Here is a 53,439-nt window from a genome sequence, read left to right on the forward strand (position 1 = left end):
ACTGTGACTCCTTCCAAAGAGGACGGGATGCAAAGGGAGGGGAAAAACCTGATAAATACCTTAGCCAGGTGGTCAAAGTCAACATCAATAGTGATAAGTCAGACTGAGTGCATGGATTCCTGATATGATGAGATGAGAAGGGCGCCCCCCTTCCGGTATCCCTCCCCAAACCTTTAACCCCAGTGTAGCCAGGAGAAAAGCATCAGACAAACCCCAATGCTACAAAATGCCTGATAAGGAAAGTCTGAAATACCTTCACAGCCAAGACGAGCCTTAGGAAATGTGACAACTAGATGTCATGTCAGGTCCTGGATGGGACCCTGGGACAGAAAAAGGACTTTCGAGACCTACATGGGAAGGAAATCCAAACAAGAGGGGATAGATATATGTATACGTACAGCTGATTCACTTTGCTGTACAGTAGAAACTAACACAACATTGTAAAGCAACTATACTCCGAAAAAGAAAAGAAAAAAGGACATTGTGAGGATGGGGGAACTTCCTGGCTGTCCAGTGGTTAGGACTCTGCACTTCCACTGCCAAGGGCTCAAGTTCAATCCCTAGTCAGGGAACTAAGATCCCATAAGCCGCAAGGCACAGTCAAAAAAATAAAAAATAAAAAAAAGATATTAGGGAAAAAATAAAGAAATCCAAAGTACGGACTCTATTGCTTTCTTAGTTGTGACAACGTATCACCCTGATCTAAAACGTTAGTAGGGGGACTAGATGTGGGATACGTGAGAACGCTCTACACTATCTTCACAATAACTGCAAATCTAAAGCTGTTCTCAAATAAAAAGTTAATTTGTTAAAAAGGTGGGGGCACCTCCACTGAATCTATGATCAGGAAAATGTGGTACTTTAAAAAATGGCCCCCCAAAGACATCAGGTCCTAATCCCTGGAAGCTCTAAATGTGACCTGATTGGGAAAAAGAGTCTTTGCAGGTGTGATTAAGGGTCCAGAGATTATCCTGGACTATCTAGCTGGACCCACAAGTGTCCTCATATGAGCGAGACAGAAGAGAGGAAGAGACCCCTGGTGATGGGGGCAGAGATGGGAGGGAGGCAGCCACCGGCCACGGAGCACCTGGGCCACCAGAAGCTGGAAGCAGCAGGAAGGAGCCTCCGCAGGGAGTGTGGTCCTGAAGCCACGTACATTTTGGACTTCTGCGTCCAGAGCTGTGAGAGGACACATCTCTGCAGTTTTAGCTCTCCCCACAACCCCCCCCCCCCACCACCAATTTGTGGTCATTTGTTACAGCAGCCACCGGAACACGGTCAGTCAACCATCTTTTCACAGAGTCCTGCCAGGAGCCCGGTGCCCTCCCAGGTGCCCGCCGCTCAGCCCTGAGAACGACAGCAGGGTCCCCACACTGAGCAGAGCAGTAAGCACAGCAGGCGGTGAGGATTTAATTACAAATATGGGCGGGACCACGATGGGATGCACGGTGAGAGGTTCATGGCCACAGCAGCACGGAGCCGGGGATCTGACCTGACCTAGGAGCAGAGGAGGCTCTGCGGACACCAGTGGAGATCTGAGGAGGAGAGGGGTCCGCTGAGGTGGTGTGGGTGACGGGGGCCAGCGAAAGGGCATCCAGGCACAGGGAACAGAGCGAGCTAAGGCTCTGAGGCAAGAGGAAGCACAGTTGGTGGAAGGAGCTGCAAGAGGACCAGGGGCGGGGTTTAAGCTATGCTGCTCAGGTGGGATGGTGGGAGCCATCGCTGGAAAAGCCCTGGGCTCCCGCAGGGGTCTGAACCCAGCAGCGGTTCCTACGGGGAGGGGGGGGGCGCTCAGGGTTTAACAACCAGCAGGGAGGGATGTCACAGCTCCAGCACACATTTTCTGGGAAGGGCTACGTAGTAAATATTGTCGGTTTGGGGAGGCACTGCTGAGCAGAGGAAGTCAAGGAGCTGTCCCTGAAAAAATGGGCGTGGCTGCGTTCCAAAAAAGCTTCCTTCGTGGATGCTGAAGTGTGAACTTCATGTAATTTTTCGTGTCACGAAATATTGTTTTGGTGTTTAAGTTAATTGTGCATTTGAAAATGTAAAAAGCATTCACAGCTTGCAGGTCTTACAAAAACAAGGGGTGGGTGGGGTTTGGTCGCATTTTGCAGGCCCGGTTGTCCCGCCAATCAGATCGCAGCCACGCCCTGTGCGGCTCCAGTCTGAGCCCTAAGAGGGTTTTTGGGTCCAGCGCGCAGAGAGCAAGGTGGGAGGGGCACCGGCCCCCGGAGGTGAGCGGGCGAGCCTGGAATACAGGCCTCGCTGCCAACCTGGCCCTCTCGGTGCCCAGACACTGGCAAGTCTTCCCCCCAAGGCTGCCCTTTGGGCTTTCTTTCCAGAAGCCCACAGAACGGCGGGAGGCCGCGGCCGAGTCTGTGGGCCCCTCCGCCTTGGGCTCTGCCTGCTCAGAGGGAGGGACAGCAAGGTGCCTTTCTCCGTGGGGCTGTGGTTTTGCCATTGAACTCAGGCTCCGTTAGGAAAGGCAGGGCTCTAAAACCACATCTGAACCTGTCACCCTACGGCCCCGCCCCACCCCCCACACATCTGATCTCCATCAGTCTTAAAGGAGTGGGGGAGGGGAGGCAAGGCCTCCGCAGGAGGGTTTTACTTTTACTTTAAAAATTAACTAATTTTTAAAGGTACAACTTTCTTGACCAGCAAAGGCACACCACTTAGAAAAAGCTGGGCAAGGGATGGGGGCCCAGGGAGGCTGGGGCGGGAGGCAGCAAGGAGGCACCTGTTTTCAGGTCCTCCAGGCCTGTCCCGGGAGTCAGCAGCTACAAAACATGTCGTTCGTAAAGCATCTCTACAGAGAGGGCACCAAGATGTGGAAGCAGCCCTCGCCAAGGTCACAGCCGTCTCTCACCCGCCTCCCTTCCACCCGCCGGGCTCCTGCAGCAGCCCCTTCACCCTCACATCACCCTCTGCTCAGTGCCCTCCAATAACCCCTCACCTTGGCCTCTGAGGCCTGCGTGGTCCAGCCCTTGTTGATCTGCCTGGCTGCATCTCCCCCGGTTCTTCTTTTTCATATGCCCCTGCTCCCCTGACCACAGGGCCTTTGCACCTGCTGTTGCCTCTGCTGGCACTCCCTCCCCTGTTGACTTGGTTGTCGCCTTCTCACCCATCAGGGTATAGGTCCTAGCTCCATTTCTCCCCTCATAAATGTAAATATAAATATAAATATAAATATAAATATAAATATAAATATATTCCCTGGAGACCCCTAATGGATATAGTATATAGAGCGCTTGGCATACAGGATATGTTCAGTGAACAGCTACTATATTTTTTATAGTGGCTCAGCCACTATTCATCAAGAGCCTAACATAACAGGTACCGTGCTAGGTGCCGGGGAGGAGGGAGGCTTGGGGTTGAAAGGCCTCATGTCATCTCTATCCTTAACCTCTGTCTGTTGGTTCTCACAGCAAGCGTCATTGTCTTCTTTGTTTTATGATGAGGAAATGAGATTCCGAAAACTTGAGTGACAACTGCCAAGAGGCAGGACCGAACCCGACCTGAAGTCCATGCCCATGACCGCAATGCCACACTTTTGAACAGGCCTTTCCATCTTTCTGGACACTGTTCTCTTGCATCTTTGCCTCGTGGGTAAACAGAGCTATTATCCCACGTTATGGATGGGAAAGCTGGGATTTGGGGAAGTCCTGAGGGTGACGCCGGGTCCAGGCCAGGACTCGCCTGCCCATGTCCTCCCCCCACCCCCCTTTGCTTGCCAGAGTCTCAATTCCCGGTGGCCGTGCAGACAGGGAAGACCATTCACCCCCGTTCCCCTGAGCCACGCCTTCCAGAACCATGAGGTCCTCCCAGCCGCGTGTTCCACCAAATGAGTTTTGCTGTTACTTCAATTAGTGCTGCTTTTGGCATCATTGTCTCTGTTGTGTTTCTCTCGCCTCAGTGCAGCCCAATATGTTCACTTCCATGAGCCAGGAGCCCCCACGAGGTGCTAAGAAAGAGAGTCTGAGCTACAAACACGCCTGATGTTCTCTCGCTGCTCAGCCTGGGAGCTGAGGGCCACTGCAGAGATTCTGTCCACATGCAGTCTAGATGTGGTGCTTCTTCTTTCTGTGGGAAGGTTTTTCAGGTTCTTGAAACAAACCTCCTATTGACTCTGGTTCTGTTATTATGGAGATGGGCTCCGTTAGAGTCAGGGTCTACTCTTTGGACCTAACACCCACCAGTCATGTGACTTTGGGCAAATCAAGTCTTCCCTCTGAGCCTTGGTCTATTTACTGTACATCAGTTAGCATTTGCTGAGTAACAAACAAGCCCCAGACTCAAAGGCTTGAAACAATAAACCTTTATTATTCTTATATGGATCAGCCAGGGGTTCTTCCGGACTCGGCTGGACTCACTCATTATTATGTGGTCCTCTGCAGTTTAGGTGGGCAGTGCTGCTGGTCTTGGCTGGGCTCTCTCACGTGTTTGGGGGCTGGCTAGCAGTCAGCTGCTCTAGGGTGGCCTTGGCTGGGACAACTGGGCTTTCCTGCATGTGGCTTCTCGTCCCCCACAGGCTCATTCTCATGGCAGCTGGGCAGGGTCCTGAGAAGGCAGAACCACCCAAGACCTCCTGTTGCCTGCGGCTCTGGCTGGCACACCGCCCCTTCTGACTCATTCAGTTGACTGCAGGCCAGCCCAAATTCAAAGGATGGGGAAACTGACATCTTTTGGGGAGAAGACAGGGAGTCACATGGCTAATCCTGTGGACGCAGGGAGGGTGAGGAGCCGCGGCCACATCTGCAGTGGCCGCCCCTGTCTGTGCAGCACCACTGGTTTCTCTTCTCTGGGGCTTTGATGTGCATCACCCATTTCTTCTTTCCCATGTTATCTTTCTGGGGAACACCCTTGAATGCCATCAGGTAAGACTGTTAATGTGTCCTGCTGTCCCCAAGCCAAGAGCAGGCCCACCAGCATGCAGGCCAATCAGCCCCTCCGTCCAGGGTCAGTGATGCTCCAGCAGAGGGTACCAGAGCCTGGGAACAGCTGCATTTGCTCGCTCCAGGAGCGATTCTGATCACGCCGTCCCACAGCTTCTCTGCCCTGGGACCTTGATAGCATCTTTGGTTCCAGCCCAGCCCCAGGTCTGGTTCTCCTGCCCCCTCAATTCTGTGAGCGCCAATATCCTTCACTGACCTCCTTGCCCTCCCCACGACAAGTCCATTTTCCCCCACTAGCCCAAGTGGTCCTCCTAAAGCATAAATCCCAAGATGTCACTCCCCTGCTGCCAGCCCTGCAGGGGCTCCTCAGCTCAGTCAGAGTCCAGTCTCCTTCCCTGCAGCCTCCAGGCCCCCGAGCATGGCCGGTCATTGGTGACTTCTTCTCAGAGCCGCACCACTCCAATCTCTGCCTTCATCTCCACGCAGCCTCTTCCCTGGGTGTCTGCACCCTCTCCTGTTCCTCAAGGAGCACCGTGTCCCTAAATATTAATGTGCATTGTGTCTAAAGGGGGCCAGTGCCGAGCAGTCTGGGGTTTGCCTTTCCCCGACCTGCTGCCCATGGGCACCGAGTTGCTCGCAGCTTCTCACTATTCACAGCCCCTGGGATGAGCTGCCTTCCGCAGACACACCTGCGCCTCTTTGGGATTCTTCCTGGAGGTGCCCCATTGGGTCCAAGAATGCACCAACTTCACGTCTTGGCCTCAGTCCCCGATGACCCTCCAGAAAGGAGGCCATCACTCTGGCCTCTGCCGGCTGAGTATCAGGGTGCCCACCTTCTCACACCCTTGCCTAGAGTGTGCAGGTGACTTTCAAGACCCTTGGGATTTTGCTCCACGCTGGACTGCTCGGACAGTTTAACCTGAACGTGACCAGTGCCTTGATAAAATGGCACAGGAAGGGGCTGAACGCCCCAAGGCTAACACAGGCTCTGAGGCAGGGCCAGTGAAACAAAATACAGATCAGAAGGGCACATGGGAGTTTTGATCTCTGGGAGACCTTTGCCAGCAGCCTGACCAAGGCGCATCACAGCCCTGCAGGTGACAAGGTCTGAGCTCATTTTCAGCAGGTCAGACCAACAGGCAGGGTTGGTGCTGGGGATGGCTTGGAGGAAAAGGGGCAGCTGGAGGCATTTTGAGGTCATCTTAGCCTTCCCCTAAAACATGAGTTCTCAGCCGGGATCGATTTTGCCCCCAGGGCACATCTGGCAGGTCTGGAAACATTCTGGTTATCACAAGGACAGCCCCATAACGCAGAAGGATCCAGCACAAATGGTCAGTAGCGCTGAGGCTGAGAAACCCTGTCTATACGAGTGGTGAAAGGATCGGATTGTGGCTGAAGGTCCAACATCCAAGGTCAGCCTCTACCCCTTCCTCCCAAATCCCTCTCCTTCCCTGGTCTCCTCATCTATGGGACGTAGACGAGGATGGTCCTCCGGAGTGTGGTGAGAATTTGGCGAGACAGAGCAGATGGCGAGACTTCCATCACAAGAGCTTGTCTCCCAGCAGGCACCCAAGTGGCTGCTCCCAGACCAACATGTGGTTCCCGCAGCAAAGTGAGGACCAGGCAGGCGCAAAGCAGAAGCCGCCACCCTGCGACCCGCCAAAGCGCCTTGTCCTTATCTCATTTCTGCAGTGCATCCGTCTGCTGGGGTGTGACTGGCCCAGATGAGAGGGCCCCACACGACAGGGCTGCAGGCCATCCGCACGGACGCCCAGCACCTCCCTAAATCACAGTTTCTCCATCAGATGGCAGCCGTTATCACCATGCTGCCTGGCTGCACTCTCATTGACAAAGGAACTCTGGGCTGTGGAGTTTTCTGGGAAAGAATGTGTGTTCCACATGCACCCAAGTTCAGCAGTGGCCAAGCTCCCCACAGGAGAGATGGGTGGGGAGGGAGACGTGTCATGTATCGGCCATAAATCTCTCTTGAGCAGACTTTTCCTGCGAGCAGGCCAGCAACCCCTCTGGCCTCTGTCACCTCGGGCCTGGCTGGGCTGTTGTTCCAGTGCCCCAGGGTCTCTGGGGCCCTGTCTGACCCCTATCCCTGTGGGGAACCCAAGTGCCCCTTCTAATGTGAACCTAACTGTCCCCCCCCCACCCCCACCCCCTTTGACTCCTCACTAAAGGCTGTTTTCTCCAGGAAGCCCTCCAGATGCCTTCCCGCAATCCCAGGGCAGAGCAATAACAGGGAGCTTGTGCCAGTTTCCCAAACACTTAGACGTATTATCTCATTTAACCCTCCCAAAAACCATAGATGAGGGCACCAGCACAGAGAGGTTGAGTAATTTGCCCTAAGTCACAGAGCCAGTAAGTGGGGTGCCAGGATTTGTACCGTGGCTGTCGGGTGGGCTCTAGAATGCTTGGTGCCCTGGGCACCCCCAGTATCTGTCCCTTGGGCCTTTGATCACCCTCCAGGTGGCTCCCTGGATGCCTCTCCCCGGGGGACCAGATTCTAGAAGGCAGGGACCAGCCGCAGAGCCCCCGGGCCGAGCCCAGAGCCTGGCACCCAGTCAGCTCTGAATTGTTTCCACCAGGCCCCTTGGCGTGTGTGTGATTTTGAGCTGTCTGAAGCACGGGCTGGAGGACTGTCTTTTCACCTGCATCCCCCTCCCTGCCTGCTCCCTGGCAGCACCCCAGCCTTGCCATGCTGGGTGCAGATAGCGTTTGGCTGAAGCAGCACAGCGCCCCTTGTGGACAAACCCCTCACCCTGCGACTTAGCGCCCCTGCTTCCTTGCTATTCATTCAATACATGCTTCTTTGCAAAGATGAGCAACTGGGGACTCCTAGTCTGATGTGGTGCAGGTTCCAGTAACACAGATCACGTCCCGGCCGGGGCTTGGAGCGACCCCAGGGGACTCCTCATGCCACAGGAGGTGGGCCGCTGGATGGTGAAGGGTTTTGTGGCAGACGCGTGAAGGGACTGCACACACAGACCCCTCCTCTCAGCCCCTCCTTCTCATTTTCTCATGAACGACACATGCCCAGCACGTACCCTGCTAAGTGCCTACAAGCACCAGCTCTTGTAGCCCTCACAACCACCCCATGAGAAAGTGTCCTCACTACCCCACTTTACAGATGGGGAAACCGAGGCAGAGAGAAGTCAAAGAGCTTGGCACGGGCACCCAGAGGTACGGGGCTAGGCTTCCGGTCCCGAGCGCTCAGGCCTCCGTGGATGCTGCTGATAGAGGTGACACTGAGATGTCTGGGGCTGCACCCTGGACCCCAGCTTTTGACTTCAGTGCATTAACGCGGCCTCCCTGCTCTCGCCCCCACCTGCGCAGGTAGAATTTCTTGGAGTCCCCAGGGTCCTCTCGAGTTGTGCAGATACAGGGCCACACACATCCTCCAGCAGGACCCTGGCCCTCCTTTTACCCAAATTTCCAGGAGAAAACCCATCTTCAGAGAAAGTCCTCTCTGATGAGACGCTGAAGCCACCCAGAACCACGTGGTGGTTTTCATGGGTCCTGGGCACTTTCACCTTCCTGGTCCCCTTCTTCCATATGAAGTATTGAAAAGCGTCTGCACTGGTATAAGGACAAATGTAATCCAGGCTGGATCTGTTATTGCATATTTGTTGTTATAATGTTCATTTTTTTTCTGACTTTAAAAGACATATCAACATTGTCAAAGGGGCCCCAGCACTCTGCTTACTGTGTCTGGGGGGATGATGGCTCTGAACTCCTGGGCTTGTGGCAGAAGAGGGGGCGGGGACCCTGCACCCTGGTCCTAAGGGCCCACAGCTGTGCCGACTCCACCATCTCATGTGACAGTGGCTCGAGTCCACACGGCAGTGGGAAGGGAGGCAAGGGGGATGCCACGGAAACCCCCTTCCTTGTCTCTGTCTTTTAGGAAACCACCTTTTGCCCCAAACTCATATCCATCAACATTGCGGGGAATCCACAGCCCATCAATGCCCCAAACATCAGGCTGTGGCTTCCAGCCTTCACTTCACCAGGCCACCGTTCACCCCTCAACCCCGCAACATTCCAGGATCCAGCTGCCTTTGCAACAGGGAGCCTCGCCCCATGTTGGAATTGAAACCACACCAGCATCCTCCCAGCACACGGCTGCCAGTCTGACCCTAAGCCTGTCTGGAGCCTTTATACCACCACAGATGCTGTCAGGAGTGCCTCAGTTTAGGCAAAGTAGGTCTTCCTGATGGGTTATTCATGAAAGGAATTTTGCATGCATTTCGTATGTTTCCCAAGACACCGATCCAACCCTCTGACCTCAAGTCTCTCTGAACCTCAGGCCCTGGGTCAGGGAATCAGAGTCGATGGACAGTGAACAAGCTCTGAATGGTAGAGGGGCCAGATGCAGGAGGGACCTCTCTGCACGTGCAGATGTCCATTCCTGGGCCAGCGACAGGCCAATCAGAACACTATGCTTTGGCTGTTGATTTTTTTCTCACTGCACCGAAACCTTCTTTGATAGCCATCATTGGATTTCTCACTTCTTGCTGAAAAACTTAGGGGAAGATTTCAGATTATTATTTAAGCAACAGGGTTCTTTTCCCCCAGGTATTTTGCTGTTCTAAGTAACCTTGTGATGAATACCTTTGTGATCAAAGTTCAAGGTGTGAACATTTGGGAGCTCCTCCATCCTTTTGTCAGCCTGTTTACAGATGGACCGTTCCAGCTTGCTCTTCCGCCAGGAGGCAGCGGGAACGGCCATTCCTCTGTACTGCTGTCAGGTTTGGGAACTGCCAAAGTCAGTTCCAGGCACAGAAACTGCTGTTTTGTTTTGTTTTGTTTTGTTTTCCAATTAGGGAATAAAGGACTGAACCACACCAGAGACAGACATCTGTTGGAATGTGCAAAACGAAATCCCCTCCATCTCGGATTACAGATGTAATATAGGATATGCAGTTCAGTTTGAATTTCAGATAAACAACCAGTGATTTTTCAGCATAATATGTCCCAATGATTGTATGGGATATACTTCTACTAAAAATTTATTGTTTATCTGAAATTCAAATGGAACTGGGTTTCCCACACTTTAGTTTCCTACATCTGGCAACCCTACCCCAATCCCCCTTTGTAAGCCTGTGTATTTTATCTGCTCTTTTCCTTCACCCATCAGGGCAAAGCTTGCCACGTCTATCATTTACGCGCTCTTTCTCTGTGCTAAGACCGTCCTAAGCATTTGCTCTGCGTTGACTCATTTTATCCTCAAAATAACCCTGCAGGTCAGTACTGTTATTAGTAGTGTTGTTTTGCTTACAACAATTAAGCAATTTATTATCTTAAAAGTTTCTGTGAGCCAGGAATGTAGGAGCGGCAAGCTGTGTGGTGCCCCCCTGAGGCTGCCGTCAAGATGTGGACCCAGGCTGCCGGCTTCTGATGGGCTGCACGAGGCTGGCGGATCCATCCCGATGTGGTCCCTCTCGCCCACCTGCACATTGCTGCTGCCTGCTGGCAGGAGGTCTTGCCACCCCCCATTTTACAGGTGGAAAAATTGAGGATCAGAGAGATTAAGGAACCAGCCAGGGCAGCAAGCAGCAGAACTGGGGCTGGAGCCAAGGCTGACAGACTCCAGACCTGAGCCCTGAAGTCCTTGTCAGCTTCACTGTGGATGAAGTATTCCAAGTGCATCAGAAAGTTGTAATCAGCTACCATGTGTGAGTCCAAGCACAACCAAAACCAAGAGAATGTTGCCCACCAGAATTCCGACAGCCCTGGAAAAGACTCATCCGTAACTACCCTCTTAATTTATGACACAGGGACAGGAGTGCTGAAAGGGCATGGAGTTTGCTCCTATAGGCTTGTCCCATGCAATCAGGATCATGCTCTTAATTTGCTTTTCCATAGATAATTTGAAGATCCGTTCCGTTCCCTGTCAGAACAATTATAAACTCGAAATTCATGGAGCCCACATTACCAAGTAAGGACCACGCAATTCTGCAGGTGCAGAAAGTATGACGTCAGAGGATGATTTAATTGAAGCCTAAGTGCAAAACAGTGCAAATTCTGCTGTTCCGGGCCTTTTCGCTAATTAACCCTGAGCCTCTAGGAGGCTTCCAGACTGAACACCCATCTCCCTAATCCTTTCAACAATCTCTTTCCAGCTTCTTCCGTATTCCTTGCAACTCTCAACTGAGAGATGGCTGGGCCCGCTGATGAGGTTGGGAAAAATGTGGTAACTGGAGCGGGTGGGTACCACTTGTGGCTGGCTCCGATTCCAGGCCCACAGCTGCTGCCCAGCTGCAGGGACCCAAATCCCAAAGTTTTCTGAGGATTTTCCCACCATCTGGGCACAGGAACTCCCATGCCCAGAAGCTTCCGCATGAGTCAAAAGGGCCCAAGTGTCCCATTTCAGATGTCACCAGTGCCATTCCCAGCCCGTTCCTGTCCCTGAGAACATGTTAATCCTCTCCCACCAAAGCCCCCACCTCCCGCGGCAATGAGGCCCCATCTGTGTTCCAGCAAGAACTGTCCATCAGAAGACAGGCTTTCCCCCGGACCCTCATCCATGCCTGGTTCAGAAAGAGCTTGGAACCTCTCCAGTCATATTATGTCACCCTCTGCTGTCATCGTGGATTTACTATCCTAACAGAGAAAAGAAGCATCTCAGAGTTCTGAGAAAAAGCCCTCTTCCCATCCTTCCAAAGTCTCGGGTTATTCACCCCATTAGCTACGTAACAGCCCAGACATTCGACACACGACCGGGGACCAGGGGTCCGTGTTGTTCCTCACCAGACCCCGAGAGCCCGACCAAACTTCCTGGCCTTCCTTGCCTCACATGCGCTCTGTTACTCTGCCCTTGAAAAGCAGGCCTCACATCATCAACTCATTCCTTCAACAGACTTCCCTGGGCGCAGACTTGGTGCTGGGCTCCAGAGAGCCCACGAGAACAGCAGGAGCAGTCACACTTATTGAGGACGTTCAAGGTGTCCAGGCGCGTGTCAAGACCCTGCCATATATTATCCGAGTCCACAGGACAGCACCGTGAAGAAGCTGACATTGCCACCCCAGCCTTGAGAGCAACTGGGGCTCAGAAGATTAATTCACTGGCTCAAAGCCAGACCACTAGTTAACAGCAAAGTTACAGACCCCAGAGCCGAAGCGATGGAGGCCTCTGGTAAGACTTCAGGACCAACGCATACACTTGGATATCACACAGCTTGATGCCAGGAGAGATCATCTCAGCAAATGTGCACTTTGCAACTTTGTCACTTGACATAAGGTCAAGGTGACGTAAATCGCATTGTACAGGACAGACAGAACTTGGGTATTGTGAAGTTCTGTTTCTTGCTGGGGCTAAACATTTCCTTGAAATACAAAACACAAATGAGGGATTTGCTGTCCAGCTGTGATAAGTACATAACTGTAACTCCAGTTCTCCACCTCTCTCTATATGTACAGTCTTTGCAATGTGATTTTGCGGCCCCTACTATGGAGAAACAGAGTTCATTTCTGTGCCCTGCGAATCTGGTCTGCCCTGTGCCTTGCTTCTAATAGCGAACTGTGGAGGAGCTGAGGCCCCCGGGGACCCTGCATCCCCTGGCTCTCTCACACTCCTGCCTCCAGCAGGAGGCCGGCCTGTGGGAAGATGAGGGACCACACGGAGCAGTGCCAGGTGAGCCCAGCCAAGGCCCTGCTGGGTCAGCCAGCCCTGAGCCAAGCCACCAGCTGATAGCACATCACAGCCAACCGGCAGACAGCAGCCAAGCCTGGTCCGGAGAACCACCCAGATGAACCACAGGCTGTGGGGAAGATAATAAATGGCTGTTTTTTTTTTTAAGCCACTAAATTTTGAGACGATCTGCTACCAAGCAATGGCTAACTGAACTGTTGACAGAAGCGAACCAAACTTCACGCATTTTGCTTTCTGTCTCAAGACCAGTCATGAATCTAGGCTGTTCTTGGGCCCATGTTGATCAAGAACCACTCTGTCAAAAAAAAAAGAAGCAGAATAAAGAAAGCTGAATGGCAGCCTGGAGCCATTTTACCCCGAGGTACAGCCTTGCAGGAACAAAGCTTTGGTTGAGAAACCTTCCAAGGGCCCACATTTGAGAGCTGAAAAAAAATGAAATCTCTTGCCTCCAAAATGCAAACAAACATTGCAACATAAAATTGATAAATGCCTCATTAAACGCCTTCAAAGTATAGCATCACGTCAGCTAGTCAACTTTAACTCTACCGTATCTGTATGCAACCGTGTGAGTTAAGTCAGATTTAATACACCCAAGCCAAGTGAATCATTTCTTCTTGATAAAATCCAAAATGTTGAAAATCATCAGACAGTTCATATAGTTATCTTTTCCACTGCTGCTGAGCCTAATTCCACACACCGATCCAAAGAAAAATAAATCTTTCAGGGAATTTTACATCCCCCACAAAATTGTCAAGCGTGGATGTATGTTTACTTTCATGTAGTCAGCGCACCATGGCCCGAGACCGCTGACAATGACGGTGACCAGGGCCTGCAAAAGTCTGCGAACCGCTCTGCGAAAGCGTCCTCATTTCTCGGATGGAAAAAGTGAGAACTTGAGAGACTAATTGCTCCTAAGGGGACATTAGCTCTGGTCTGAATCAAGAAACGCAATGTAGGAGGACAAACGTGGTGACTTGGTGAGACAGTGGAGGAGCCGCACGGGTGGCCGGTACCTGTTAGGTGTCCCGGAGGGGAGGCCTGCGTGGTCCTTGCTCCCGTAGCATCCTGTAAGTCACCGAACTCCCGGGCTGACGACACTCTGTCTGTTGGCTTCTTTTCCGCTGGACGATGGGCCCTCGAGGCAGGGATGGGGAAGTACTCCCTGTGAGTGCTAAGTGCTAGTCTGAGTACTGCAGTCACGGCAGTAAACACGGCAGATGTCCTCTCACGGGAGACTATTGGAGGGAACGAGTAAGAAACAACATGTCAAATAAGTACGCACAGGACAAACTATTGGTGAATTAACAAGGAGGTCTGCAGCCTCGACCTTCACTCCCGCTCTGGCTCCTCCACCTACCCGCTCTGTGAGATGGAACTGGGGAGAAGGGCTGTGGACAGGAGGCGCTCGGCTCATGGGAGATGTGGAGAAGGTGTGACTGGATGCAGGTGTGGCTGATCTGCGGCCTCTCCCTTCACCACGTCTGGGAAATTCAAATAAAGGACTCAAGTCTTTCAGTCACTGAATTCTGCCTCTTAGGGGCTCTCTCCCGAGATAGGACTGTATGGATGATGGTTTGGTGTACCCGGTGGAGGTCACCAGGAGGACAAGAATTCAGGGAATGGCAAGCAGCTTTGTGTGGCTGGAGCCTAGGAGTAACTGGGCAAGATGAAGTTGTAATAGATAAAAAACAAGGACCTGCTGTAGAGCACAGTGACCTATAGTCAGTATCCTGTAATCACCTACAATGGAAAAGAGTCTGAAGCTGTACACCAGAAACTAACACAACATTGTCAATTAGCTATAGTTACATTTTAAAAATAATTAAAAAGATGAGATCATAGATGAGGAAGGACCAGATCAAATACAGCCTCACAGTCACATGAAGGATTTGCACTCCCTTTATCTTAAGAGTAACTGGTAAATAGTACATTCTTAGGAACTGGCTCCATCCCCCCTCCCCCCACACCCAATACTGACACTCAGTTTATATAAACCAAGAGAAAAGGCAAAAACCTTTAGAACTCATCTCACCGCAGGTCTAAGCTAGGGCCATATTTAAACTTTCCAAGCCAGCTGGAAGTCCCTCTGTTATCAAAGAACTAGCGAGCAGATTCAATAGCAGTTCTGATTCATACGATGTATCCTTATCTCTAACCTATACCAGTAATTAGGACTCCTTGATCCCAAGGAAATCAATTAGTTAGTAGGAAAATGTTTCCCCTGGTTTTTGATCCAGGCAACTAAGTGCATGAGTACTTAACATATGAAAGGTTCGACTTCTGAAACTCCAGACACTCTGACCCTGGGTAAGACTAGGGTATGGTTGTGGGTGATCGTTTCCTGGGCACCCCTGTAATGTTTCGCACACATACACGCACACACACAACCGCTGGCCTCAGACTTATAGTTACATTGCAATTTGGGAGACAGTCTGCTCTAATACATTTCTTAAAAAGAAGGCATATTTTCCCTTTGAATTTTCTCCTTCCCCCAGGTAAAAGCTTAGGCTCTTTCTTGGGTCACAGGGCATGGAGAGAAATAAAGATGGCACCGGCTCTTCTCTGGTGAGAAATGCTAGAAAGATTTGCCTGGAAAGAAGTCCCTGAATACGCCTGTCCGGATGCATTTCACATTGGCGGGCTGGACGTGGATGGAAACCATGGTTTCTCTTGGAAGCACTTAGTTCACTTAATTCAAGGCAGACATGATGTCTTACCACCCTGGGGCTGCAGGCACCTGCAATAGGCCCCATGGGGTCAGCTGCCCATTTCCCATTTTCCCCATCTTTTGAGAAAAGCGTCCAAGCTTCCTTTGGTCCAAGAGCTGAGTGAGTATCGGAGCCCAGGCCAATCCTTGGCCAAGGACTTGTATCCTCCTGACCCAGTGACTGGTTCAGGGATGGACAGATGATGCAGGTTGGCCCAATTCCAAAAGATGTAAGACTTTACAGGAGCCATGGGGTCCAAGCTCTCTCTTTTCCCTTGGACTTGAGGCCATAAGAGCTGGTAATTACTGGATTCTCTCTGGTAAGTTAGAGGAGGATGCCCACATTAGAATTTTTATCCCATTACATGAGCTTCAGGAACTGGAGGGATCTGCTGGGAGAAGAATGTGTAATTGCATGAAATCCAAGTGTAACGTACAGCCAGAGCTCACAAGGAGTTGAGTCACAGACAAAGCATCTCCAAGAACTGGGTTTTGTGCTCTCCTGTCTCTCTGCTAGGACTGTAGCCTCCTTGGTTCTCTCTCCATCTTTGAAGATGGGCTTTCTTCAATGATCTATCTAAGGCAGAAGAGGGAGCCCCTCTGGAGAAAAGCATAATTCAAAAAGATACCTGCACCCCCAATGTTCATAGCAGCACTGTTGACAATAGCCAAGACATGGAAGCAACCCAAGTGTCCATCAACAGAGGAATGGATTAGGAAGATGTGGTCCATATATACAATGGAATATTACTCAGCCATAAAAAAGACTGAAATAATGCCATTTACAGCAACATGAATGAACTTAGAGATTATCATACTAAGTGAAATAAGACAGTGAAAGACAAATAAATACCATAAGATATCACTTATGTGTGGGATCAAAAAAAAGATAGACATGAACTTATATGTAAAACAGAAATAGACACACAGACATAGAAAACAAACTTATGGTTACCAAAGTGGATAGCAGGGGGCGGGGAGTTTGGAGTTAAGTAGGAGTTTGGAGTTAACATACACACACTACTATATAGAAAACAGATAATCAACAAGGACCTACTGTATAGCATGGGGACCTATACTCAATATTTTGTAATGACCTATAAATGAAAAGAATCTGAAAAAGAATAGATATATATGTATGTATGTATATATAACTGAATTACTTTTCTTTATACCAGAAATTGACATGACATTGTAAATTAACTATACTTTGATAAAAACTTAAATTAAAAAAAATTTTTAAAGAAAAAGGGAGCCCCTTCCTGAGCTGCTATGTCACCTGCCGCTCCCTCACCCCCAGTATCTATACCCAGCTCTCAGACCATCCCACTTCTAAACTCTACATGGATAGTTTGTTCAGGTGTCCAGCCCTGGTCCAATCAGATATGGCCAGAGGGGTGGGGTCATGCGGTATAAACTCTGCCACAGAGATCTACCCTGAGGGTGGGGCTTGTGTTTTTAAGGAACGGGCTTTATAGACACCCCCAAAATGTTTGGCATATGCAGATATGGACCTTGTCCTTTGCATTCTCCATGGGGAAAAGGTGCAAAAGCTATTATAACAGGATGGGGCCCTGGTGTTTCTGAAAATGGCAGCTGTCCTTGACAACCAAACAAAGGAGTCCACTCTGACAAAACTGCCTGTGAGGGGGTTCACTCAACAGTAAGGAAGAAACGTATATTCTGTGTAATGGCTCTCGCTCCCTATCCCCATGTTATCAAAAGAAAGAATCAATCAGCCCCAGGATCACGAGGGGGCAGGAGAGGTTCTCCACAACCTTCAATATCTCCCACTTCCTTGTGTACCAGTCCTCACCCCACTGGCTGTTTTCCCTAATGTTCCAGCTCATAAAACCTATCTCCCCGACAGCACTTTCCACCCCAGCCCATCATGCCTCCCTGGCTCCTAAATAAGCTGGTCCTTCCTACCTCCTTATTAGCCGTGTCACTTTGGGGACATTACTTCACCTTGTTGAGCCTCAGATAGATTACTTTCCCAGAGGTGGGGACAATAACACATTCCCCTACTATGACAGTATCTTTACCCTTTAACACACCAATCTCACGTCTAGCAGTGACATGCACGTGTATGAAATGACCACTGTGGGGTTATTCATCATAGTATTATTTGTCATAAAATAAAAATATTGAAAGCGACCCAATTGTCCATCCGTGGCTACCAGTTGAAGAAACCACGGTAAACATGTCCTGGAGATACTAAGCAAAAAAAGCGAGGTACAAAATACGTGTGTTTATGGTATCATAAGCTACAATACATATTCGGTCTTTGTGCCCAGTTTCTGGCACCAAACTCCTAAAACCTCTGGAGTTGTCTATCTTTTATATACTAACGAGGTGACGCATGGTGTGTGGGGGGAGGGGGGGCAGGTGTCATCAGGCTGGGGGTTGATGCCAGGAAGATGAAGCCTTGACTGAAGGGTTGGACGTTTCAGACCTAGCCCATGACCCCCAGGGAGTGGAGAGGGGCGAGAGGTTGAATTCAACCACCAGTGGCCAGAGATTGCATCAATTGTGTCTTTGTAACAAAACCTTGATAAACACCCCTAACGGGGTTTGGGAGCTTCTGGATTGGTGAGTACATTGATATGCGGGGAAGGGGGTGGGCTTGGAGAGGGCATGGAAGCTCTGTGCAAGCCTGACACACCTACCCCAATAACCTGTTTTATGCCCCTCTTCCATTTGGCTGCTCTTGAGTTGCATTCTTCGTCAAAAAAAAAAAAAAAGTTGTAATTGGAAATAGAGTGCTTTCCTGAATCCTGTGAGTCATTCTACTGAGTTCTCAAACCTGATGGGGAGGCAAGGGTTGTGAGAACAGCCAAAATAAATAATTGCAGTCAGCTGGGCAGAAGTCGGGGGCACCTGGGGACCCCTCTTGTGCTGGTATCTGAAATGGGGTTGGTCTCATGGGACTGAGCCCTTGGACTTGTGGGATCTGATGCTACCTCCAGGTACCTAGTGTGGAACTTGAATTGACACCCAGCTGGTGTCACAGAACTGGAGTACTGGTGTGGAAAAATGACGCATATTTGGTATCAGAAAATGAAAATACATTTGGACTAAGAAGTGGTGTCAGAAAAAAAAAATCACAGTGTTGTGTGTTTTCACGTAAGAAGCAAGGAGAAGCAGGTCTATGTGTTTGGATTTGCCCATATTCTCACCATGGAACAGTGGAAGGGTAGATCAGAAAGAAATACAAATGACCACCTAGAACAGGGTGGACAAGGTCAGGGATGGAGACAGGACTTCCCTACATGTCATTTTTTTTTTTGTAGTTTTAATTTTTCAATCATGTAAGAGTATCACTTGTTAAATGCTTTAATTTACAAAATCTTCATAAAATTATCACAAGCCTTAATTCCTCACTGCCTTGCCATTAACTAAGTGAATACCAGTGAGTGCTACACAGATGGTGAGGACCAGGTACCAGCCACGTGACTGTGGGCTGGTTACCTCTGGGTCTCAGTTCTCTTGAGGATTTGTGAGATGAGAACAGTGAGGGCACCTATAGCATGGAATTAACTATAATGAATATTTTCAAAGGTGGCACGTACTTTGAATAAGTGGGAGAAATGAGTGTGTGTGCTGGACTTTTCATAGCACCTTGCACAGGGAGAAGCCCTAGACACATCTGTGGATTGACTAACAGGAAGAAGGCTTTATGGGAAAACTTGCTCCCTGGATAACCTAAAATAGTCTTCTAATGACAGGCCTGGGTTTTCAATAGTCAACTCAGACTCAAAGAAAGAAAGAAAAAGAACATATAGTATACAGGCAATGGAAAATGGAGAAAATATGTACTTGAAATTCTAAAGAAGATGTGATATATAGATACACACACACACACACACTGGAATAGTACTCAGCCATAAAAAAGAATGAAATAATGCCATTTTCAGCAACATGGATAGACCTAGAGATTATCATACTAAGTAAAGAAAGTCAAAGACAAATATTGTATGACATCACTTATATGTGGAATCTTAAAAAAATGATAAAATGAACTAACATACAAAACAGAAACAGACCCACAGACATAGAAAAACTTATGTTTACCAAAGGGGAGAGAGGGTTGAGGCATATATTAGCAGTTTGGTATTAACAGATAGACACTACTAGATACAATTAGATAATCAACAAGGACCTGCTGTATAGCACAGGGAACTATATTTAATATTTTGATAATATTTTGATGTTATAGGTAATAATCTATAAGGGAAAAGAATCTGGAAAAGAATATTATATGTACACACACACAAAAATATATATACCCAAACACACACAAAGAAAAAACATATATACACACATGCAAACAATATTTTGTAATAACCTATAAGGGAAAAGAAACTGAAAAAGAATATATATATAAACACACACAAGAATATACACATACACACACAAAATGTATAACTTAGTCACTTTACTGTACACCTAAAACTAAGACGACATTGTAAATCAACTATACTTCAATAAAAAACATATTTTTTAAAAGAAATTCTATTCACAGACACTCCAGAGAGACAGAGTGGTAGAGCAGCAGTATTGGGGATGCAGCAGAAAGTCCTCCAGAAACTTATAGGAGTGTGGGGGGCGGGGGTGGAGACCCTCAGATTGAAAAGTTACACAAGTGCTAACTGGTATAAACTGGAGGGAAAACATCACCTAGAAACTTGCTACCGAGACTGCAGACCATTGAGGACAGGAGAAAAATCCTAAGGCAGCAGAGAGAAGAAACAAATTACCTATGCAGGAAGGGCAGTCGGTCTTAGAGAAGATTTTCCATCAGCAATGACCGATGTCAGGAAAGAAGGAAATAACATCTTCAAGCAACTGAGATAAAATTCTATCCCCAGCCAAACTATCATCTATAAATTCCAACATAAAGACATTTCAGACGGACAAGGACATAGAAAATTCACTACTCATGGAGTTCCCCGGAGCAGGGATTGGCCAGCTGCAGCCCACTGGCCTGCTGAGTGTTTTGGCAAACGAAGTTTTACTGGAATATAGCCAAGCCTGTTCATATATTCATATACATATTACCGAGGGTTGCTTTCCAGTTCCAACAGCAGTGTAGCTGCAACAGACACCGTATAGCCCAGATAGCCAAAGGTATTTACTCTCTGGTCCTTTACAGGAAAGTTTTGCTGATCCCTGCTCTACAGGACTCAATATTTACAGGTGTGTTTATTCATCCAACATACGTCTGCTAAGCATCCGCCGTGTGTGCCAGACCCAAACACGGTGAGATGCAGGATGGCAGGTCCCTGGTCCGGGCAGACGGAAGCTTGGCAAGGGCTGTGCTAGACAGCCACTCGTCTGTTCTGGGAGCTGGTGCCAGGGAGCACGTCAGGAGGTGCAGCCCAGGGCTGTGTCTGGAAACAGCAAGACAGAAACCTGTCTCAACAGATGACTCGGCCCCCTTTGAATCTCATGTTTCAGACGGGGAGCCGACACCCTGAAATGGTTGAAGGGTCACCGAGTTGGCTTTGGTTCCTTGTGTCATGGATGTGGTCACGAATTCCTCATCCCTCTCACTTTCTGTCCGTCCACATCTGCCCTCTCCAACCGTGCCCCGATGCACAGCTGATGCTAGAACAGCCCAAGCTTCCTGGACATCCCCCAACACAGCGTCCCCCTGGTCCTTCCCCAAGCCTCTGCTCAGGCTCTGCCGGTCACTTGGGGTGCCCTTCCCCCATCGCCTGGCTTGGCTTACTCATCTCCTCCAAGAAGTCCTCCCCACTCTGGATGGGTCAATACCCCCTTCTTCATCCCATTATATTTTGCATCATAAGCACCCCTGGAGTGCCTCCTATTGCGGGGCAGTGTCTGCTTTTCTCTCCACCCCCTTTCTGGCGCTGATATACATCTAACACTACAGGAGCCAAAGGGGACATCTGCTATGCGATTCACTGTGGAGGAAGAAGCAGAAACCCTTTGCTGTGAATACCCCTCATGAGATGAACAGAACAGAAGCTCTAGCGAAAGATCTGATGTTTCTGCCGATGGTGCAACACCCCCCACCCCCACCCCCTACAGGTGGTGCTGGAGGGGGAGCCGGTACTGGATGCCAGACTTGACCCTGGTGGTTCTTGCCAATCGTGTAGATAAATAGGAATTAACGTAGAGTAGCTCCATGATGGAGGTCCGTTCAAACAAAGACGGGAGAGGAGAAGGGAGGAAGGGAGAGAGCGGAGGCAGCAAGCTCGTGTTCGATACACGACCTCCCCGGTCCCGCGGGACTCTTTCCCGCTGTCACGAATTCTTGATCCCCCTGCCTCTTTCGTTCCTCGCCCACCTCTTGCCATTTACTCAGCGCATCACTCTGGAATGCTGGAAGGATTAATGAGACGCGTGGCAGAAGGGTGCTCGCGTTCATTCATTCTGGCCCCCCACAGTTATTAATTCTTACAATTTCCCTGCACTAAATACCACTCAGATCTCAACAATTCTGAGCGTTCCTGCCAGCGAAGAGAAAAGAAATCACATATGCAAGTGACGGAAGGACCCAAGTGGATTTATAATGGTGTGAATAACAGGTAACATGATTTGCTTAAGCTTTGAGATACTTAAGAATTCATATAAAAGGATTTGGGGATTTAGAGAATACATGTCTTCCGGGGGTGGGGTGGGGGATAATTGACTATCCTGGCAATTTCTATAAGTCAAATTCTATCACTTTGAGCAACAGTCAAAGATGTGCTTCCGTGAGAAACTTTTTAAGTAAAAATAGGAGCTAGTGAATAGTTCAGGGCAAACTTTGAAGACTGTATCTTTGTCTTCTGTGAGTTTAGGATTAAAAAAGTTGTCTGTATACACTGTTTCTTTCCATCTGGCCTCCCAGTAAGGCTGTGAGAGTAGGCAGGGGCCAGTGATCACACCCATTTAAAGGTGGGGAAAGCGAGGCTCAGTTTAAGGCTGCGTCCCCTTGGGGATTTGGTGGCAAAGACAGGTCTCCAGACCGAGCAGCCCCTTCCCCTGGGCTTTCCGGGCCTGCAACCTGGGCAGGTGATGGTCCCATGCTCAGAAGGGCCCCAACCTTGGTTCTGCCATTGCCACCTTGAAATTCTCAGCACTTCTGAACCAGTGTTACTGAACCAGATTCATTTTACCGGACACACAAGCGAAAACGCTGAGACGCCAAGATTTCCAACAAAGAAAGGGTTTGACTCACGTGGCAGCCAAGCGAGGAAACAGGTGGACCAAGTCCCAGATGCCCCTTCTTGAAGGCAAGGGGCTTGGGGTATTTGGGGATAAAGAAGCAGGGTGGTCTGAGGCGCGCGCAGCGTGAGCAGCGTGGAGAAAGGCGGTTGGAAAAAAGTGCGGTAATTGTCATCCTGCGCAGATGTAACCAAGCTCCGGGCTTTCGCACGTTAAAAAAAATGGAGGTGCTTACATGACCTGAGGGTGGAGATTCGAGCCCTCTGACGTCAAAAGGTCACCGAGCGGACACTCACACATGCCCAGTTGGAGGGTTGGTAGTGTTATCCAGTTTAACTGGCTCAGCTTTAACTAGACACAGCTGACTCCAAGTTCTTAGAAAACAACTTGGACAGATATCTTACTGTGGAGGCCACGTGCCCCTTGGAGGACAAGCGCGTTGTTTGTAGCAGCAATTAAAATGACCTTGAGGGTGAAGGCAGGTTACAAGTGTAATGGACGTGACTGATGCGTACCCACTGTCTCACCAGCAGCCAGTATGTGCATTTTGCACTGGGCCCCGCAAATCCTGCGGCCCGTCCTACTCACAGTTCCCCTTCTATTCCTCCACCCGGACCCCAGAAATGCCCACCAGGCTGGGACCTGCTCTCCCAGCTCCTAGGACTGACTCCTCGGCCCTCCTGCTCCTTCTCTCTGGATCTGCAGCAGCTAAAAGGCCTGAGAGTCCAGGAGCAGGGCCTCCCACGCAGCCTGGCATCTGCTCCTGTGCTGCTTCACGTCCTGCAGGATAAATCAGGACCCAACTCTATCAGTTCATCAAAGTCAAAATTCTCTAAAACGTATTTAAGTAAAACAAGAGGCTCTTGGGTTTTCTCAGATTAGATGGGATCAGCCCCACCCAGCATACTGATTTCTCTTGCCTCTTAGGCTGGGTGTCTCTGTCCAGTTCCCTGCCTCTGATGGTCTCCAGTTCTTGACTCAAAAGAAAGGGAAGCAGAGAAGAACCTGGCACTCCCACCCCCCAGATGTCTTATAAGTCTTGGAAGCTTAAAAAACTTCACATTAGATAGAAAAGATCAAACAAAACATGGTCCCTTCTGGCTACTCATTCTCAAGAACCGTGAGCAGCAAAGCTACATAAAATGCCCATCAGAAAGGCTGCAAAGGTCCACCGTCGGCTGTTGGCTGTGACTGTCCTCTCCCCGGAGTCCTGCCCGGCACATCCATGCCTGTGAGGACAGAAGACAAAGCTGTGCCACCTATGAAGGTGACCAGGAAGGCGCCAGGGCAAGGAGCCCACACTCTCCCCAAATTTATCTCTTCCCAACCATCGTGAGTGTCCCATCTTCCTCAGCGGGTCCCCAGATCCTCTCCTTCCTTAAAATTCAAGCAGCCCCCTCGCCCGTCTTGCTCCGTAATTGACTTTAGATGAATCTACTTCCTGAACTGTAACTCTTTTCTGTCCTCTCCAGAGGTCCACGAAAAGCTGACATGTAAGCATGCATATCACACCAGCGAGAGAAACCCACAAATCAGAGCAAACTTTCAGATTTTTTTTTATTATGCATTTGACAGTATTTTCCAAGTGATAGCGCAATGAATGAATTTCTCTCTGCGATATCATCTTGCCACAGAGCCAAACAGTGCACAGCCATTTAAAAAATGCAATTCCAGCCCTAAGGAATAGCACTTGGGGTTCAGAACACAATTTAACATCCCTCTATATACAGCGGCTTTGCTTTGAACACATGCACCGAAAGGAGCTGACGTAGAGAAGAGTTTCACAATAAATAATTGCTTCTCTAAACTGTACACCATCCTGCTGGCAAATCAGTCCCTTCCACTTTCTTGTGATAGGTGCTCACTTTTATACCTGTAATAACTTATGAAATACTCATGGAGAACTGAGCATTTGGTCAAGGCCAGCAGCCCGGCATCCACCATCATATGAGGACCTCGGCTCACGCTCAAATGCCAGTTCTTATCATCTCTCTGCTGTTGCGGGAGGCAGGCGGCCTCTCCCCATCCCCGTGGACTAAACACCGCACCGGCTTCAGATGCTCAGTAATCTCAGTGTGGCCACTAGAGCGCAGCTGAAAGAGATGGCGAACTGTCAGGCGTTACAATTCCCAGTTGTTGCCAATTATATAGATAAATAGAAATTTACATAGTTTACAAAGCGTTTGCGTTTGTGGCTTATTTCGAAGCCATTCCCCAAAGATCCACATTTCTTCCTGAAAGCAAATATCACCCTAATAGCCTTGAGCTGGGGCTGCCTTCACAGCAGATTCCAGGGAACTGGGTCTATTGTTCACCACCAGGTCTGCCTTCTGCAAAGGGCACAGAAGTCTCTCTGCTGTATGGCCCGGGGTTCAAAACCTGTAGGTGTTAATTTCCATCTTTTCCTATCACAAACATCAAAGTTTCTTTCTTTTTCTTTTGAGATACATTCTTTCAGTGGGTAAGGAGCACAGCTGAAAATGTTTGTCTAAATCCTATAAGCTTCAAATTCAACTCCTGTACAACTGTGACCTGCATCTCAAGTTGACACCAGGCGGCCTCACTCGCTCACGCCCCGCGCCTGCCCCATGTGGGGGCTCGGAGGCCTGCATGCTCCTGCCGGGGCCTGCATCTGTTCCAAGATGGACACGGGTTTACACTTGCAAAGAGTTAGCTTGGAGTCCACTTATTCTCCGAGAGAAGCGCCTTTGCAACGTGCAACATCTCCCCAAAACCAATTTCCTGCATGAAACCAGAGCCCTGGGCGTGGGGCCCCAGGGCACAGCTGGGATCATTTTACCCATTAGGGAAACTGGGGTCTTTGGATGGGGCATTCTTGGGAAAGGACTGTATTGTTAAGTGAGGACCCTTTGAATGGGTTTTTCCCCCAGGCAAAACTCATTTCTTGTCCTCAAAGAGGTGGAAATGTGAACCCCCTAACTGAGGCCTTCCTGCTGCAGGACCTTCTCCCTGGGGGCTCCTGAGAGGGCAGGCAGAGTGTGGGGGGTGGGGTGGGAGGTGGCAGGGCTGGAGGCGGGGAGGTCCCCTGCAGGGCAAGCATTTGATGGTGGAGGTCTAAAGCCTACTTGCTTTGTCTGGCCTTGACTTCAACCTATCCCAGAAAAGGGGGGCGAAAAAAAAAAGAGGCCTGTTACAAAAGAAGAGCTCTCTGCTGGCTGAAAGAGGAGACGTCTCCCCAGCCCATCTTTAGCCCCTTCCCGGTTTTGAATGGAACCTTCTCACCAGAGCTTCTCTGCTATTTCAGAGCCTGCCATCTACCTGGGAAGGTGTGAGTATAGTCATCGCCACTGACGTGGCGTGGCCATGGGGAGCTCTCCCCCAAAGCCTGGTCCCATCTTTGATGATCACAAGCTCAGGACAGCAGAAGCTCCCACTCTGAGAATGTCAGTCTGGGGATTACTACCTCGAGTCTTTCAAGAAAGTATGGACCGTGCTTATAAGGAAAGACTTTTTCTTCCCAAGTAAAGCTTCTTACAGGAGCTTGACATCATGCATTGTGAAGACCTAGAAGAAGCACCATTCCAGGCCCCAGTGGGACCTCTGTGCCACCATTCTCATCTCCTGAACATCCAACAGAACAATAACAACAACAGCAGAAGCACCGGGTACTTTTTCTGTGCTGGTCTCTCCTGACCACCTGGAATACACCCCACACAACACATTCCTACCGCAGGGCCTTTGCACTTACCTTCCCCTGCCTGACATCCCCTGCCCTTCCTTGGCCCTCTGGCTCACCCCTACCCCCCTCCTCCAGTTCTTTATGCCAATGTCACCTGGCCAGTGAGACCACCCCTGTCCACCCAAACTGCAACCACCCCTGACACTTCCTGCCCCCTGCCTGCTTCCTGCTCACCTTCACATGCCCTCCTCTGTGTTTAACGTGTTAGTTTGCTATCTGCTTGCCCCACTATTTAAGAGGCAGGCAGGCTGACCTTTTGCCTTATTCCCTGTAGTGCATCTGGGACAGTGTCCTGCACATCACAGGGGCTCAACAAATCTTTGCTGAATTGAATAAATGCCAAGATGGATGGACGGTTTTAATCACGTCCCTCCCTTGCTGAGAGGGGTTTGGGTTTGGGGTGAGAAAGGGGAGAAAGAGGAAGAAGAGGCAAAGTAGGGACCAGCTGGGGCCTGATTCACGCTCTCCTGGGGTTTGTCTCTGCCTCTTCTCTGCATTTTTATTGTGGATGCTGACAGATTCCTCTCCAGATGACTCAAAGCGATCTGCCACCAATTTGGAAAGCCTCCTGTACACCAAGCAGGGTTTAATCTTCCCTTGATCAGACCCTGTAGGAACCCAAGCCCCCTCCAGGCCATTACTATGAACATCAATTACCATCCCATTGCAGGTGTGTAGACGGCTCATTAATAATCATTTCTACTGACAGAATGATAAACCCAGTTGGGCTGCAGGAAACCCTCAGGATCATACAAAAAAGACAAGCGGGTTAAAAAAAAAATTCAGAAAATGAATTGGAGGACTCAGAGGGCCTAGTGCCCAGCTGCTGTGATTCACCTCTGTCCAGAATCAGCTGCTGAAAAGAAGAAACAATTCTTCTTGTAGAGACCACAAGTTGCTACGGGAGCAGAGGAGCGACATGGGCCCCAGCACATCAGCCTGCAGGGGCTCCGAGAAGCAGTGATGGGTGAGCTTTGTCCAGACCTGGTGAAGTCCAGGGGTGGACATCACTGTTCGAAAGCTACAGGGAACACAGGGGTCCGCTCCTAAGACCCAGGGCAGGCCGTCCACAGCTGTAGGCTGCTCTGTCCCCAGGGACAATCTACCAAAAGCACCAGTGCCTGTGGATGCCCCCCACGCACGGTGGGGTTCCCGCTGGCCGCCTGCACAGACCAGATGTGCCCCACGTGTCCTCCACGCCACCCAAGGGGCTGTGACTCAGAAGGCAGCTTCACCTCCTCGGACGCACGCCCCCAGCGGCACCCCTGGCCTGCTTTCCTGCTTCTTCGTCAGGTGTTCGCGCCGTCCTTGAATTCCTGTGGGGAGAGAGCCAGTTTGAATGAACCAACCGCGTTTCCACGTGGCAGCTTCTTCAGCATCCAATTACGATTTCCTCTTCCCACCATGAGCTCGGTCCCCCAGGTCCACATCTTGGGCACAGCTTCTGAAGCCTGAGCACATGGTGGGTGGCTTCCTACCAGAGTCCAGCCTCCACCCACACCACTCAGTTATTCATCAGGTGTTAAGGGTCAAGAGGAAAAATGTGGTTGGCGCTGGGGTTTCCAGACAGCAGGTCCCGGGCCCCCGGCTACCACAGCACCTGCTGCACGGAGAGCCCCTCTGCTTGTGCTTTTTACTCGCCTGGGAAGCACCTGGAGGTCCCATCCCACCAACGATGGCTCTCGGAAGGGGCTTTACAGGACAGCTCTGCCAGGTGGAGTAGATGGGTCTTGGCCCAAAGTAAAGAAAAAGAGCAGTGAGGAGCATGACTGGGACGCCTATTAAGTAAAAACCACCTTAAATGGCCACCACGGGTCGAACCTAGGGTCTGCTCATTTATTCGAATCCCCACGGACACACAAGCTTCTCTGCAGCAGTTAGAGTAGACCGCAGGGTCTCAAACTCGGGGGCTGGGGGGTCCACCAAGGAAGATGATGAGTAACCCAGGTGAATGGACACGGCACGTCCACTCGAACGTGAGTGGCCCTCATTTGGTTCCAGCCCATCCGGCCGAGAGGGGATGGGGGCTGGTGAGACCAGATGGTCCCATTTTCTATTTTTGAAGAAGCTAAAAATATGCATGTGTTGAGGAGGGGGGTGATTCTGTAATTTTTAAGTGTGGGCAACTTATTCAAATTTCGGCAAATTGCTGAGCAGTCCCGAAGAAATACGTCTGGAGACCAGACATGGCCATGGCCACGTTGTAGGCTGTTTTGAAAGGCAGTGAGGGGACGGGCATGCCACACCCACCACCCTCCAGGAGCAAGAGGGACTATATCCCCTCTGCACAGAGCCCCTGCCCTCCCCACCTGCAGGACTGCATTGGGCAGGACAGGTTGAACCCTCCTGCACCCACGTGGCCCGGGGCAACCGATCTCTGGAGATGCGGAGAGCCAGGGAGGGGGGTCTTACCCGCGGGCAACCAGGGTCCGGGTGCAGAAGTGCAGGCAGGCACCGTCCTCCCTCTCCACACAGGCGCAGCGCGGCGTCCCCTTCGATGGCAGTGAGCTCTGCGGAAACTGCCCGGCCGACCTCCTGCCCCGGAGGCGGCCTCTGTAGTTGGACAGCCCATAGGGCACAGTGCGTCTGCAACGGACAGAGCAATGTCAGGGCCACATCTGGACAAGCCGCCCCGGACTCCCTGCTCGTGGAGCTGGCGAGGGGGTGGGAGACGGTGGAGCTGGGGATGAGTGAGGCCAGAGGTGTAGCCGCACCCCAGGAACTGGTGCCCACACCCTCCCCACACTTTGGGCCTTGGGAAGCCTCTGTAGTGAATCCTTCACTCCCACTCCTCACTAATCCCCAGGCAGTGTGCTGGGGCAGTGGGGATGGAAAGTCAGGGACGCCCTGGGGGAGATGGAAGATGGCCTCTTTGCATCCTCCCAGCAGCCAGCCCTCTCAGGGAGGGAGCCAGCAGACTCCAGGTGGATGCATGTGTGCGTTTTCAGGCTTTTCAAGACCCAACCACGGCCAGCACGCCTCTCGCCCCAGGTCCTTCCAGGGCAGTTCTGGTTTCCCTTCCTCCACTCAAACCCCTGACATGGACATTCCCGCTGACCCAAAGGCTGATCCCAGTCTTCATCCTTGAGCCAGTAGCACCTGAGCCTGGTCAACCATACCAGTAAGACGCCTTCCTAATGCGTAGCCAAGGCTGCCCCCGGCTCCTGCCCCGACGGCCACCGAATTTCCTCAGGGTGCACATGAGATTTGCAGTCTGTGCTAGTCGGAATACAACAAATCCAATTACGGCTGTCAGAGAAGCATCGTGGCCTCTGAACACAGGTTCCTCAAAGACACAAACATCGGGGACCCCTCCGTGCCCTGTGAGATACAGCCGAGGACAGAGCTGCCTCTCCTTCTTAGGCACGAAAAAGTCTGAAACTGTTTACCCGTTTCATTGATGGTTGCGCTGGGATGAGGGTGATGGTGTCATTTGAAATAACAAACGGTTAAATCTGTTTCTCATGCTCCGTCCAAACCATTGCTCTCCGGGGCTGAGAGGACACGGCCGGGCAACTCAGTGGGAAAAAGTTAAAAGCACATGCTTATTTCATCAGCACTACTGAACAGGATTTGGGGGACAAGTTACCAATAACTAGAGGAAACACATGTGGCCAAAAGTGACTTTTCCAGTAAGTCCTGGTTTCCGTGCCTGTCCCCAAGATGAACCACCTTGGTTTCTGTGAGCCCCGTGGAGCATCACCAATCATCCAGCTCAGAGGGGGTTCTGACACCCTCTGTGCGTTTTCAAAATCACATCAAATTGAATTTCCTTTCATTTGAAACACACGCCACGGAGCCTTCTGGGGGTGGTGAGGGCAAAGCGGGGGGTGCCTGGTCGGGACCCCGCTGGGCTAGAGCCTGGAGCTGAGAACAGAGCTAGCCCCATCCTCTTCCTCTTCTCCCCTCTCCCCTCTCCCCACTTCCTCCCACCCCAGTGACTTGAGAAGTGGCCTTGCCGTGGGTTCCCGGGATCCAGGCAGGCCCAGCACCGAGCGGTCTGTGCTCACAGGACGGACAGAGCTGGCAGGGGCCCGTCTGCTCCTGAGCTGAACCTCGGCTAAAACCCCATCCTTTCTCAGGAGTGGGAAATGGGGGTGGCGGGGGGTAGGGGTAGGAAAACAATACAGACATTGTGATGAGGCAGGATTTGGCTCAAGGTATAGCGTTCCAGTAGCAGGGCCCCATGAAACCCCTATTTTTTGGTGAAAATGACACACAAGGAGTAACAACCAAGGCTCCCGCGTTTCCGTTAATAGCAAGACCTGCAATTTTGAAATTGCTGTCAGCTGATTAGGCATCGGTGCGCACAGAGCCACTCAACTTCACACACACACGAGGTGTTTTCAGTGAGGAAACAAGGCAACGCGGTAATCGGTAATAGAGAAACGCTAAGCCTTTCCCAGCAGTCTGGTGGGAGGAGCCAGTATGCACAGGAGCCCTTGTAACGTTCCAAGAATGTTGACGGAGGCGGGAAACCCCTGCTCCAAGCCCCAGGTGTTCAAGGTGTGCACTCTGCTGGCTGACCTGGGAGCTGGTGGGCGATGACAAGAGACGTGAACCAGAGGACGTAAGAGATGGTCCAGACTGCAGAAGGCCCGCGCCCCCCATCAAGAGTTCCAGCTCCAGCGAAGGCCCACCCCCCACAGGTCAAACATTGAAAGGTTTTTAAATCTATACGATAGGCCCTTAAATAAGAGCGTTTGGCTTCAAAACACTGGAAGCTGGAGCTTGCTTTTAGGATTCTAGAGCTCCTTGGAGTTTCGTGTTGGAACATGGCAGCACAAAGAAGTCCAGCACCTTCCCTTCCATCCTGCTCCATTCCACATGCACCCTGAGCTCCATCCACCCCCACACTCCCCCCCCCCCGCCCCCGCCCATCCCACAAGCAGCTGCCCCCTGGCCACCCTGCAGGACTTGGGAGATGTGCCAGAGCCTTGTTCTGTCCGTGGGTGTCAGCTCCTGGAAGTGGGTTTGGGGACATCTGAGTAGGGGGATTCCAGGATCGTGAATAGCTGGAACGTGGTCTAGAAGAAGGGGTATCTGGCTTTGGGTCCCACAGACTCTTTGCAGTGGGGTGGGAGATATAGCCAGCGGAGGGTCAGAGGCACCCTCTACCCCACAGGCCCCGGGGAAGGGGTCTTTCTTGTCCAGGTCCAAGAGTGGATACCGGCTCCTCAAGAGCAGTACTTGCTTTGTACCTGCTGTGGACCCAGCACAAGGCCAAGCCAATGAAGACTATTGTTGATTGTGAGATAAACTAGTCCAGTGAGACTGGATTCTCTCCAACCTAAAACGTTCAACAACCACAAAATTCATTACAAAGAATTCCCAGGGCCTCCCTGGTGGCACAGTGGTTAAGGATCTGCCTGCCAATGCAGGGGACATGGGTTAGAGCCCTGGTCAAGGGAAAATTCCACATGCCGCAGAGCAACTAAGCCCGTGTGCCGAAACTACTGAGCCTGCGCTCTAGATCTGGTGAGCCACAACGACTGAAGCTCATGCGCCACAACTACTGAAGCCCGTGTGCCTAAAGCCCTTGCTCTGCAACAAGAGAAGCCACGGCAATGAGAAGCCCGCGTACGGTGAAAAGTAGCCCCTGCTCGCTGAGACTAGAGAAAGCCTGCGCGCAGCAACGAAGACCCAATGCAGCCAAGAAATAAAGTAATTAATTTTTTAAAACAGAAAACTTAAAAAAAAAGAAGCAGATGAGAAGACGAGTCCTTGTGCTCTTAGACAAAAAACACCCCAAAACATTTACGTAGTGCTGCGTGTCTTTGTATAATAAACTGTCCTCAGCGAATGTGCTCAGAACACTCATTATTTGATCAGTGGTTGTAATGCCAGAATCGTATTTGTCACAGTGTCCCCATCTGCCATTTTCTCCCAAACATCATATGTAAATATTGTTAAATACTACACTTTCATGTCTCCCGTATTCATTCTTCATCTGCCTCATCCCACTGGAAGCACTTTATTTCTCGCTGCAAGAAGTTTTTAAATAAGGAAACTTGAATGTTTCTTTTAAAAGTCTGTTTTTAAGTTCAGTGTTGCCTTTTCCTAATAAATCAACAGTCTCCATCTTTCTGATTGGAAAACTGGCTTCAGCCCCTGAAGTAAAAGGAGGGATACAGATATTCACAAGGGTCAACCAGAGCAGCAAAAGGAGCTTCACTGGCCACATTCTAAATGCTCAGGGAAGCTTATCAAATTGTCCTGGAAAACCCAGTTTTCATACCCCCCACACACATCGAATAGCACTCAACAGATATTTGTGGAGTAGTTTCGATGCACGGGCCCTGGATCAGACTCTGCGTGAACATCCGTGAACGGGACAGACCAGTGGCCCTGCACACACACAGTTTTAAGCTAGCACAGAGGTCAGCGAATTGGCATTTCTGTGGGCTTCATCTAATCAAAAGAGGGTGGGTTTTTTCTTAACCTAAAAATCTCACATAAACATCACAATTTCCAGCTTCTCTTGAGTGACTGGAGTTATACTCACGCCAACCCAACACTCCAACACAGCAGCAGGTGTCTGGAGCTGAGTGACACCGCTGGAGGCTGGCTCAAGCTCTCTGTTTGGCCCCAGTTCCTATACCTGTCCTTCTCTGCTTACTTCTCTTACCTGTCTAGCCTTCATAGGTGTCTCAGTTTACGACCCCTGCTCGAGTGGCTTGTTCCACAAAGCAAAGCCAGACAGGTCACATGACACAGTGACAAAATTAGCACCTGCTGCTATTTTTACAAATATAGCTGTTATCGTTTTCAATTCCAAAAGCCTAGGTTCTAGCGGAGTGTCTCCCCCACAAACAGAACATTTTCACTTCACAGTCAGAACGTCAGGTTGATGCCCTGTCTCCTCAGTTTCACATTTTTCCTTCTGAAATGGAAAAGCAAGGGCAGGATCGCCTTCGGGACACATCGTACAGAAGGCACACCTCTGCTGACCGGTCCTGCAGCCGAAAGGAAGAGGAACAACTGTTTCCCAGGGGCAGACAGACAGGCGGGGGCAGCCCCAGCTGCCAGGCACCAGTGGTCATTAGATACTGGCCCTCCCCCCCCCCCCCCACTCCCCAGAGAATCAACTTCGAGACTCCAACACACTTTCTAACTAGGGCTCAATTTCAGATTTTATTAAATTCCTACCTTAGAGGCGCCACTCACTTGTTCTCTCAAGCTCCGAAATATCTTCTTGGGCAAGAAAGTGTGGATCAACTTCATTGACTGTCTTTGTAACCTTAGCCAGAAAAAATTGCTAGCTGAGAACTCTGGAGTAAGACAGGATGAAGTAACTACAGGAAGTGGCTGAATATTCAAAAGCCTATAAAAGCACCCATTCATTCCAATAAATATCTAGCGAACCAACACCCCACCGCCACTTTGCACAAAGACATGGAGGCAAGAGAGAAACACCAGCTCGGAGACAGGAGTACCTCTCTCAAAGGACTTAAAAGCCCAGAATTCTCTAGAGCCTGGGATCAACGCCAGCTGTTTTTGTGTCTGGAATCTAATCGCTTATCTTTCCCCTGGGGAATCATCCCTCCCTCCCAGTGTGAGGTCTTGGAGAGACTGTCCATCGCTGTGCCTTACCTTCCCCTGCCTCAGGACTCATCAGGTGACCTCATCAGGTGACCCAAGATGGCCCATCACACCCTCTCCCTCCCAAGACACCTTAGCAAAACAATTCAAGGTCAGAAAACACTCTGGAGCTGCTACTTGCCAGGTGGCCCCGTCCTGCCTTGTCTGTTCGATCGTGCTCTGGGACCCCAAGTCCTGTCCTGGTACCTCTCCTTTCTAAGCCTGGGGCTGCTTCTCCCTCCCTCCCAGTTTGTGGGCCACCCTGTGTCCTCCCAATAAACTCCTATGCTGTGTTAGCGACACGAGGTTTCTGTTGCTTGCAACCAGTGACCTCTAGCCAACCCGGGAACTCACTTTCTTGAGATGGATGCAGCCATGATTGTTGGATTTCATAGAAAGACCCTCTGCAGTTCCCGAGGACAAGCAGAGACTTTCTTCATTGCAGCAAAGCACAAAAGAATATGTTCTGAATCAGGACAAAACCCAGCCAACGAAGCCGGCTGGAGTCCTTTCTTCCCAGGTGTGCCCACTGTGAAATGTTTGGTTTGGATCCTGCTATGCGCAGGTGGAAGCAAGCAGACGACCCCATGATGCTCAGAGCTCAGCCCCGGACACTTGGCTGACCACCTCAGAAGGCTTATCCTCCAGCGAACTTACTCCTCATCCACTCATCAAAGCTTGTGAAAAAGTCTGCTTGGGACAGGCCCCCTGCCAGACAACCACTGGGTGCCCTTCCGACCTCCAGGAAAGAAAATAGCCAGGAAATATATCTCCTCATTGACTTCATTATACAAGCAGAAACACACACACACGTTTTCTGGTTCTAAAGAATATGACACGGGAACTTCGTGCTCACAAAAAACATAAAGTGAACCGGCAATGTGTAGCTTTACTTCTGCAGAAAATCCCTGCATCTCCAAGCCGGAGGATCCCTAAGGCAAATTGTTCCTCTACCACCTGCCAATGGAGAATGTCCTCCTGCAGCCTCAGAAACAGCCAGCGATCCCAGAGTATTTAGAAATATCAAAAGAGTGAGCGATGTACTGTGGGTTGGTGATTAACTGTTTTTAAGACATCCTACCCACCTCACCCCCACCCCCAAAAAACAACCCAAAACTTTTGAGTTTATCCAGGACTTGGCTGTTGGGGAATTTTAGCAGAATTACATATATTTTCAAAGAGAACACTGACCCCCATCAATAGGACCCAAGAAGAGGGGGCACTTCCTCACCTGTGCTGCAGGCATGGCTTCCTTCTTGTCCCCTGGGGTCAGTAACAGCTGGTCTCTGCCTGTTCACCTTGGCACCCAGGGCAGCACCAAATAATACGTCAACATCTCAACAACAGATGTCTGCTATACCAAGGAGGGAGAGAGGGAAGGAGGTCTAAACTGGCCATTTCTTCTAGGCCACGCCCAGTCTCCCAAATGAATAGAATTCCTGGCTGACTGGTTGCATTTCTACTACAGTGTCCTCCATCGGCCCATCTTTGAGGTTCTCCTAGAGAGAATATGGCCTTTAGATCACTTGAAATGGAAGAATCACATCTTGACGGTAACTCCTGCAGACACACGAGGAAGAAATCAGGTTGCCCAGACGGATGAGGCCTCAGAGACAAAACCAGAGGCTTCCCAGGGCTGGCAGACCCAGGTTTCTGGTCCAAATTGAAGACTAGCTCCCTGAGGGGCCCTGGGTGAGCAGCTTCTCTCTGGGGTTGAGAAGGGAAAGGACTGGATCTCTGGAAGGTCTGTCCCGTTCCAAATTCCATCGAGAGACTCCCGAATGCCCTCCCGAATGTTACCTGAGCATCTCCAAACAGCACAAATGCTAGAGCAGGGCCTCGCCCTCCTCTCCAGCAATTAAACCGCAGTGAAATGTGAGGTCTCTACCTCACCCATGCGGAGAGATTCCCAGGATCTCATCAACTGTATTTAGAAAGCTTTGGCCCAAAGAGTAGGACTCTTCCAGGTCCTGCCGCCATGTAACTGAGCTTAAAAATCACCCCAAGGAGACAGACTGTATCATCCAATCAGCTGCCTGGACATGGCATCCTCCTCCCCTAACACAGGCACATGGGCTCTGAATGAAGGATATTTGACCAGTGGTCAAAGCAAGGGAGAACAACAGAAAAACCCTTCTGTGTTTGTTAGGGTCACTGGTGGTTAGGGAGAGAAACCCCACTAGGCTGGGGTGGGATTTCCAAGAGTGACAGCTCCACAAAAAGGGGGGGGGGGGGGACAAACGCCTGCAATCTTTGGAGAATGAAGCCATCTACGGAATCCGACAGATTAGCTGGTTTCCCCTCCATCTGGTACAACCCAAATGCGTCCATATGAGTTAGGCTAGAGTTTCCTGCCCCAGCCCCCAGTGACCCTACCGAATTCCAGGTCGAATGAAGGCATGAGCAAGCCACGTCTGTCTGGCACGGCCTCATTATAACTTTATGCAAAGCTGCAGACAGACGGGGCTCAAAATAGTTCCCAGCAGTGGAAACAAGGGGTAAAATAAGGAGCAGGTACTTTTTTAAGGATGGGGGTCTTTGCAGAGGAATTACAAAAAAATACAGACACCATCACATGTCCCTTTAAATAACCCACAGAAAGCAAGAGAAGACACCCTTGCTGATTTTCAAGAGATTTCAGGTTCATGAACAAAGACATACTCGCCACGGCAACAAAAATAAAGACACTCATTTTCTTCCTAATCTAGTTGTTTGCGTCCTTGTGGTAGATCTGATCGCTTGATTGCTTAACTCTAAGAAGACTTGAGTCCCTTTAGAGAGACAGGCTTTATCCCCAAACAAGAACCAAGCACAGGGTCAGATCCTGTTCTTCTTAAACATGGTGACATTTGGTTGATTACGACTAGTGATTTTTGCACTAATTTTGACTTTTTAAAAATATTGCATTCACTTTTATTTCACTTTTTGGCATCTCCTTCAAGTTTGCACCCGAAAGAGTGTATATGTCGTGAGCCTCACCCTATTCGCCACCCCGCAAGAAACCCACGGAAATCATATTTAGAAAAGCCCAGAAAATCTACAGACACCTCTGCTCTCCCACTGACTTGCTTCTGACTTTCGGCAAAGCTGTCGGCTACTCCCCACGTCATTGGCTGTTCCTGGCATCACCAAGCAAGAAAAGACCACAACACCTCGGCCGCATTGGCCTCCAAGCCTTCCTCACGGATGCATGAATCTGTCTCTGGTTTTTAAATTAGTGGGCCGGGCACAGGCCTCCCTGGCTGCCCTGCTCTAGAGTTACTGTTTATTAAGGCCTCCTGCTAAGTCAGCCCTGAGAGGCCCTAAAAGAAGAGAAGACCTGCCTCCAGGGCTCTGAACATCGCCAAGTTCTCCCAAAGCTCTTGGCTCTCCTGAGATTCTGAGCTGGGGCAGATGAGAAAGGCCAGGGGACACCCTGTCCTGCTGTCTGCTCCTGGAAGACTTGGTGGTGGAGGACTTTAGAAGCTCGACCAGCTGCTCATCTACACTGTGGCCACTGCCTGGATTTTTTTTTTTCCTTCTAAATAAAACTGATTGCTATTCCAAATAACTGATTGCTATCCCAAATAGGGGGAAAGTGTGTGTGTGTGTGTGTGTGCGCGCGCGCGTGTCCCATTTTAAGGAAGTCTCTGTTTCCACCGAAACATGACTTAGAATGAGAGGGGGTCGTTTCCCTCTTTTAAACAGTTGATCTATTTGTTATGTACTCCAAAGCTGAGCGGCGGTGACACGGGGCTACCTGGAGGTAGGAAAGGGGCCCCAGGCAGCCCCATCAGAAGGGCTGCAATGCGGCGTTACAAAGCCCTGTGAGTTCCGACCTGGCCTTGGGGCCCCCTTAAGGAAAGCACTGTTTGCTTCCCAGCTTCCTTTGTTTTAAATTCTTGCAGGAATAAACTGCACCAGAGATGTCAGAGCCTTTCATCTGCCTTCAGATTTAAGGCCAAGTTCCTAGCTGCAATGTCCCTTTCATCCCTCAGAAATCCAAATTCTCCCTCCAGGGTCATAACCTCTTTGTACCAAGTTTTCTTGATGCAAACCAAACTGCCTTCCAGCCTCAAGCCTCTTTCTCATCCAGCCAGGATCAGCTACATTTCAGGGAATCCATCTTTGCTCCTGCGCATCTCACCTCCTCATGCCCACTCTGGGGTAGAAAAGGGGACTTTTGGTCCAAGTGAACCCAACCGGAAGGTCACCTTGTGTGAGCCGAACTTATCAACAAACTCTGAAATTTAGCCCTGAGGCCCTCAAATTTTAAAGATGTCTCTTGCTGTGAAAAGGTCTGAGCTATTGCTGCCCAAACTCAAAACTGGGATGTAAACGTCTGCTAGACTTCCAAGGGGGAGACGGTTATGTGGGACGGAAACAGCACAGAGAGTAAAAACATGATCAGTCAGAACCCTGAGTTCAAGGTCATTTTCAGTCTGGCTGATACGTCTTCTCTTCTGTGTCCTTATTTATTTACCTTTTTTTGTAAACAGATTGCTTGATTATTTCCTGGGATCCCTTCCTAGTGGCTGGCACTCAGGTCCTGGGAGGTGCTGGGTAGGGCGTAAGGCACTGTATTTACTCTGTTGGACTTGCCCTTACTAAGATTTCATTGTTTAACAGAGAAGTTCTAGACAGATCGTTCGAGTTATCCTCAAATGCCAACCCCCCCACCCTGTACCCACTTCCCCATTTAGCAGAGGGAGCCCCAGGGCAGTGCCTTCAAAGAACACCATGCCCCGTTCCCCTAACATTCCAATTATTTACCAAGTTGCGCGGGAAGCAAACAAGAAAGGAGGGGCAGAGAGGGCAGGACCAAACCTCATCAAGCCTGGAACAACCTTTGACCACCAGAGAGCTTATCAAACAGCTTATCAAAAGCACAGTCAGCCAGACACACCTTTTCGCAGGGTCTGTAAACCTCATGCAAATCAAATGCTAATAGACCGCCCTCCAAGGGCACAGAGTAGGGAAGGACTGGGGTACCCGGGTGCAGGCTCCTCAGCCTTGCTGCAGGAAGCTGGGCAAGACCATGGTTGGAGAGTCCAAGGAAGCCAACCTCAGCAGGACTTGAGCTTCCTAGTCACCAGTTTCTCCAACCACAGACTGGGATGTGGCAGGTGGGGCAGCCGGAAGGGTTTTGCAGCCCCAGGGGCTGTGCAGCTACCCGAGTGGTCGTGTCTTTGACGCACTAAGTGTCCACTAGGGTCCGGACACTGCGCTGAGAATGCTCCACACACTGTCTCATGTCATTCTCACACTCTTTACTCACAGAAGTCATGGTCAACATCAGGGTGGCCCACTGTCACTACCATCACCATCATCTGCATGATCATGAGGGTGCTCAGAAAGACTATCCCTCTGCCTCAAAGGCTGCATCTCCAGCAACCACGCTCCTAGTCCTGATGCACGGGTCACGTGATTGTTATTGGGGGTCCCTGAAATCACACGGTGGGTGGATAGCTGGCCCCCGCATCAGCAGAAGGTGCAGCAGATTCATACATGCCTCTGGGATGTTCTCCAACTTAAAGTGTCCCTTCTTGGACACATGCTGACATACCTGCCTTGAATGACACAGGGGGCAAAGACGAACCTGTTGAATTGTTGCCTTTTGGTGGTAGAATACATTGAAATACAATTTAAATGTCTTGTTATTATTATTTTTACTCTGCTTCTTTGGGAAAACAAACATCATTCCTGCTGGCTGAGTCAATGTGGCCAGGTTGGTCATCTTGTTAGGTCACCAGCCTAGAGTCACACTGATGTCTGCACCTTACCCGGGGGCACAGGGACAGCGTGACACCACCCCCAGGCCATGCAGCGAGTCACATCCAGCGCACAAGGCAGACGTCCTGGGTCTGGAGTCTCCCCACGAGATTACAGAGCCCAGATTTTCCACCACAGCTGTGATTCCAAACATCCTGAACTGCTCTGTTCAGAAATACATTCCTACTTGTCAACCCATGTGGCTCAGATTTTTGTTTGGAAACACGGTCACTGTCACAGCATCACAATGCCTCCCTCGTTATGTCCTTGGAAGGATTAACAGATGGTGGGTTCCCTCAGTTCTCAGGAACAAAGTGGGGAGGAACAGAGCGGGGTTCCTTGCTGGGGACCCTGCAGCTCCACTGGTGGTCAGAGAGTGAGTGCTCTCACTCCGTGGTCAGGTGTACGGTGGCAGGTGCAGAGGGGCTGCCCCACTGTGGGGTGCGGTCAGCACGGAGAGCTCTGTGATGGTTAATTTTATGTGTCAACTTGGCTGGGCCACGGGACCCAGTATGTGACCAGACACCAGTCTAGATGTTGCTAGGAAGGTATATTTTAGATGCAATTAAGGTTTAAATCAGTAGACATTGATTAAAGCAGATTACCCTCCATAGTATCGGTGGGCCTTGTCTAATCAGGTGAAGGACCCGACAGAGAGGCGTGAGGTGCCCTGAGCAGGAAGGGAACTCTGCCTCCAGGAGGCCTCAGGCTGAGGACTGCAACATCAGCCCCCCTGTGTGTGTGTGTGTGTGTGTGTGTGTGTGTGTGTTTATATACACATCGATATCTATACACACGTCCTATTAGTTCCCTCTCTCTGGAGATGTGATCCCCTCCACATCATAGGACGCTCCTGTCTCTGAAGTATTCACATGGAAAACAGCCCCGACTGCATAGGGATGTAAGCACATGGGCTACTTGTCCCTATTTCTCTCCTTATCATCTTATTTTTGGCAAATTTTCCGTGACCATAAGATGGGATGTGTTTTTATCTGAGGTGGGGTTTTGTTTTCGTTTTTGTTGCCAACGGTGGGGTTGCTGGGGGCGGGGGGGGGGAGCAGGGGCTTCCTAACATGGCCAAGGAGAGCCACAAACATCTCTCGTCCCGCGGACGAGCTGCCATCTCAGCCGCCTCACCAGGGGCAAGAAGGGCGGCATCCAGGAAGCGTGCGGTTTATTTCTCTTTGGGGTCCTGGATCTTCTGGAGGAGACAATGGAAGTTATGGGAAACAGCTGGGAAAAATCCACATTCCCGCACACGTCCATAGGGATGTGAGACCTCCAACAGCATCCACACACCCTGGGACAGGACGCCTCATTTGCGGGAGAAAGCCCCACACACAGAACCTCAGTGACAGCAGAGACAAGGGCCTCACTGGACGTCACCAGCGTGACCGAGCGTCTACTATGTGCTGGGTGCCCATCAAGCCCAGGTCGGGACCAGAGAGCTTGGCTCTCATACCTGGAAAATACCTCTGGGTACTTTTTGCAACCTTGCAAGCATCCTTCCGAGATAAAGCCGGCTTGTTGCTTCTACCTGTGTGCGACCAGAAGGTGTTAGAAGGAAAGACACCAGAAGCTGAAAATCGCCCAAAGTTCAATACTCTCGATTCAGTCATGAGGTTCCAGACGCCTGCGGGTTCCCAGAGCAGCCAGTGGTGGGGACAGGATGCAAATCACACCCTGGAGAAGTTTCGAGAGCCAGGAGTATCCGCTAAAGAAGAGGGGGTGACAGCTAAGGGGTGGGGGACAGAACCTGGAAAAGCCCTCAGTGTGCACGGCCCTTGTCCCTTCAGCTCAGTCCAGTCTTTCTCAGATGCTTCCATTTCTCCAAAGGTCCAAGTTCCCTAAAACCTGTTCCTCCACTTTGCGATCTTAGCCAAGATGTTTTAAAGTTTGCTAGTGGACCTGTCCATAGAGCTGCAGAGAATTTCTGGAAGGAAGGAAAGAAAGAGGGAAGGAGGGAGGGAGGAGGAAAGAAAGGAAGACACAGAAAGATCATCGGGAAACACCTTCCATGTAAAAGTTATGTGGCTTGTCTGCCTTCAAAAGGCTCATCTGGCTATTGTCATTTTTGTTTCCCCACAAAGCTCACGAAACTCTCAAACAGTGTATTTAAACCTTTCCCCCAGTGTTTAAAATGAATCAGGGTCATGGACCAGGGGAAGGGGTAAATCAAGCTGTGAGGGGAACATTAGCGAGTTGCCCGTCCTAGAAAAAGCAGAGACCCACGGCTTCACCTTGGCCCATACACGACAGCTCGGCATCAGGAGACAGGATTCCCACCAGCTCGCGGGGTTTTGCGACAATTGCTTCCCTGCAGCCAGTGCTCAGGGCTTGGCAACAGGCAGAGAACTAAGGTGATCTCCAAATATCCCCTCCTTCCTCCCCTCCTCAGCTCTGTGAAGGCCCCCCTGCCCAAATTCACTTGGTTTTCTTCTTTCTCCTTCTAGAACCACAGCCTGGGATTCCTGCCAAGGCTGCCCTGGTCCTGGGTTCTGTGAAGCTAATTTAGTCAGAGGACAATGACAGGAGGATAAAAATCAGAAAGGACAAGTGTCAGGGTGATGGGGACTATAGGAGAAGGTGACCCTGATCACTGTCTGAGAACAGAAGGCTCGGTGGCAGCCCTTCCAGGAGCCCCTCCCCAGCACATGTCTTTTATGATCTGGCCCATCCTCCCTACTGTAGGCTGACCGTACACGTAGGAGCCTGATGAGACACAGCCCAGCAAGCAAATTCTGCCATCAGGGGGCCTGGGGTAAAATGCAAATGTGAAGCCCTTGCTTCAAAAAGCATTAAGTATTTCCATCACTGTGCTGCACACCTGAAACTAACACGATACTGTAAGTCAACTACACTTCAATTTTTTTAAAAAAAAGAATATTAAGCATTTGAAGATGGTGACAATGCACTTTAAACAGCGAGGGTCCTTCTCAACTGGGACCCTGTGTGCATGTGTCCAGGCTCCCCAGCGAAGCCAGCCCTGCTTGCCACGCTGGAGAGCACAATGACTCTCCAGACCCCTCCCAGATGTACTTAGAGGGCTCATCACCTGGTCTGAAAGACATTCGGGCCCCCAGGTTCACCCTCCTTTGCACTTCATCCTCGAGATGTCAGTGCAACAAGGTGGGTATGTGAGGCCCATCAAGCTGTCACCCAGGTGCCCAGAGGTGAGACGGCTTGGGGATGAAGGAACTCCTGAGTGACATGAATCAAGGGCTCCAAACACAGGGGCAAAGTCGCCTTTCCAGGCCAAGGGCTCCAGGAAGGCTAAGAATCCCTAGTCGGGTGCAAGCAGGACACCCAAGAGATCCCAAGGATACCTAGAGACACCTAGAGACGTCTGGTCCAAGTCCCAGATTTTAGAGACCAGGAAGGCAAAGCCCGAAGGCTGGTGACCAGAGCAAGGTCAAACCCTCTTCAGTTTGCAGGATGATGTTTCTGCAGAAGGGGCTCCTGAGCTAAATCTCTGCCCATGGCCTTGGGAGAGAGTGGGCTTTATAGCAGGCAGAGCCCAGGACTAACTCAGGCGGCACTGTCTCAGTCCTGCAGCAAGAGAGTTCTTAGGGACTGGAGGGGACGAGGGGTGCTGTCTGGGGCAGGGGTGAGCCAGCCCAGGAGGTAAGGAGCCTGAAGCCCATGGAATTTCACCCTCGGGGGGCAGGTTCCACCAGGCCCTGCCGAGCCCACCCCTGCGCTCCCTGGAGGGCAGGCTGCTTTCAAGGAATCTGAAACTCCTTGGAGCCTGGCAGAGTCAGCAGGGGGGCCGGGCCCACTTGGCCCCTGAAGCAGGAGATAACTTCTGGGGCTTCCTCCCTCGCAGAGGGACTTCTCAGGTGTCTAATCCCTCTGGCTGGCTCATTTCACTTAGAGGGAGGGCTCCCCCTTCTACCGGATCAGAAACTCTGGGGTTGGGTTTCTCCTGGGCCAGGCCCTCCAAGGAGATGAGGGTCACACCCTTGACCTGCAGACTCGACCTGGGCTGGCAGGAGGGCCTAGCAAGGGCTGAAGGCTGTGCCAGGCGAGCTCTGGGCTGACCGGGCTAGGGTGGGACCAGGTTCTCCTGGAGTGTCAAGAGAGGGGCCTGGCCCAGAAGCCCTGCCCCCAGGGCTGACCTCCTCCCCACCCCCAGGGCTGACTCACTCAGGAGTGTTAATCCAGATGATGTCCAGGTGGCAATAGTAGACACACTCTTTGTCCTTGTAGGTAAAACAAGTACAGCGCCGGGCTCGGGGGTGCACAGGGCCCCCCTTGGCCGCCTGCTCCCCAGCCGGACCAGGTCTCTGCTCCTGCCCAGGGCTTCTGGGGCTTGGACCCCGCGCTGCTGTGGCGGCCACAGTCTCCTCGCTGTCCCCCTCCGATCTGGCTGCAGAGGGGGCCCGGGGCTCGCGGCTCCTGCCAGCGTCCCCAGGCTGGGGGCCAGGTACCGATGATCCTGCAGGAGGCAGATTGAGGGGCTCCTGAGTTTCTGAGGGTGCAGGCTCCAGACACCCACTGTCCCTCAAAACCCAGGAGAGGGGGATAACCAAACTTTCCACCAAGCTTGCAAGCTAACGGCGCTTTCTGTTACATCTCCAAGCTACGCGCAACCGAGGTTCGGAAAAGTTTGCAAAGCTACGCGCGCAGTTTCCGAAAAGTTTGCCAGTCTCTTGGTGAAAAGCTTGGGAGCTCGTCTCACTTGCTGCACAGCGTGCAAGCGCTCTGTGCCCGCTGAAAACTGGCAAGCATTGTGCAGGCTTTCGGAAACCTCTGCAATCATTTTGCACAGTTTCTGAATCGTTTGCAAACTTTTGGAAGCATTCCCAACTTCACAAAAAACCGACCCAGTCGGCCCCGGGCCGCGGGTCTTCCAGCCTGCGTGTGGGCTGCAACCTCCCAAGCCCGCGGGGTGGTCCGTGCCCCCAGCTTCTGCCCTCCCCTCCCCAGCCCCCCTCCAGGGCGCCTGCAGGGGAGGCGAGCCCGGGCCAGAGGCCTCTGCCCGCGATGCGCCCTTCCCCGCGCCCCCCATCCCGGGATCCTTTTGTGTGCGCTCGCGCCAGGAGCCGCGCGCCGCCGCGCCCGCTTACCTGCGGCGGAGGTCACTGCGAGCCCGAAAAGGAACCACAGCCCCAGCTCCATGAACCCCGATCGGGCGCCGGGAGCACCGGGCCGGAGGACGGACGCCTGTGGCCGCGGAAGGGCGCTCGGGCCGGGCACAGCGGGCCTCGCCCTGCAGCCGGGGGTGGGTGGGCTTCGAGGCCGGCCGCTGGCTTGCTGCGTCCCGGGCTGCGGCCAGAAGTTGGCTGCGACGGTCGCAAACTTCAGAGCGCGCTGCCCATCCCTGCGCAGGGCTGGCCGGCTGTGGGCTCGGGCTTTTCTGGCTGCCGCACCACCCCCCTCGCCTCCCCGCCCCCCGTCGGGGCTGGAGCAGCCGCGCGGGGCCTTTGAACCCGGGGCGCACGGGGGTCGCCTCTCAGGCGCGGGGGAGGCGGCCAGGCGCCCAGCGGCCCGCGGCGCACCCAGCACGGCGAGGGGTGGGGGCGGCGCGCAGGGCCGGGTGCGATGGGTGGGGTGGGGTGGGGGCCGGCACAGCTGCCGGAAGGCCACGCGCGCGCACACACTCGCGTGCACACACGCACACGCGCGCACTCACGCTCACACCCCCACCCCGCTGCCTCGCTGCACGGGACCTGCAGCTCCCACCCCACCGCAGCGCCATGGGAGAGAGAAAGGGCGGCGTGTGACGCCTGTCTTTTATCTGGGGGCTCGGGAAAGCAGCCTCTCTCAGCGTTCGCCTGATGACACCTTACCCTTGCACAGACCTGCCTGCCAAGGCCCTGGGCGTACTTTACACTCGTGACTCACGGGCACCTGCAGCGTCTCCCCGCCTCGCCCGGGAGCTCAGAGCTGGTGGGTGTGGGCAGCACGCTGGAGAAAAGTCAACCAAGAAGCAGGGCTAGCGGTCCTGGGGTGTCCCCGACGTGCTCACAGCCCGCTGCACGGGGGAGGGGGCTTGGTGAGAGGCAGGTTCCTCTCCCAGTCGTGGTCTTCCGACCCCACGTGTGGGAGGCTCCCCCAGTTCGCGAGGGGGGTCTCCTGCACTGAGCAGCACAGGAGAGAGGGCCGCTTAATTTCCTTGTTAAACACCCTCTGCGCTGAGAACTGTGCCTGGGCACCGGAAGTACTCAAGAAAGATGTGTAGATGAATGAATGAAAGCAGGAATGAATGAATGCTTCCCATGGACTCCGCCCTGGACTGCTGACCTCTGAGCACACCAAGAAGCCCTTAGAGCCCCTCCCTGGCCAGAGTTCTCCGACCAGAGGGAGGGAGGTAAAGAGAGGCAGCGCTCCGGGTGGCATCAGGCATTTCCCACTTGGCCGCTTTGCCTAACCCATCAGCTTGGACTGAATTGGAGCTGGCTTTCCCTGAAAACCCCGGGCAGGGCAGGGAGTCAAAGGCCACACGGGGGAAGATAAACAGGTCTGAGGCCCTAGAGTCCCTCCTCATGTCTCAGGCATTTGTGGTGACTTGAACACATCCACCAACACTTTGACACGCCTCCCGCAAAAGACGCAGTTGAATACCCCACCCCACCCCACTCCCCTTTAGCCTGAATGACCTGCTTGGAAAAAGATAGGAAGCAGCAGAAGTGACATGAGTGCCTTTGGAGGCAAAGTCATAAAAGGTGGTACAGCTCCCACACGGCTCTCTCTCCCTTGGGATTCTTGTCCTCTGAATACAGCCACCATGCTGCGAGGAAGCCCAAGCGAGCCCACGTGAGAAGGGCCCATGGAGAGAAACTGAGGCCTCGCAGCCAGCAGCCCGAGCCGACCACTGTGTGAATGAACGTGCCTCAAGGGGACTGGAGCCCCAGCCCTGAAGACTTCCAGCTGAGGACTAGCTGTCCCCCGTGCCCTGTCTGAACTCTGACCCACAGAACCCATGGGCATAATAAATGGTGCTCTACACCACTCTATTTTGGGTAATTTGTTATAGAGCTGTAGTAACTAGAAAAGTCCCCAAGTCCCCAGAATGGAGCTGATGGTTAAATTTCTCCATCACCTGCAACCCCTTTCCGTCCTACCCAGGCCCTGAGTCCAAGTCAAAGTGTGGAGAGGGAAAGATACCATCCTTTATGGTCATTTGTCACCAAACAGGACAAATACTCTATAGGGGCCTCTTCTTCATTTTCTGTGTCCCATGTTTTTAAAATTAGAAAAGCCCAAGACTAGGATCATCTCCTGCTCCTGCCGGGCTAGAACCTGGTTCATTTCCTTATTCTCTCTCCTTGGACTTAAAATATCCATCGCCTATGGAATGAAAAAATCTTGCACTGGGGGATGGCTAGAGAAATGGAAAATACAGTATACTAATCAGGTAAGAAGAGAAAAGGGGTAGAGGGCGGTTTCCTGGTATGTGCAGGCAGAGGAGATGTCAGAGCTCTTGGAGCCCTCCCTGGGTCTGCTGCTTTCCACAGCTTGGACTAAAACCTACACACCCCAGAGGAGCCTGCCAGGAAAACCAGCAGCACTGGCCCTGTCCTCGGAGTCTTCTAATCTAGTTGAGAGAAGGAGAGTATGGTCAGCTGGAGAGTCAGAAGAGGCAGAATTTTAACGGGCCCTTCCAGCAACTTGAGGACCGTGATGGAGGTGAGACTCAACCCCAGCCATGCCCGGGTGAGAAAGGTCTTCCCTTCTCTACTCCTTCAGTCCTTCTGCCTGTGCCCAGGAGGCTCCTCGGGTGGGTGTGTCTTTCATGTTCTAACAATCTCCTGTTTTTGTGCTTAGACTCTTGGGCAGGCCACAGAATCTAAGAGCTAGGACTTTTTCTTATTTTTTTACTTGTGGTAAAATACATATGATGTAAAATCTACCATCTTAACCACTTTTCCACGTACAGTTCAGTGGTATTAAATCTGTTCATGACGCTGGGTGACCACTGCTAGCACCCACCTCCGTAACTCTTTTCATCTTGTTAAACTGAAGCTCTATACCCACAACTCCTCATCCTCCCTCCGCAGGCCCTGGCAACCACCATTCTGTACTGAACCTGTCTCTATGATTTTGACTACTCTAAGTACCTTATATAAGTGGAGTCATACAGTGTTTGTCCTCTTGTGACTGGCTTATTTCATGCAGCATAATGTCCTCAAGGGTCATCCACGTGTCCAAATTCCCTTCCCTTTTAGAGCTGAATGATGCTGCATTACATGGATGGGCTACACTTTGCTTATCCATCCATCCAGCAACAGACACTTGGGTGGCTTCCCTGTTTTAGCCAACGTGAATAAAGCTGCTGTGAACATGGGCGTACAAATATCTCTTCAAGACCCTGCTTTCACTTCTTTTGAGTGCACACCCAGAAGTAGAACTGCTGGATCATTAGGTAATTACATTTTTAATTTTTTGAGTAACTCCCATACCGTTTTCCACAATGGCTATACCACCTCAGATTCCCGCTAACAGTGCACAAGAGTTCCAATTTCTGCATATTCTTCCCAACATCTGCAATTTTCTGTTTTTTTTTTTTTTCATAGATGTCATCCTAATGGCTATGAAGTGGTTTCTCATTATAGTTTTGATTTGCATTTTTCTAATGATTATTGATGGTGAGCATCTTTTCATGTGTTTATTGGCTATTTATATATATCTTCTTTGGAGAAACGTCTGTTCAAGTCCTATGCCCATTTTCTTAATTGGGTTGTTTGGGGTTTTTTGTTGTTGTTGTTGTTCTACTTAGGATTTTGTAACATTGTTTGTTTTCATTGCATTTAAGTTTATATTTAACTTTTATTTATGGCATGTGTGGTAATAATATAAATTTCTTTCTAAATTAATTTATTTAAATGAAAAAATGGAGTCAAGAGCTAGAGAAGCTGGGGTGTAGCCTGATTTTAGCCTCTGGATCCAACTGGGCCTGAAATCCACACTATCCCTGTACTTTTCATTTGTAACAGCTCATAGTTTCTTGTTTTTAATAGTTTATTTGGGATTCTGTCACTTTCAACTGAAAAAAAAATCCTGGCTGGAACACTGCCAGTCTTCCTGGGCTCCAGGCTCTGCAGTGGGCAAAGGAAACATACCATTCACAAACTGGTGGGGATGGTTTCAATCGTTGTTTTGCCCTACGATCTCACAATTTGTACTATCATTATCCTCATTTTACAGATGAAAAATGAAGGTTCAGAAAGGTTAAAGTGAATGTTCTACAGTCACACAGCTCTTAAGTGAAAGAGTCAGGATTCAAATTCAGTTCTATGCATTTCCAGGGACAGAGTTCATAACCATTAGGCAGCGCTGCCTCTAGATCTCATGCCCTGGGTTTATAATCACACCCGTTTTCTACCGTGTGCCATCGACGAGTCATTGTCTCGCCATTTGTCTTGTTTCTTTAGTGCCATAATCTCTGATGAAAGGTCATGGGAAGGAACGGCGACCATGTGCCTCCCCTGCAGAGGACACTAAGAAAGAGTGCTTCTCCCCCTCTCAAGTGCCCCAAGAGGGGTGATGTGTCAGGAAACTTCTGGGCCTTGGCCAAGTGCATGGCTAGGGTCCTTCTGTTTGTTTTCATCAGCTTTTTCCAAGCTGGCAGATGTCTTTGGGACTGTACCTCTCACTTAAATTTTGACTCGACATCCAGCTGGTAAGAATATTGTGATTATCTAGATAAGCATCCCCTCAAGATGCCTCTTCATGTGCTTTATGACTCTTTTGAAGATTGTTTTCCCTTAAAATTAGGGGATTTAAGTGAGAGTAACATAATACGTGATGTAGTTTTCCACTATCCTGGAGTTCTTCCTCTCCCCCGGCCTCATCAGCGGAAACCCTGAACTTGCCCAGAAGTCAGATAATTAAGTGCTTTTCCATGCTGTGCAAGTCTTCGTGTGCACCTCCTCATCTTCATATGGTCGCTGGGATCCACCGGAGGAGGTACCAGGCTCCAACTTCCTCGCTTTAAAAGCAACATAAATTGTTTATTGAGTTCTCAGTGAAATGAAATTATCGCAACGCATTCCAAACTTCAGCCCTGCCAATACCATGTGCTCAAGAGCTAAAAGAAATTAGCCAGTTCCCAAAAGAAACCGGACAGCGAGTCTAACAAAAACTTGTTTCAAAGAGTTTTTTCCTGTGTTTTCTGTCATGGACACTTGCTGTTGCTGCCCCTTTGGGATCCCGTTCCTCCAGCTCTGGTTTGGATGACATCTTCCCCTGGAGAACAGCCTCTCCACACACTATATGGTTTGGGGGGAGCTCCAAGGACAGGCTGCTGTCTCTGCACTAACCAGTCAGAGAATCGCATCACGTTTGAGATAGGCAGACCTCCAGGATTATAAGATAATAAACTTGCTTTATTTTAAGCCATTATGTTTGTGGTCATTTGTTACAGCAGCAAAAGGAAATTAACACAGTCTTGAATACAGTGAATTGTTTAGATATAAGCCTATGAGCTAAGCCAAGCCCCATCAGAGCCAGTGGGATTCAGTTCAACTCTTCTGTTTTTCCATGGAGTTGCTGAGAGGACCAGATGGAAGCTTGGATGTGCTGACAGCCATTTTGTCACCATGAGGGAAAAAGTCTGTCCAAGAATGGAGCCAGGATGGAAAGAGCAGAACTACAAAGTGGAAGTAGGAAGATGGGACTAAGTCTTGAGCCCCTTGATCCAACATGGCACCCTGGACTTTTCACCCACGTCAGCCACTACATTCCCATCTTTGTTTAAGCCAGTTCAAACTGGGTTTCTGCTACTTGCAGTCAAAAGCATCCTGATATGTTTTGGCTTAACTCATTGTGACATGGGAGTAAGTTGTCAAGACAACTGGTGCAGGGGTGAGGGATCAGCAGGTAGCAACTGGCAGTAGATGTGATTGTCTCAAGAAAGAGTAGCAGGACGTCATGCCGGTTGACTTGGTTGGGAATGAGAAGGGCTACTAAAATAAATACTTTAAACTTTTCTAGAACATCTGAGGTTCCATACTTCTAGCAGGCAAAAGACATGAGTGCCTGTTCAAACACTATTCTTGTGGTAGCAGAAACTACACAGGTTGGGGTGGGAGAGCCAGCTGAACTGCGAAGCAGCATGTTATACAACCGTCAAATGCAGTGCCAGCCTGGAGCCTCGTGGTTCCCGGCACAAGCATCAAACCATAGAGGGACCACTGGCCGATGGAAGGCACAGAGACTCCACCTTCTCCAGCATCATCCCTCAGCAGAAGCAGATTTGGTTTGGGAATCTCTGGTCTACATTTCAGTGTCTGTTTTCCTTCAGCAATGCCTCCAACTCAAACCTTTCCCACCCCTTCCTAGGAGCCCCCACTCAGACCACTCTCACACACACACGCCCACTCTCATCTTATCTCCGATGCCTTACCTAAAGGTGGGAATTTCAGGCATCCCAGCAGATTAATGGGAGAGAGACTTTTGAGCAAGTTAAGTCAACATGCCACAAACACACCTGCCCCTTTTACCTGCCTTGAAGTAGCCTTGACTTTTATCAGAGGAATTTCTCACAAACTGTATCCTTCTAAAGCTCACGTAGGGGTAAGTTCCCATGTCCACCAAAGGCAACCAATCACTGCATTTGGGAAACTTGATTCCAGCAGCTGTCAAATGCCTTGATCTGTTTGTAGAATAAAAATATTAGCAAAACACTCCTCCATTCCCTTCACCTCACAGCGTGAATCCTGCCCAAAGCTGCCCTTTCTAGAAAGTTCTATCTGATTTACTTGTTTAAAGGGAATACCTTCTGACTCTTTTGGAGCTGCTGAAACTAAATGTTGCAGTCAAGCCAAATGGTAACATTCATGGGCACTGGTGTTGAATGGAACCGAATTGAAATCCTGACTCCCCCTAACCTTGCCTAGCTGTGTAACCTTGGCCAGGTCACTCCATCTCTCTGGGTCTCAGCTTCCTCATCTTGGAAATGGAGATAATAGTAGTAGCTACCCAGTAGGGATGCTCTATGCATTCAATGAGAGACTATTGGTAAAGCATTGAATATGGGACTGGGCACAAAATAAACAAGCATTTAATACATGTTATCCAGCCATGGTAGCAGCTGTAATGATTATGGTTGTGTGCAGGTTTTTCTTTCCTGATCGATTGGAAGTGCTTTGAGGGTGGCGTTTTCATTATCTAGTGACACAATAGTATGTGTAACAAACATCCCCCACACTGTAACAATTGGTCACCAAAGCACTCATTGGCTAAGCAGCTCTACAATCTTGCAGGGCTCACTCATCTATCCAGTGGTCGTCTGACTGCTGGGGAGCCAGGTTGACCTTGACCAAGACAACAAAAATGACTCAGCTCTGCTCCCGTGATTCTCACCCTCCAGCAGACCAACCCAGGCATGTCCTTCCCATGGCAGTAGAAGGGGCTCCAGAGAGAGAAAACTTGATGCTCTGACCCTTCTCAAGCCTCTGTGGATGCCACATCTGTGAGCAACTCATTGGCCAAAGCCACTCCCTTGGCCAAGACCCAAGAGTGGGGAGGACACAGCAAGGTTACAGGGTTAAGGGTGTGGTAAGGGAGGCGTGAAGAATTGGACCAATTTGCAACCAACCACAGGCAGGAACTTAATCCTCCAACATGCCTAAAATTGAAGGTAAAATTGACCCTGAGAAATCTGCAAGAGTTGGCTGAGTTGAACACGACCTTGGGCTCCAAACCTAAGTTGCCATTATTGTCAAACATCAGAGTCGGTGATTAAAAATAGAGGAATTTAGAGAGTACAGGTGATTCATTGTTATTGAGGTTTGGGGTTTTCTTTTTCCCTCCCACAAATAGCTAATTTTATTTCCTTACCATTGAAATCTTTAAAGTTTTGTTCCCAGGGTCAGAGAAAAAAAAGGTATATTCCATTTGCCTAAACTCCCTGACATGTCACGTGCTTTCCTCCTCACCTATGTCTCCCACACGCCTGGGGAACCATCCAGACTTCCAAGACAAGTAAGAAAATGAAGGGTGAGGGGGACGTGAAAACAAATGGGAGGAAGAAGAAATTGTCAGGGTGGCAGGGCGTGGGGGAGCAGGACAGAATTCTAAGGGGGTGGCCTGATTCTGGAACTTTCCAAAGTTAGAATAAAGAAGGGACTCCATGGAACTTCTCAAGTTATGGCACAAATGCATCTTCTTCTGAAAGAAATTTCACAATCATGTTTTTCACGAGCTCCACATTTTCTCCTATAAAAACAATTTCCTTCTGAAAGACAAGAGAAGCCGCCTCAGCAGGACACCAGTTAAACAAAAGAGTAATGAATTGAGTCTGGAAGCCATAACTCAAGTTCAGAAATCCAGAGAGGCCAGGATTTGACCTGATACCTTCTCAGAGACGAAGGGCTCTCCTGCCGGGGACGTGGTGATGGATTGGGGAGAGGAAATGGAAAGAGTTTGCCTTTTTTTAACCTTAGGATTAAACTCTTAGTTTCCAGAGATGTCCACGGGTGTCACAGTGGAAATGCATTTAAAAGGGTCCTAAGTGTGTTCCTTTATTCATTCAACACCATTTGTGAAACATCTGTCAGGACCCAGACACACTTCTAGATACTGATGTTAGGGCTTGAATGAGGTGGGCTCTTCGTGGTGCCTGCAGGCTTTCGGTGAGAAAGACAATAATCCGTAAGCATACGGGTGATTAATACATGTGATGTGGGGTTGGGGTAAGTGCCATGAAGAAAGATGCATGAGTGGAAGGAGTAGGAGTGACAAAGTGTAGGGAGAGCGACCCTATTTCTTTTATTACTTTTAGTCTTTTAATTTTATTGGAGTATAGTTGATTTACAATGTTGTGTTGAGTCAGTGATACACATATATTCTCTATCATATTCCTTTCCATTATGGTTTATCAGAGGGGCCCCCGTTTCAAACGGAGTGGAGAGGAAGATTGCTCCGAGGACGTGCCGTTTGAGCAGAGACCCAGGGCTGAAGGAGAAAGCCACGCCATGCAAAGACACAGGAGAATATTCCAGACAGACAGAGCGGCCCAGCG

The 53,439-nt window shown here is 50.5% G+C and overlaps 1 protein-coding gene across 4 annotated transcripts; it reads right to left on the reverse strand.

The window, feature by feature from the left end:
• Positions 1-24,003: 24,003 nt before the first annotated feature.
• Positions 24,004-45,202, reverse strand: EDN3 (endothelin 3). Of its 4 annotated transcripts, none has more exons than XR_009048559.1 (6): positions 44,540-45,202; positions 43,617-43,908; positions 28,551-28,724; positions 27,780-27,867; positions 27,374-27,454; positions 24,004-24,531 (listed from the first exon to the last, which is right to left on the reverse strand). XR_009048559.1 is itself a non-coding variant. In XM_057703902.1 (5 exons), exons 1-5 carry the CDS (start codon positions 44,589-44,591, stop codon positions 24,492-24,494), a joined length of 639 nt encoding a protein of 212 aa, XP_057559885.1. In that variant the 5' UTR covers positions 44,592-45,202; the 3' UTR covers positions 24,004-24,491. The 4 variants fall into 4 exon arrangements, 2 of the variants coding, with proteins under 2 accessions (XP_057559885.1, XP_057559887.1); XR_009048560.1 differs by having other exon boundaries at positions 26,976-27,454; XM_057703902.1 differs by lacking the exon at positions 27,780-27,867.
• Between the last annotated feature and the right edge of the window lie 8,237 nt (positions 45,203-53,439).

The sequence above is a fragment of the Hippopotamus amphibius genome, chromosome 12 (assembly GCF_030028045.1).
Source record: "Hippopotamus amphibius kiboko isolate mHipAmp2 chromosome 12, mHipAmp2.hap2, whole genome shotgun sequence".
NCBI classification, from domain to species: Eukaryota; Metazoa; Chordata; class Mammalia; order Artiodactyla; family Hippopotamidae; genus Hippopotamus; species Hippopotamus amphibius.

Coding starts and splice junctions, on each gene's coding strand:
- EDN3 (XM_057703902.1), bottom strand. CDS start 44,591: ATGGAGCTGGGGCTGTGGTTCCTTTTCGGGCTCGCAGTGACCTCCGCC. Junction 28,725..43,616: donor ATCTGGATTAACACTCCTGA/GTGAGTCAGCCC, acceptor TGTCCGTTGCAG/ACGCACTGTGCCCTATGGGC. Junction 24,532..27,373: donor GGGGGCGTGCGTCCGAGGAG/GTGAAGCTGCCT, acceptor CATCTCTTTCAG/CTGCGCTCTAGTGGCCACAC.